The sequence below is a fragment of the Camellia sinensis genome, chromosome 11, assembly GCF_055761805.1.
Source record: "Camellia sinensis isolate YWXY chromosome 11, ASM5576180v1, whole genome shotgun sequence".
Taxonomy (NCBI): Eukaryota; Viridiplantae; Streptophyta; class Magnoliopsida; order Ericales; family Theaceae; genus Camellia; species Camellia sinensis.
In genome coordinates this window covers 142,621,279-142,693,367 of record NC_138971.1, presented here as the reverse complement: position 1 = coordinate 142,693,367, position 72,089 = coordinate 142,621,279, and the positions used below count along the sequence as shown (strand labels likewise).

Sequence of the window (72,089 nt, the reverse complement as noted above, 5' to 3'; positions counted from 1 at the left end):
TTCCCACCAAAAAAAAAACAAAAAAAAAAACCTCAAACATTTCAAATTTGCACAACAACCAATATTTTATTCATCTCAGGGATCACCCCGAGCACAATTTTACACAAAAAAAAAAAAACACACCACAACAACCAACCACAACAGTGGCATTTTTTCTTCTCTACTCTGTTGCCGGTCTCTTCTTCTTGCCTCCGTCTTGGACGGCCCTTGACGGTGTTGCCTCTGTGTTTCCTAGACCACCAAGCACGTTGCCTCCTCCCTGCTCCTCCACTGCAGCATATAGCGGACCTCCAAATCGAAACATCACAGTGGCCTTCCGCTTCAGCTCCTTGTTTTCCGCCTCTAGCACACTTATCTCTGCTCGCGCATCCTTATACATGCGTTGGAGCAGAGCCAGTTGGGCGTTTAAATGCTGCACCTCATTTGTCCTACTCTGCAGCCGGTGTGACAAGTTTGTGACCGCAGTCATGGTCTCCACACATGACTTCAGTGTCTATTGATTGGCTTCAATATCTGTTTGCCCTGCCATTTTTTGCTCCACAGACCGCATCGGAAAGTTCAACGGAGCAAACCCTGGGGCGCTTGGTTGAGGTTCAGGGGCCACCGCACCAGTTATTTCTCTTGTGGACTCGTTGAGGTCTGGAAAGAGAGTGAGCAGACTACGGGACGAAGAAGCCATTTTTCTGGGCAACAGAGTGTTACAGAGTATCTTTCTCAGCAAAACGAAGAACTTTTCAGAGGTTTCTCTCCGTTTTTCTGTCTCAGCTTCTGCCTCAGCCTCAGCCTCCGTCTTGGTTAAATAGCCGAGGCAGCCACGCGTATCGCGCGCCACTTGACGCCAGACGACAAACGGGCGCGCCAGCCAAGGCACTCACGTGCCTCGTCATCATATCTGGCACGCCTTTTTATGGATTGGGCACGCCTTTTGATGGCACGCCTTTTGAAAGATTGGGCACACCTTTTGAGGGTGCGACTTTTTAGGGGTCCGACAAGACTCTGTAAACTGTCCTGACATTGATTCCGGTTAGCTCCTTCATGGGTCTGACAAGACTCTGTAAACTGTCCCGACATTGATTCCGGTTAGCTCCTTCATGGGTCCGACAAGACTCTGTAAACTGTCCCGACATTGATTCTGGTTAGTTTCTACAAGGGTCCAGCAAGACTCCGTAAACTGTCACAACAACTGTCACAACATTGTCTGCTACAACGATCCGACATGACCCCATAAACTGTCTTCTACATCGGTCTGACACTGCCATCCAGTGTCCTCTACACCGTTATGACACCCCCATACAGTGTCCTCTACAACGTTATGACACCCCCATACAATGTCCTCTACAACGTTATGACACCACCATCCAGTGTCTTCACCAATGGTCTGACACGCCCATACAGTGTCACCTATCCTCTTTTATTTTTATGTATTTTCTTGTTTTGTAACTCTCTCCAAACTCAAGTTGGTTCGTTCCTATCCCCCTTGAGTTTGCGGGGGGCTGTTAAAATTCACCTACTACACACCTACCACTACCACCTACTACACACTCACCTACTTCACCTACTCTCCACCTACTCCTCACCTACTACACACTCACCCTCTTCTATATATAGGAATCATGAATCATTGTAATATAAATCATCAATCAATAAATCAATCAATAATATACATCAATATTTTACATAATGTCATTCATTGAGAAGGGCAATCCTGTGTATGATGCTTTGGTCCATAATGCAATTCTCACTTTGACAAGTGAGCTCCCTATGTTGTGTTTCTGGGAATTGCATTCTATTTATACAAAGTGAGCTCCCTATCTTGTGCAATATCTAGCTTAAGATCACATTGGAAGATGCATTTATTGTACCATACTCTTATTTTTATGAGTTTCCTAAGTTTTTATTTATTTATTTATTTATTTTCTGTCATGGCCTTTATGAATGGTTGTCTTTTTTACATTTTTAGTGATGATGAATAAAAATAGTAGTAGCATAACTTACTTAACTCAACTAAGCCCTGTTCTGCTAGTACTAGGAGTAGTGATATTGGTCGTGTTTGCAAAAATTAACATTCAGAACTTATTACCTTCCAAACTAGAAAAAAATAGAGAAAGAAAAACATGACTCTGTCTACCCTTTTTAGCCATGTAAAACACATCCAATTTGAATGGGAATTTCTGGTTCACTAGTCTGACCAGCTAATCTGGAACTTCAATGTTAAATGCAATGCTGCATGTGTTTGGACACAGGACACCCACTGATACAAATGACATGGATAAGTTGATACAACAAACCTTTTTTATTTTAATTTTACTTTGGTGAAAAGGAAAATTTATAAAATAAATATATATAATGACACTTAACAGAGGCCAATAGAGTAATGAGTTTCACTATTTTGGCACTCAACCACTGGTTGCAGAGAGTGACAATCATCATTCGTATGGTTCAAGAAGGAAAGGATAACAACTTTCAAATGATCCAAGCATAGCAAGTTTCTATAATTAAGAACCGATGGGAACAAAATACCATCTTGCAGAACAGAAAAGAAAATTCCAAAATAGATAGAAGGCCAACCAAATGCACATCCTTAGCATACATACAAATACAATGACAGAATATACACCCAAGAAGTTAAAAGGCCAATCAAATACAATACACATCCATATCCAATACCACAAGAGGATAAATACACATACAGTGAAGAAAAATTTGCAAAATTTGTGATTCTACTATACCAATAGAAATACACACAAAAGGGGCATAAAAAATAGAGGACTCACCAGAAATTTCAAGAGATTTTTTATGTCAAAAGACAAACTTCAATGGTGGTTTGAGTGAGTAACTTCAATGGTGGTTCGGAGCTGTGATGAAGAAAATGAAGGGCTTCGTTTTAGCAAGGAGAAGAGATTCAATCTTGTTGGGAAAGGCGAGAGTCATTTGCTCTCAATAGTGGTACAGAATAGGCGCCAACTTGGGAATCGGATTTTATATAAAAATGAAATTGAAATATTTTATACAATCACACCTATTTAGAGAGTGTGATTAAAATATATATATAATCACACTTATCTAAAAAGTGTGATTAAAATAAAATGAAATCGATATATTTTATACAATCACACCTATTTAGGGAATGCGATTAAAATATATATAATCACACTGATTTAAAAAGTATGATTAAAAATAAATATTATATATAATGACACTTAATTGGAAGTGATATAAAAATAAATATAATCACATGATAATTAAAAGGTATGATTAAAAAATAGATATATAATCATACTTAATTAAAAAGTGACATTAAAAAAAATGTTATCACACTCAATCAAATCAAGTGTGATTAAAATATCAATCAATTTTTTTTTATCACACTTACATTAAAAGTGAGATATTTTCTTTTACCACGGCTTGCATTTACTATATGTCGTTAATGTGAATCCGTGAAAACCCAATTTTGTTGTAGTGAGGAGAAGAGACCCGTGTGTTTGTGAAATTCAATCTTGTTGGGAATAGAAAGAGTCGTCCTCTGTCCTTCATAGGTGTAGAATAGAGGCGTGAATTTGGGAATTGTATATTTTATATAAAAATCAAATTGAAATATTTTATACAATCACACCTATTTAGGGAGTGTGATTAAAAAGTAGTAATATATATATAATCACACTTTAATTAGAACGTGTGATTAAAAAATATATAAATAATCACATTTTAATTAGAATGTGTGATTAAAAAATATATATATAATCACACTCATTTAAAAAGTGTGATTAAAAAGTAGTAGTGTATATATAATTACACTTTAATTAGAATGTGTGATTAAAAAATATATCAATGATCACACTTTAATTAAAATGTGTGATTAAAAAATATATTTATAATCACACTTATTTAAAAAGTGTGATTGAAAAGTAGTAGTGTATATATAATTACATTTTAATTAGAAAGTGTGATTAAAATATATATATATATATATATAATCATACTTAATTGAAAAGTGAAATAAAAAATAAATATTATCACACTCAATCAAATTAAGTGATAAAAATATCAATCTAATTTTTTTTTATCACACTTCCAATAAAGGTGAGATATATATTTTTTTCAAAGTGTGATCTGTAACTATTTTTGTAGTAGTGCATATAAAAAAAATAGAAAAACACATGTTTTTTCAACCAAAGATTAATTTGGTAGATGACACATTTCTTATAAAGTCTGATGTTTGAACTTGATGCTTGAACATTTAGGTCTAAAGCGAAATATTTTGGATTGCGATACATAAAAATAAAATTTATTGACTTCCATAGGTAGCATAGTTGTGAAGGAGTTGGATTGGGATGAACTATAAATCTAGGGACTTGCGGTGGCTGCTGTGCCCCTTGCATAGCAGCCATTGTTGTGCAGTCAAATGGGCTCATTTTGGGGCTTATTTTGATGATCCGAATCGTTCACATTTTAAAGTACATCGAGTAGAACATACCTCCAAACAATCAAATTAATCGGATATTGTTAACCTTTTCATTCACTCACATTTGTATATATAAAAATAAATAACAATTGTGATTTAAAGTATTAAAATAAATACAAATGTGAATTGATGAAGGGCTATCAATATCCGATCAACTTTATTTTTGACAGGTATGTTCTACTCAATGTTCTATAAAAATTGTACGGTTCAAATGATAAAAATAAAATCCGAAATAATTCCCATGAGCCGCACAATAGTCACTGATGTGCAAACCGCTAGGGGTGAGCAAGGAATCCGTGAAATCCATAATCCGATCCAGTCCAGTCCAATCCGATAGGTTTGGATTGATTTTTTGAATCCGCGGTTCGGTTCCGGATTGAAGATTTAAAAATCCGTAGTACACGGATTGGTTCCGGATTGAACCCCATGGTTTCGGATTTGAACCGATCCGGACTGTATACAAATAGTATATATTTTTATTATATATCCTCCCCCATAGTATATTCTCTTATTCTATATAAAATCTAAACTCAAACCTAAAACCGTATAACATCTTCTTTTATTACTTTTGTTTGTTAGTTTTTAATTTTAATTTGTAATGGTCTAAATATTTATGGTGAAACTAGTTTTCTTATGGTTGTTTAAATTCTAGAACAATATGTCACTATTATAGAAATATATGTTGCTATTGTGGAACTAATATAGCGCTATGTTTATATTTTTATGAAATTAAAGTGTTATATATATTTTTTTGTTATTTAATTATGTGAATTCGTGGTCCTAAACCGATCCAATCCGTATTTAAATGGATTGGTTCGGATTGGTTCCATGATTTAAACGGATTGGATTGGTTCCAATTTTTCAAGAACTGTAGATAACGGATTGGTCTTAGTTTTATCCCAATCCGGTCCAATCCGGACCATGCTCACCCCTACAAACCGCACAGCAGTGACTCCTGATCCTAAATCTGGACAATTTGGATTCAATTCTCATTAGGGACTTAACCAGTATATATTGTTTGCGAGTGATTATAGGTATTTAAGATTTACTTTAGATTCACCGTGGTCTTGCCCTGGCGAGATTACTTGTCGTAAAAAATAAATTAAAATTTTTACAAAACAACAATCATTAAAAAATTATTACTATGTCCTTTTTTGGGTGGGATGGGAGCCTTTTTTAAGTAAACCTTCTAAAAAAATAAAATTGCTAATAGAAAAGAATTATATTATGCTAATATTTTGAGAGTTTGGAACCTTTTTTCAAAATGGGACTACTTTTAAAAATAGAGCTGCTAACAAAAAAGAAAAAAAAAAGAAGAATAAGAAAGAATTATATTATGTTCATGTTGAGAAATTTGGAACTTTGGACAAAATAGGGCTCATTTTGCTTTTCACAGTAATAGCAAGTCTAGTATTTATTTGAGCTCTGATCTCAGGGATGGTATCAACATAATGTTGTAGTGTGAATAGGACAAGTCTATTATTTTTCCCCTTTTTTTTAGATTTTGTTTTCTACTTTAAGAATTTATATAATATATATATATATATATATTTCTTCTTATGTAAGATAGAGGCCTAAGCTAAGGAAGAACTAAAAAACTCTCCAATCTGGAGGCTCTTGAACAAGGAGTTGTTTCAAATGAGATGACGACACCTTAACTATTTTTAGCTGCGCGTCTCATTGAATGACCTACTTAGCTATTTGATCTGCACATCCATTTATATCTCGAGCAATATAAATGAGCTTGCATAAGTTCTGTCCAAGACCCTCCGTATTTGAGGTTTCTCTTTTCTACTTTAAGAATTAGCATGTTTGGTACGATAGAATGAAATGAAGTGGGAATGGAATAAAAGTAAAAATGGAATATAAGGTTGAATGGAATGGAATGTCCATTCTCATTAGATTGGTTGGTTGCCAATATGGAATGACATATGAATAAGATGATAATTCTCATTCTCATGTGTTGGTTATACCTATTAAACTCATGAAATGGAATAAATATTTATTTATTTATTTTTGTAATAAGCTAGTAACAAATAAATTAAAATTTTATATAGATCATGATAATATTAATAGTTGTGAAAGTGATGGTGTGAGTTATAGTAGTGGTGGTGGTAGCAGCGATGGCAATAGTGATGGCATCTGTAGTGGTGATAGAAATGATAGTAGGATAGCGGTAGTAGATTGTTGTGGCCTTAGTGATGGTAGTAAGGTGGTGTTGTCGTTGCGATGGTGGTGGTAGTGGCGGTAGTGGTGACGGTGACGGTGACGACGGTTGTAGCGGCCAACTGTAGTGGTGATAGTAGTAGTGGCGACATCGGTAGTATAGTAATGGTAATATGGTGGTGTGGTGGTTGTGGCTATGACTATGGTGGTGGTGGTGGTGGTGGTAGTGATGGTTATGGTAGCAATATAATGGCAGTGGCAATGGCGATACGGTGGTAGGAGAACAGAATGTTGGTAGTACCTAAATAATAATTTTTTTTAAGTGCCGACAAAAAAATAATTATGGTAATTCCATGATGAAATGGAATGATTATTCCTTAGGTTGGAAGAAAAAACAAGTATTCCCACATTTTGTTAAGGCATACCAAACAAGGGAAAGAGAATGCAAAGCTAGAATGGGCATTCTATTCTAGATTTTTAATCAAACTTTCAGAAGGCTCCAAATATGAAATTAAACTTATTTTCATCATCAATTTTGGCTTCTCATATCATTAAGGCCTTCAATTTCAGATCAACTCAAGATTTCTGTCAATAAATTACATATTCAATTGAACATCTCATAAATAAATTTAATTCTTAATAATCTTAATTCTCAATCCTCATAACTTAATTAACTCCAATTCAGACATAATTAATCAAATCTCAATTTTATAAATCTGAATAGAGTATCTATTAAACTCCTATATGGTCTGATACTCGAATTAAAATAATTCAATTCACAAATTATACTTTCTTACGCCATTTAGAGTTTCAATTTGAAAAATCTAGAAATTCCCTAGATGTTGATTTGTGATTATGTATCAATTTTAAGCAGTATATAACAATCCCAATCAAACAATCAAGACAGATCGACACAACAATTTTACGTGGAAAAACCACAATTGGACACCTCCAATTGTGATAAAAAATCACGGCAACAACCACAAAACAATCCACTAAGAAGATATAAAGGAGTTACACAGGTATACTCTCAATTACCTAGAGAATCCACGCCCGAATTGAACCAACCTCTATGTGCCTCTTCCAACCCCGTCTTCACCTCGGAATTGTCTTGACGATGAGCCACTCCGGAATCCACCAAAGCTTTAGGCTCGAATCCTTCAAAATCCACCGAAGAACAACTCTTTCTTTTGTGTAGAACAAACAAATAATCCTTTGATGTATACTCTTTAAACCATGAGTTGAATACTCAATCAAAACATCAAAGAAAGCTAGCAAAATATTCCCAAATATGAACCCTAGAACCCAAAAAGAAGATCTGGAGAAGTAATCCTAGATTTGGATTGAAACACGTATTTATAGAAAACTATCTCGCGATCTTCGCTCGAGCGTTGGATTGGCCGCTCGAGCAGACCTACGCTCGAGCGCGGAAAGTTTCGCTTGAGCGGGAAAAAACAACATCCAGTATTTTTGCAGGCGAACAAACTTCTGAAATCCAGCATTCTCCGCTCGAGCGGACAGGCAACTTTGAATGCATTTTTATATTTTGCTTCGAGGGTGCTGCCCCCTGGACCCCCGTGAGCTGACCGGGCAGCTCGATCCCCGTCATAATCAGCGAAGTGGCAATCTTGAAAATATTAACATCACAAACTTCTCTGCAAGGCACAATTCGGGTTGGATTCTCATCTAAACACTCATAGCCTCACTGAAATAAAAAGTGCAAAAACAAATACAACTTAAAGGAGTTTTGTCAAACGGGGTTGCCAAGAATAAAAACCTAACACAATTTTTAATTCCAAAATAAATCATCAACCAAATCATATACAAATTAGATTGAATAATTCTTATAAACCCCAAATTAAATCAAGAATAATGGGTAATTAAAATTCAAATCTCCTTAATTAATTAAATACTAGATATTATACGTTCTAGGGTCGTCACAATGATCTCTTCTCTCTCTCTCTCTCTCTCTCTCTCTTTCTCTTCTAGATCTCTCTTTTTTTTTTTTTTTCTTTTTTTGTTGATTATTATTGTTGTTGTTGTTATGGTAGATCTGGTGAACAGATACCAATTTTTTTTAGTTGTTGATTATTATTATTATTGTTGTTGTTGATGATAATGACAAACAAATTGCACCAGATAGGGATTATAACAGTTAGATTTAAACATATAAGGGACCTCATGTGGCTCTGATTTGTTTAAAATTGATCTGATATTTTAATAGATAAAATGTTCTGATATATTCAAAAAATTGAATAGATATGTTGAAATAAAAAAAAATATGTTTGATAAATTGAACATACAGTAAAAAAATAAAAAAAAATAAGAAAAAATATTAAAAAAATTGGATAAATAAGAATTTCAGCAGACAAACGAAAAAAAAAATAAAAAAAATAAAAAGAAATTAATAGTTAAAAAGTTTAGGTAGAAAATTTGTATAGAAATTTTTTTGAATAGATATGTAGCACTTGTATCTTTCAAAGCTTTTGGGGAAGTGTATTCGAATCCTTTATTTTTGTTTTGAAAATCTTTGGTGTTGTTGTACGTTAGTTTTAGAGGAGTATAATCTGATTTAAACTTGTTGGGTTTGGTTGTTCACACTTATTCTTATCAAAAGTTCCTTGGAGACTTAGAAATTCTATTCTAAGGTCGACACCAGCCTTTCTAAGGGTCGACCCTTACCTATTGGTGAAGTTTCGGGAAGTGTTACTGGAAAATAGGGTAGACACCAAATTGGAGAGGGTCGACCCTCTTATGTTTGTGTGTTAGTTGCTGGAAAATAGGGTAGACACCAAACTTGAGGGGGTCAACCCTCTTATGTCTATGTGTTAGTTGCTGGAAAATAGGGTCGACCCTATCCTGTTTAAGGGTCGACCCCCCTTGCTTATGCAGATTATCTTTTCTACCTAAAGGGTCGATCCCCATGCCTGAAGGGTCGACCCCTGTGTGTTTTTTTTTAGATTTTTGAGGTCCGAATGGACCCTATCTAAGGGGGTTTTTGGGCCTATTATTTTATTTGACCTTAGGGCTTTTCCTCACTTCTATAAATAGGCCCAAACCATTTTTTTCTCCCATGATTTTCCTTCCCTTTTTCCTCTTAAACCGTGATCTCTCTCTTTTCTCTCTAAAACCCAAACTTTTTCACTTAAATCTCTAGATCTACTCACCTAGATTGATCTTTTCACCTTGCTCATTTGAGATAAAGTGTAGAGCTTGTGAAGAGCTTCGTTTTGATCAGGGCAAAACATGGTTTTGTCACCATCAAATTTTGACCTTTCTCTCTTCTCTCTTATCTAAGCTTGAGGTAGGGATATTCTACTCTTTAATATGAGCTTTAACCTAGATATTTGTCATTTTGTATAAATTGTGAGGTTTGGGAAGATTTTGGTAAAAGTTAAGGTTTGGGTTCTAAACTAAAGGGGATTTTTCATGTTGATTTACAAAGTAACCTTGGGGGTTTGTGTATGAGGTTCTTTATTGTTGAACTGGTGAGATTTGGACCTATGGGTTGATATTTTGGAAAAAGGGAAAATTTTTCCCTAAGTTGAGTTGAAATAACTATTTATGTAAATAATAAAATTAGTTTGGGAATTATGAAATTGGGGAAAATGTGATTGAATGGTGTAGTTTGGTTTGATAAATCACACACCTATGGAATTTGATAAATTATCTATTGATAGATTTTTTTATTTGTTTAGATATATCTATTTTGGACTATCGGTGGAGGATAGCTATGATTGTTGTAGAAACTGTATGAGGATTAGGATGATTGAAACTAATCAATTGAATTATGTCATTGAATATGACGGTTTGATTAAACCATTAAATATGTGTTTTGATTGGTCAGTGTATATGATAAAGTGTTTAAATACGTTGTATATATATCTTTGTTTGTGAGGAGATAGGGGATGTACTCCATTGTTTGGAATGAGATAGGGGATGGACTCCATTGATAATTAAGTTGGTCGGAATGTCCAGGGTGAAAATCCTGAAATCTTATATATTTATGGGTGCCGATTCCCTCGGACGTGGTTCCGCAAAATGGCAAGAAATAGAAGTGTTGGATTGATGGATGTAATGAATTGTGAATCACTGAGTTGTAATCTTCTATTGGTTGCTTTGATAATAATGAATTTGGTTAATTGATTTACCCGGAATGGAAGAATAGAAATGAATTGAGATATTGGCTATCTATGTTGAATGACCTTGAAAAGAATATGTATTGGTTAAGAATGTTGTACATTTATCTGATGCTGATATTTTAGTTAATTCTCATATATTGTTTAGTATATCTCTACTGGGCTTTGACTCACCCTACTTGGGAAACCATTTTCAAGTACAGGTGACATGCTGCCTCCAAAGGCATAGCTTGGGAGGCTTAGGGGCTGAAGGCTCCACTTTTGTGATTTTGTTTTTGTGCTGAATGTTTATTCAAGCCAAGGGCTTTATATGAATAGAGTTAGGACTCTTCTTTTGTTGTAACCAAGTAAAATCTTAGAAAGATGTAACCCCGTAGGGTACTTATTCTGTTGTTAACCTTCAGAGTTACATGCTATAGCTTCAGGATGATCATTTGTGAAAGTGTAATGCATGTAATATCTCTTGCAATATTTAACTTTGATGAATGAAAATATAACATTTCTATTATGTCTATAGATCTTGTGAATGATTGATTTATGTACTTTTTTGAGGGCGTTACAAGATAGTTGTAAAAATTCATCAGATCAAGTAGTAAAATTCAACAAATAGTAAAAAATTGAATAGTAGGGAAAATTGAACAGATAGTTAAAAAAATTGAACAGATAGGGGACAAATTGAACAGATAGGGAACAAATTTGAATGGATAGGAAAAATTTTGAACAGATAAGAAAAAATTTGAACAAATAGTCAACAAAAGTCAACAAATAAATTAAGAGGTAAAATTGGAAACAAAATTTCTTTCAAAACAAATAAAATGATTTCTTACCAAACTATTTCACAAAGAATGAACCTCTCACTAATAAAAAATATTCACTGGATCTAATGTTTTATACCTTCTATAAATTGGATTTATGACCAATTTTTTCGTACAAAAAATAATGAGAGTGATGTCACAAACTTTTTGGTTTTTTGGTTACGGGAGATCCTTCGGGTGCATACCATATTCATGCTATTATAAAAAAATTATAATTTTATCATAAAATTATGTATCATTAATTATAAAATGCATAATCTTATCACAAATTGATATAATAAAATGTTCAAAATTTTATGGTTTAAGTTGTAAAAATTTATCAATTTATGATCAGATTACATATTTTATGATTGATATTATGTATTTTTGTAATAAAATTACATATTTTGTAATAAGGTGTATATATTATGCATCGTTTAGTAGTGCACAACATAACTTTTCTTTTACCACAATAGGAAATTTTTTTTTATGAGTTTATTGGCACATAATAGAATGAAATAAAAAAATTATAATTTATGAGCTTATAACTTTTCCTTCATCGTTTAGGATTTTTACTCGTTCAATTTAAACTTCCGAAAAAAAAAATTATTGACACATGATAGAATGAAATAGGTAGAAAGTAAGGGAAAGAGAAAAAAAATAAAATACAATTATGAATTTCTTTAGTTTGAAAGTGGTGAAAAATAAAAGAAGATTAATTTTTTATATAATTCATATTAACATTATAATTAATTTTTAATTTCTTGTAAAAAAAACCTAAGAAAAATTGAATGTGTAAGTTATCTATAACTGAACTCTTAAATTTTTCTATATTATTCTTACAAAATTTTCATCTTAGTCAAATATTTATAAGAAAATATATTTTCTTTTCTATTTTTTTTTAATTTCATTTTTTCTCACTTTCACTTTCAACCAAATTTTCTTTCTAATCAAAGGGAACCCTAGGGAAAATAATCACCTAATTTTTTCTAATTTTTTGAAAATCGAGTTTTTTATTTTTGAATTTTTTTTTTAGTAAATTAGTAAATTTTTTTAATATTTTACGTATTTTTTTTTTAATTTTTTAGATACCAATCTATATGTCTATCATATTAAAAATTCATTTTTTTTTTTTTAAAAGTAAAAGCAACGATGATGGTGGCAATAGTTACAGTGGTGGAGTGTAATAAGCTTCTCTACTTAATTATATGTTTAGAGGGGAGTGAAATAGAGAGAAAACAAATTTTATAACCCACTTTTTCAAAATTTTTTTTTTTTTTACGAGAGCTATAACTCACTTTCTATACTGGTCTAAAGTAATCAAAATTAGGTTAGGTTTGAATTAAAGATTTAAAAAATATTTATGGAGAAAAAAAAAAGAAAAAAGAAAAAAGAAATAAAATAGAAGCTTATTTTTTTTTTCTCTTTCATTTTCTTTCTCTCATCAAATTTCCACTTTAATTTTTAATCCTAATACGGTGTGAAAATTGGTAAATTAGACCATCTCTAATAGATTATGCTATTTCAATCATAGCAAAATTGAATTTTAGCATGTTACAATATTAATTTTTTATATTTTAAGAAACCCACTCTAACATTAAGTAGGTTATTTTTCAACACGTATATAATTTAAGTTCTACTACATGAGTGATTTTGTATACCTAATTATATATTTGCAATGTCTTTAAATTAAACTTTTAATTAAAAAATGTTATCTAATAATTTAATATTTATAAAAACTTTGATTCATTAGTTCATCATGATAGCCAACACCCTAATTAATTGAGTTCAATACTAGTACCATATGATTCAATCTTCTCAAATCCATTTCAAACTCAAATGAAAAAAAAAAAAAAAAAACCTCCACTGCTAAAGGTGCAAAACATTTCACCTACAGCCATGATTTCAAGCTCCAAGTTCATACTCGATTCCTTTTAGGATTGCCAAGTCTTGGATTCATGGAAGCCGGGTAAATGAAGAATATGAATCGTCATATAATGACTTAGAAGAAACCTTGATTACATCGCAAAGAATTTCAAATTCCTTATTCCATCTTCTGCGGTCAGATGAGTAATTTACTGAATTTTCAAATTGATTTTTGCAATCACGAACTTCTTCCTTAACATCATTTACTTTAACTGCTATGCGCTTATAGTCACCATCATAGAAGAGTTTCTTGGTTTGCTCAAGGTCTCTAATGGCATCCTGATAATTTTTGTAACACGAGCCATATCGGTCTGTGAATGAGTTGTATCTGTCCTTCCATGCATCATATCTGTTATCATAACGAGAATTAAGAACCCCAAGAATGTCCCTAGCCTTAGAGGATGCTAAGTCAATTGCAATCTCAGTTAGGCCACGAATATCAGCAACTGAAGCACGCCAATCAGATTTCATAAGCTTTATGCACTCATGCTGATCAATAGTCTTAGAACATATTTGCTTGAGCTTAGTATGTTGTTTAGCAAAGGAGGGACCAATCAACATGAACATGAATACAAGAGAAACTAGCATGGAACAACTACCAAAAAACGATGCCATTTTCAATTCTCTATTTCTGGATTTGTTTTTTTTTGTTCTTCCCTCTTGGCTAGTATGGGAAGTAGGAGAGACTCTTATATAGTACTTTTAATTTAAGGGACTCTCAATTAAAACATTTGATCTTGTGTTTCACGAACTGCTATTTAGTATTTTAACAGAAAATTTATTTTGAAATTGAAATTTTATTTAATATATTTATTGCATCTTTATAAGTTTCTTCTCAATGCATTACCTCGGTTACAGGATGAACTGTTCATATGCATATTGCTATTTTTTATTTCCTTATTTATTTATTTATTTATTTATTGGGTGAGAGAACAAATAACCTTTGCTAATTCTTCTTAAAGAAGCAAAATGTGTCTCTTAAAATTTTTGAAAAAAAAAACCATGAAAATTATCTTACTAATTATCAATATAATATGAGATTTTTTTAAAATTTAAAAAATGTGACCGCCCCTACACCCCTAAATCAGTCATTTTTATGTTTAAGCACCATAAAACAAAATCCGTAAATTTGAACTCCTTGCCACAACCCACTATAATTAAGTAATTGGGAGTCACCATCTAAGTAAATATAAATTTTCAAACCACATAAAAAAAAATAGAAAACAACACATGTTTTTGAAACCAAAGATTAATTTGGTAGATGACACATTTCTTATAAAGTCTGATGTTTGGACTTGATGCTTGAACGTTTAGGTCTAAAGCGAAACATTTTGGATTGCGATAAATAAAAATAAAATTTATTGACGTCCATAGGTAGTGTTAGGTTTTATTTTTGGTAATCCCGTTTGACAAAACTCCTTTCAGTTGTATTTATTTTCGCACTTTTATTTCAGTGAGGCTATGAGTGTTTAGATGTGAATCCAACCCGAATTGTGCCTTTCAGAGAAGTTTGTGATGACAAAGCTTTCAAGATTGCCACTTCGCTGATTATGACGGGGATCGAGCTGCCCGGTCAGCTCGCGGGGGTCGAGGGGGCAGCGCCCCTTGGCGGGTCCGGGGCAGCGCCACGGCGGGGTCGAGGGGCAGCGCCCCCGAAGCAAAATGCAAAAATGCATTCCAAGTTGTCTGTTCGCTCGAGCGGACATACCCGCGCTCGAGCGGAAAATTCCTGGTTCCAGCAGTTTTGGTCGCCTGTAAAAGTACTGAGATGTGTAATTTTGCGCTCGAGCGGGTTCTCTAGCGCTCGAGCGGACCTCTGTTATATCACGCGCATATTTTGCTGAAGCCGCTCGAGCGGGATGTTGGGCGCTCGAGCGGAGATCGCGGGACAGATTCTATAAATTCGCGTGTTGGGTCAGATTTTAGGATCACTACTCCAGATCTTCTTTTTGGATTCTAGGGTTTATATCTGGGGATACTTTGTGAGTTTTCTTTGATGTTTTGATTGTGTATTCAACTCATGTTCTAAAGAGTATACATCAAAGGTTTTGTTTGGTTTACAAGTTCTACAAAAGAGAGAGTTGTTCTTCGGTGGATTCTGAAGAATTCGAGCCTGAAGCTTTGGTGGATTCCGGGGTGGCTCATCGTAAAGACAATTCTGAGGTGAAGACGGGTTGGAAGAGGCACATAGAGGTTGGTTCAATTAGGCGTGGATTCGCTAGGTAATTGAGAGTATACCTGTGTAATTCCTTTAAATCTTCTTAGTGGATTGTTTTGTGGCTGTTGCCCATGGTTTTTTTATCACAGTTGGAGGTGTCCAATTGTGGTTTTTTTCACGTAAAATCGTTATGTCTCTTTGTCTTGATTGTTTGATTGGGATTGTTATATTCTGCTTAAAATTGATACATAATCACAAATCAACATCTAGGGGATTTCTAGATTTTTCAGGTAGCATAGCTGTGAAGGAGTTGGATTGGGATGAGCTGTAAATCTAGGGACTTGGGGTGGTTGCTGTGCGCCTTGCATAGCAGCCACTGTTGTACATCAAATCGACTCATTTTGGAGCTCATTTTGATGATCCGAGCCGTTCACATTTTAAATACATTGAGTAAAACATACCTGCAAACAATCAAATTAATCAAATATCGTTAACCCTTCCATCCACTCACATTTGTATATACAAAAATAAATGACAATTGTGATTTAAAACATTAAAATGAATACAAATGTGAATTGATAAAGAGTCTATTGATATTCGATCAACTTGATTTTTGACAAGTATGTTCTACTCGATGTTCTTTAAAAATTGAAAGGTTCGGATGATGAAAATAAAATCCGAAATAATTCTCATGAGCCGCACAATAGTCACTAATGTGCAAACCGCATAGCAGTGACTCCTGATCCTAAATCTAGACAATTTGGGTTCAATTCTCATTAGGGACTTAACCAATATATATTGTTTGCATATTTAAGATTTACTCTAGATTCACCATGGTTGAGAGGGAAATTTATGATCTGGATTGGGCCGTGGAATTGGGCCGGACAGATTTGGGCCGGACAGAGTTGTGCCGGACAGATTTGGGCCGGACAGAGTTGTGCCAAACAGATTTGGGCCGAACAGGTGTTGGGCCAAGTTGTGTGGCCCGGCCTTGAAGGAAGCGGCTCGGTTAAGGTAGTGCGTGGATTGACCGAGCTGCAAGGATTCGTGGTTACGAAGCCGGTCAGGTAAAAGGTCCAGCGCCAGGAAAGGCAAGGTTGGACCGAGGTACCTGTTTGCTCGGCAGGTAGGTCGACCGCAGACAAGCGTGAGTTGTCCCGAGCTCAGCTTTGCCGAGATGCCACCGAGTCCGGTCCTCATCTAAGCTTAGCTGTTGGAGTACTTGGGCATGAAGCGCAACATGGCAGACGATGGCCGAGATGGTACTGCCCGGCTGCCGAGCTCCTAGGAGAATGGGCAGACAGTTGGGTTAGGTGGTGCTCAGCAAGGTTTATGTTGACAGATGGGATAGCAGTGCCACGTGTTGAGAGGTCACTGGGAGTAGATTTGGGGCGCAGAAGGTATATAAGCACGTCTGCGCCCCCCATACGCAAAAAGGATGAACACTTTGTAAGAAAACTCCTACACTCTAACACTCCTCTCTCTCTCCCTATCCTAAGGTGTGTGCTAACTTGATCGTCGGAGGGTTTTTCCGGCCACACACCGCCGGACAGCTCACAGTTATTTGCTCGCAGGTGATCGGACGTAAACGGAGCTTAGAAGAAAGGAGTACGGGCTCGCCGGAATATTTGCTCCCCGTACAATTGGCGCCGTCTGTGGGAAGCTTGACAGATAAAACCTTGTCTTCCAGGCTCATCTGATCGCCGTCCATGGCGAACAACGACGAGATTCCGTTGTCCGCCATCGATGGAGCTACCCCGGAGTTCACCCGACGGAGAGAAGGACATCCTGCCATCCTTTCAATGGCAAACTTGGATAGGTTCACTGGAGGACAGTCAGGAGACGCGCAGAAGAAGTTATGGTCATTCACGAAGTCCAGGCGGTCATCGGCGGCAGAGAGAATCACATGCCCGACGTCTGGAACACAAGTTGAGGGACCAAGACGCTGTCATCCGGCGAATGGCGGCGTAGATGGAGGAGTTGAAGCGGCATGTCAAGGGGAAGGGTGTAGATAGAGTGGTAGACCACAGAGAGTGCACCCCATCCCACCGTTCAGAGAAGTCCAGCGCGCAAGATAGCACTTACCAGGCCTCACGTCCGGTGACGACGTCGAGCTATTCCTATTCCGCTCGTTCAGAGGACTTGCGGGCAGTCTTGAAGGAACGGGCTCGCCGGCGGGAGGCTCAAAGGGTACCGGCGTTCCAGCGGCTATCCTACAGGGTTCATGCTAGCGAGGAGGTCGGAATGCCCCCACCCCGCCTAGCGGCACCACTCCGTGTAGATATAGACTTGGCGAGACTGAGCGCTACCCCTTTCTCCCTGGAGATAGAAACAACACCGCTTCCCGCGGGCTTCCACCAGCCAAAGTTCACGCTTTATGACGGAAAGACCGATCCGTATATGCATGTAAGCCACTTCCGACAGGTCATGGCCGGACGTAGGCGAAATGACGCTCTCATGTGCCTCATCTTCCCGTCAAGTTTGGGCGAGCTGGGCTTGAAATGGTTTGAGAGGTTGCCAGAGGGGAGCATAGAAAGGTGGCAGCGGTTGGCGGAAGCCTTTGTGACGCGTTTCAAAACCAACACCAAAATGCCAAAGGAAGTTGACCACCTTCTCAGTGTCAGGATGAAACCGAGCGACACTCTCAAGGCGTACAACTCCAGGTACTGGGATACTTTCAATGAGATCCTAGATTGTCCGGTCAACTTGGCAATCACCCAATATAAGCGCGGTCTCCCGCTCGGACATAGGCTGACGGATTCACTTACAATGAGCCTGCAGACATCCATGTGGCACCTAATGCAGCGCATCAATGAGCACATCCGAGTAGAGGATGATGCAACGACGTCCACCGCGGAGACAACCTCGATGGCAACGGGCAAGTGGGCGACTGGGTTTTAAAGGAAGGTCATGGGCAACGCACTAGTGCCGGGTGAAGGCAAGCTAGGGGCAAACTAGGAAGAGCCTTACAAGATAACCGGGCAAGAGGGCATACCACTTAGAGGATTTGGATGGCAAAGGCGTACCCCGGCCATGGAATGCGGCCTTATGTAATTTTTTGAGGGACTTGTTTCCCCTACACTTCTGAATGCAAATACTCTTTTTGTCAATGTAATAGAAGTGAATTACTTTTGCTGAAGAGCTTTGTTGTGTCCGAAATAATAGTGGATGAGGGGCCTACTCTTCTGTTCCAGCCGAGATGTTTTACTCCGGCTGAAGAGTTGATGATTTGCTCAACTCCGAGGTTCTAGCCGAGATGTTTTACTCCGGCTGAAAAGTTGATGATTTACTCCGGCTGACGGGTTGATGATTTGCTCAACTGCGAGGTTCCAGCCGAGATGTTTTACTCCGGCTGAAGAGTTGATGATTTGCTCAACTGCGAGGTTCCAGCCGAGATGATTTATTCCGGCTGGTGAGTTGATGATTTGTTCAACTCCGAGGTTCCAGCCGAGATGATTTACTCCGGCTGAAGAGTTGATGATTTGCTCAACTCCGAGGTTCCAGCCGAGATGTTTTACTCCGGCTGAAGAGTTGATGATTTGCTCAACTCCGAGGTTCCAGCCGAGATGTTTTACTCTGGCTGAAGAGTTGATGATTTACTCCGGCTGACGGGTTGATGATTTGCTCAACTGCGAGGTTCCAGCCGAGATGTTTTACTCCGGCTGAAGAGTTGATGATTTGCTCAATTGCGAGGTTCCAGTCGAGATGATTTATTCCGGTTGGTGAGTTGATGATTTGTTCAACTCCGAGGTTCCAGCCGAGATGTTTTACTTCGGATGAAGAGTTGATGATTTACTCCGGCTGACGGGTTGATGATTTGCTCAACTGCGAGGTTCCAGCCGAGATGTTTTACTCCGGCTGAAGAGTTGATGATTTGCTCAACTGTGAGGTTCCAGCTGAGATGATTTATTCCGGCTGGTGAGTTGATGATTTGTTCAACACCGAGGTTCCAGCCGAGATGATTTACTCCGGCTGAAGAGTTGATGATTTGCTCAACTCCGAGGTTCCAGCCGAGATGTTTTACTCCGGCTGAAGAGTTGATGATTTGCTCAACTGTGAGGTTTCAGCCGAGATGTTTTACTCCGGCTGAAGAGTTGATGATTTGCTCAACTGCGAGGTTCTAGCCGAGATGTTTTACTCCGGCTGGCGAGTTGATAATTTGTTTAACTCTGAAGTTTCAGCCGAGCTGATGTTGCTCGCCGAGAAGGAAGTCGCGAAGCGGACCTTGCACGCCTTCCTTGGAGTTCCTTGCCGAGCTGATGTTGCTCGCCATGAAGGACGTCGCGGAGCGGACCATGCTCGCCTTCTTTAGAGTTCCTTGCCGAGCTGATGTTGCTCGCCGAGAAGGAAGTCGCGGAGCGGATCTTGCTCGCCTTCCTTGGAGTTCCTTGCCGAGCTGATGTTGCTCGCCGAGAAGGAAGTCGCGGAGCGGACCTTGCACGCCTTCCTTGGAGTTCCTTGCCGAGCTGATGTTGCTCGCCAAGAAGGAAGTTGCGGAGCGGACCTTGCTCGCCTTCTTTAGAGTTCTTTGCCGAGCTGATGTTGCTCGCCGAGAAGGAAGTCGCGGAGCGGACCTTGCTTGCCTTCCTTGGAGTTCCTTGCCGAGCTAATGTTGCTCACCAAGAAGGAAGTCGCGGAGCGGACCTTGCTCGCCGACCTTGGAAGTTCCTTGCCGAGATGATGTTGCTCGCCAAGAAGGAAGTCGCGGAGCGGACCTTGCTCGCCTTCCTTGGAGTTCCTTGCCGAGCTGATGTTGCTCGCCAAGAAGGAAGTCGCGGAGCGGACCTTGCTCGCATTCCTTGGAGTTCCTTGCCGAGCTGATGTTGCTCGCCAAGAAGCAAGTCGCGGAGCGGACCTTGCTCGCCGACCTTGGAAGTTCCTTGCCGAGTTGATGTTGCTCGCCGAGAAAGAAGTCGCGGAGCGGACCTTGCTCGCCTTCCTTGGAGTTCCTTGCCGAGCTGATGTTGCTCGCCAAGAAGGAAGTCGCGGAGCGGACCTTGCTCGCCTTCCTTGGAGTTCCTTGCCGAGCTGATGTTGCTCGCCAAGAAGGAAGTCACGAAGCGGACCTTGCTCGCCTTCTTTGGAGTTCCTTGGCCGAGCTGATCTTGCTCGCCAAGAAGGAAGTCGTGGAGCGTACCTTGCTCGCCTTCTTAGTACGGTCACCGTCTTGCAGACTAAGAACCGAGGAAGAGTTACCCCGGTCAGATAGGTAATCCCAGTCACACTTGAGCGGACGGAATTAAGGGGCAATTGAGAGGGAAATTTATGATCTGGATTGGGCCGGACAGATTTTGGCCGGACAGAGTTGTGCCGGATAGATTTGGGCCGGACAGAGTTGGGCCAGACAGATTTGGGCCGAACAGGTGTTGTGCCAAGTTGTGTGGCCCGGCTTTGAAGGAAGTTGCTCGGTTAAGGTAGTGCGTGGATTGACCGAGCTGCAAGGATCCGTGGTTATGAAGCTGGTCAGGTGAAAGGTCCAGCACCAGGAAAGGCAAGGTTGGACCGAGGTACCTGCTTGCTCGGTATGTAGGTCGACTGTAGACAAGTGTGAGTTGTCCCGAGCTCGACTTTGCCGAGATGCCGCCGAGTCCGGTCCTCATCTAAGCTTAGCTGTTGGAGTACTTGGGCATGAAGCGCAACATGGCAGACGATGGCCGAGATGGTACTGCCCGGCTGCCGAGCTCCTAGGAGAATGGGCAGACAGTTGGGTTAGGTGGTGCTCAGCAAGGTTTATGCTGACAGATGGGATAGCAGTGCCACGTGTTGAGAGGTCACTGGGAGTAGATTTGGGGCGTAGAAGGTATATAAGCATGTCTGCGCCCCCCATACGCAAAAAGGATGAACACTTTGTAAGAAAACTCCTACACTCTAACACTCCTCTCTCTCTCCCTATCCTAAGGTGTGTGCTAACTTGATCGTCGGAGGGTTTTTCCGGCCACACACCGCCGGGCAGCTCACAGTTATTTGCTCGCAGGTGATCGGACGTAAACGGAGCTTGGAAGAAAGGAGTACGAGCTCGCCGGAATATTTGCTCCCCGTACAATGGTCTTGCCATGGCGAGATTACTTGTCATAAAAAATAAATTAAAATTTTTAGAAAACAACAATCATTAAAAAATTATTACTATGTCCTTTTTTGGGTGGGATGGCAGCCTTTTTTAAGTAAACCTTCTAAAAAAATAAAATTGCTAATAGAAACCTTTTTTCAAAATGGGTCTTCTTTTAAAAATAGAGCTGCTAAAAATAAGTAAAAAAAAAAAAAGAAGAAGAAAGAATTATATTATATTCATGTTGAGAAATTTGGAACTTTTGACAAAATAGGGCTCATTTTGCTTTTCACAGTAATAGCAAGACTAGTATTTATTTGAGCTCCGATCTCAGGGATGGTATCAACGTAATGTTGTAGTGTGAACAAGTCTATTATTTTTCCCTTTTTTTTTTAGATTTCTTTTTTCCTACTTTAAGAATTTATATAATATATATTTCTACTTATGTAAGATAGAGGCCTAAGCCAAGGAACAAATAAAAAACTCTCCAATCAGGAGGCTCTTGAACAAGGAACTGTTTCAGACGATATGACGGCACCTTAACTATTTTCAACTGCTCGTCTCCATGAATGACCTCCTTAGCTATTTGATCTGCACATCCATTTATATCTCGAGCAATATAAATGAGCTTGCATTCCCAAGTTTAGTCCAAGACCCTCTGTATTTGAGGTTTCTCTATTCTATTTAAGAATTTAGCATGTTTGGTACGATTGAATGAAATGAAGTGGGAATGGAATATAAAGTTGAATAGAATGGAATGTCCATTCTCATTCGATTGTTTGGTTGCCAACATGGAATGCCATATGAATAAGATGATAATTCTCATTCTCATGTTTAGTTATACCTATTAAACTCATGAAATGGAATAAATATTTATTTATTTATTTTTGTAATAAGCTAGTAACAAATAAATTAAAATTTTATATAGATCATGATAATATTAATAGTTGTGAAAGTGATGGTGTGAGTCATAGTAGTGGTGGTGGTATCAGCGGCGGCGATAGTGACGGCATCTGTAGTGGTGATAGAAATGATAGTAGGATAGCGGTAGTAGATTGTTGGCGCCTTAGTGATGGTAGTAAGGTGGTGTTGTGGTTGCGGTGACGATGATGGCGACGGTGGTTGTGGCGGCCAACTGTAGTGGTGGTAGTAGTAGTGGCGACATCGGTGGTATAGTAATGGTAGCATGGTGGTGTGGTGGTTGTGGCGGTGACCGTGGTGGTGGTGGTAGTGATGATTGTGGTAACAATAAGATGGCAGCGGCGATACGGTGGTAGGAGAACAGAATGTTGGTAGTAGTTAAATAATAATTTTTTTAAAGTGCCAACAAAAAAATAATTATGGTAATTCCATGATGGAATGAAATGGCTATTCCTTAGGTTGGAAGAAAAAACAGGTATTCCCACATTTTGTTAAGGCATACCAAACAAAGGGAAAGAGAATGCAAAATTAGAATGGACATTCCATTCCAGATTTTTAATCAATTTTTTAAGAAGCTCCAAATATCAAATTAAACTTATTTATATCATCAATTTTGGCTTCTTACATCATTAAGGCTTTCAATTTCCAATCAAACTCAAGATTTCTGTCAATAAATTACATATTCAATTGTTCACCTCATAAATAAATTTAATTCTTAATAATCTTAATTCCCAATCCTCATAACTTAATTAACTCCAATTTGGACCCAATTAATCAAATCTCAATTTTATAAATCTGAATCAAGTATCTAATTAAACTCCTATATGGTCCAATACTCGAAATTAAAATAATTCAATTCACAAATTATACTCTCTTGAGCCATTTAGGCTTTCAATTTTTAATTCCAAAATAAATCATCAACCAAATCATATACAAATCAGAATGAATAATTCTTATAAACCCCAAATTAAATCAGAATAATGGGTAATTAAAATAAAAATCTCCTTAATTAACTAAATGCTAGATATTATATGTTCTAGGGTAATCACAATGATCTTCTCTCTCTCTCTCTCTCTCTCTCTCTCTCTCTCTCTTCCAAATCTATTTTTTTCTTTTTTTTGGTTGATTATTATTATTATTGTTGTTGTGGTAGATCTGGTGAACATATACCTATTTTTTTTAGTTGTTGATTATTATTATTATTGTTGTTGTTGATGATAATGACAAAACAAATTGCACCAGCTAGGGATTATAACAGTTAGATTTAAACAGATAAGGGACCTCATGTGGCTTTGATCTATTTAAAATTGCTCTGATAATTTAACAGATAAAATGTTCTGATATATTCAAAAAATTGAACAGTTGTGTTGAAATAAGAAAAATATACTTGATAAGTTGAACATATAGTAACAAAAAAAAAAAAAAAAAAATTTGATATATAAGAATTTCAACAAACAAAGGGAAAAAAAAATTTTACAAATAAAATAAAATTTAACAGTTAAAAAGTTTAGGTAGAAAATTTGTATAGAATTTTTTTTGAATAGATAGGTGTAAAAATTCAGCAGTTCAAGTAGTAAAATTTCAACAAATAGTAAACAATTGAATAGATAGGAGAAATTGAACAGATAGTTAAAAATTTTGAATAGATAGGGGACAAATTGATCAGATAAGGAACAAATTTGAACAGATAAGAAAAATTTTGAACAGATAGGAAAAAATTTGAACAAATAGTCAACAAAAATCAACAGATAAATTAAGAGGTAAAATTGGAAACAAAATTTCCTTCAAAACAAACAAAAAGATTTCTCACCAAACTATTTCACAAAGGATGAACCTCTTACTAATAAAAAATATTCAATGGATCTAATGTTTTATACTTTCTTTAAATTGGATTTATTACCAATTTTTTCGTACAAAAAATAACGAGAGTGATGTCACAAACTTTTTGGTTTTTTTGGTTATCGGAGATCCTTTTGGGTGCATACCATATTCATCCTATTATAAAAAAATTATAATTTTATCATAAAATTTTGTAACATCAATTATAAAATACATAATTTTACCACAAATTGATATAATAAAATGTCCAAAATTTTATGGTTAAAGTTGTAAAAATTTATCAATTTATGATGACATTACATATTTTATGATTGATATTATCTATTTTTGTAATAAAATTACATATTTTGTGATAAGGTGTATATGGCCTCGTTTGGTAGAGCTGTGCAAAAGTGATTATAGATTATAGTTTAACAGATTATGACTTATAGCTATGAACATAAGCTGTTAACCTATTTGGTGCAGCTGTGGGATTCTGAATTTAAGCAACAGAATAGTGTTTGGTTAATAAGCTGTAAAATAGCTTTTTACTGTATAATTGTCCTTTCTACCCTTATATGATATAAAAATAATTATTTTGTCATTTTTTTCAGTTTTAATTTTTTTAAAAAATATTTCATTAATAAAAGTTCATATAAGTAGTATTAATTAGTATCAATTAATATAAAAATTGATACATTTGCTAAAAATATAATGGAAGTATTATTGTCACAATTATTTTCCATTATAAATTAATTAGTATCAATTGATTACTTAATTAGTATCAATTAATACTAAAATTATTAATTAGTATCAATTAATGGCTTAATTAGCCTCAATTAATATTAAAATTATTAATTAGTATAAATCAATATTAATATTTAATTTTTATTAGTATCAATTAATATTAATAATCAACAATTGTTATTAATTAGTATCAATTAATAATTAATTCATTACAAAAGTATACAATATTAATTTATTAATAATTAATACCAATTAATATTGATTTTTTTTCTTTTTCTTCAGAAATATACATTTTTTTAATCTTTTAATTAATATAAAAATATAAAATATGAATTTATTAATAATTAATACTAATTAATATTTATTTTTCAATTAATATTGATTTTTTTTCTTTTTCTTTAGAAATATACAATTTTGTATTTTTTAATTAATATTAATTAATAATATTAATATTTGGATATTGATGACGGCATTTAAGTAATTTTAGCCCCTCAACACTAGCTGCGCATTTAAGTAAAAAGTTTAAGCACCATTGACCAGCTTTTGAGATAAGCTGAGAAATAGCTTGATTTAAGCTATCAGCTGGTTAAGTTAAACTGCACCAAACACAATATTTTAGCTTAAATTAAGCTAAAAACTGAAATAAGCAGCTTATAAGTTCTACCAAACAGGCCTTATATTATGCATCGTTTAGGAGTGCATAACATAACTTTTGCTTTACCGCAATAGGGGGAAAAAAAAATTATGAGTCACATAATGGAATGAAATAAAAAAAATTATAATTTATGAGCTTATAACTTTTCCTTCATCGTTTAGGATTTTTAATAGTTCAATTTAAACTTCTGGAAAAAAAATTTTATTGACATATAATAGCATGAAATAGGTAGAAAGTGTGGGAAAGAGAAAAAAAGTAAAATACAATTATGAGTTTCTTCAGTTTGAAAGTGGTGAAAAATAAAAGAAAATTAATTTTTTATATAATTCATGTTAACATTATAATTAATTTTTAATTTCTTGTTAAAAAAAAAAGAAAAATTGAATGTGTAAGTTATTTGTAACTGAACTCTTAATTTTTTCTATATTATTCTTACAAAATTTTCATCTTAATCAAATATTTATAAGAAAATATATTTTCTTTGCTATTTCTTTTTTTTTTTTTTAATTTCATTCTCTCTTTCACTTTCAACCAAATTTTCTTTCTAATCAAAGGGAACCATAGGGAAAATAATCACCTAATTTTTTCTATTTTTTTAAAAATTGAGTTTTTTATTTTTGGATTTTTTATTTTTAGTTAATTAGTAAATTTTTTTAATATTTTACATATTTTTTTTAAAATTTTTTAGATATCAATCTATATATCTATTATATTAAAAAGTCAATTTAAAAAAAAAAAGTTTGACAAAAAAAAGAGGAAGCGACGTGATGGTGGCGATAGCGACGGTGATGGAGTGTAATAAGCTTCTCTACTTAATTATATGTTTAGGGGGGCAGTGAAATAGAGAGAAAACAAATTTTATAACCCACTTTTTCAATTTTTTTATTTTTATTTTTTTGAGGAGAACTATAATTCACTTTCTATACTGCTCTAAAGTAATCAAAATTAGGTTAGGTTTGAATTAAAGATTTAAAAAAATATTTATGGAGAAAAACAAAAAGGAAAAAGAAAAAATAAATAAAATAGGAGCTTATTTATTTTTTTTCTCTTTCTTTTTCTTTCTCTCATCAAATTTCCACTTTAATTTTTAATCCAAATACGGTGTGAAAATTGGTAAGTTAGACCATCTCTAATAGATTGTGCTATTTCAATCATAGCAAAATTGTATTTTAATATGATACAATATCAATTTTTTATATTTTAAGAAACTCACACTGACAGTAAGTAGGTGTGGGGATATATTTTCTGAATACCAACACGTGGCATGGTGACGCCGACGTGTCAGCCGAGGTGCCACGTGCCTTGGTAGTTAAGCCGAGGTAATCTCGGAGAAGCCGAGGTAATCTCGGAGAAGCCGAGGTCATCTCCGAAGATATCGGAATCCGAGATAAGGGGCAAGAGTCCTAAGGCAAAAAGGGGATTTAATCAAGATAAGGATAGAGCTCTTTGGGAGTTTATCTTTATCACTTAAAAGAGTCCAGAGTAAACAGTAAATTAGAGTTCATAGAAGTCATACTTCTAGTGGGACTTGGATTGAGTATATTATAAAAGAGAGGCACCCCCGTGGGTCTAAGGTATGTAATTTATACTTTGAGTATTCAGTTTAGTACTTGATTATCTTTGAGAGATATACTGACTTGATCGTCGGAGTGCCCCCGGGTGGAAGAACCACCGCCGGAGCTTTTTCTTTCTGTTTCAGGTTGCTTAAGCCATCTATTCTGCTTGTGTTCTCCAGCTGATCACTAAACGGGCAGTGTGGTCAGATTTTCACCCACACAATTTGGCGCCGTCTGTGGGAACGAAGGAAGAATAGATGGCCAGTAACGGACAGCAGGAAAATATTGGGGATGACGCTCCCACTGGGAGTGGCAGACCAATTGACCTTGACATCGAAAGAGATAACCACAATGCAGAAGCCCGTGACCAGGGTCACAGAGAGAACGACGTCATCCCAGAAGGCGACATGTCAAAAAGTGCAAACCAAGGAAAGTACTACTATGAAGATAACCTCCAGGTATGGAGGGACAGGTGCCTACGGAGGGATGAAGAAGTGAAAGAACTAGCAAACAAGTTGGCGGACCTCCAGTTAGTCGTCAACTTCATGATGCAGAATAATGTTATGCAGCCACCATACCCACTACAAGATACGCCGATGCCGGCGAACAACACTCAGAAGGATGGAAGAAAAACAATCCCCGAGGTCCCTCAGCGTACCAGAAGCGGAAGGCATTCTCACCGGCCTTCCAGGGAAGTCGGACGGGAAAAGCCGAGGCAAGAAGAGTCCCGAAGGACACACCACATGAAGAATCCAGACCCCAAGGAACATCGACATGTTCAGGGGCAAGTACTCCATTTTGACACAACCCATGAAGAAAGATCCAAACGACCCCACCACGAGGCCGAAAGCAGTGTACCAAAAAGACTAAAATCCAAAGACAGCCGAGCTCCAGGGAGGAGCAAAGAAGACTTAAGGGACTACCTCAAGAGGAGGCAGCAGAATGCAGAAGCCGAGGTAAACTCCCCAGTAAAACCGAAGACAGCCTTCTCGGTGGAACTGGACAAATTCGAACCGCCCAAAAGATTCAGTATGCCGAGGTTTCAAATCTACGATGGTAAGTCAGATCCAAACTTTCACGTTAGGCTATACCTGAATTCAATGGCGTTATATAGCGGGAACGAGCCGTTGCTCTGCAAAGTATTCCCCTCATCCTTTGGGGAAATTGTATCTGATTGGTTCCATAAGTTACCAAAAGGAAGCATAAAGACATGGGAAGGCTTGGCCGAGATGTTTGTGGCCAGATTCGTGACCAACAAGCTGCAACCCCTGAGGGTTGATGCTTTGATGGCTCTACGAATCACCAAAGAAGAAGGCCTCAGGGCCTATGCGAAGAGGTACTACGAGGTGTTCAACCGAATACCCGAATGTAACCAGGAAGTAGCAGTCGTATCCTTCAAGAACGGCCTGAAAGATGACTGCCCACTACGGAAATCTTTGGCAAAAACATTGCCAAAAAGCATGGAAGAACTCATGGCAAGAATTGAGAAATACGCCAGGGCCGAGGAAGATACATCGGGAAACAAGGAGGTGAAACAAGAAAAGGGAAACGGCTCGCCAAAGCGAGGCCGAGTCAACAATGGACCGACCAAACAAGAAATAGAATTGAGAAATAAACAGGCGGTAACAACGGTATTCCAGATCCCAATCCATAAAATCTTAGATCGGATTCGAAATCAACCTTATTTCAGGGCTCCAGCAAGAGCACCGGGGGAATTCATGGGAAGGAACGTTGGTAGACGTTGTGCCTACCACAATGAAGAAGGGCATCCAACTCAAGGTTGCAGAGCCTTAAAAGCACACTTGGAGGACCTGGTAAGACAAGGCCTTCTGAGGGACCTGGTCGATGAGGCCAGAACAAGGGAAGAGCAGGCAAGGTTGCCTCAAGCACCAGCGGCACCCCCTCCCCCAGCACAGCTACCACAAGCAGGAGAACCGAGGGTGGTTAATGTGATCCACTCAAGGGTCAACGAAAACGAAGTCAGAGGAGAAACCCAGAGGGTAAGACATTTACAGCATATCTACCAAGTCGGGGAAAAGAGACATCGGCCAGAAGAATGCCAAGGGCCAATAATAGCCTTTACTGAAGCCGACCTAGAACTGGTCCAACATCCGCATAATGATGCCTTGGTAGTATCCCTCCAGGTTAGGGAGTGCCAAGTAAAACGCATCCTAATAGATCAAGGCAGCTCCTGTGACATCATGTATGTCAGATGTTACAAAGAGCTAGGCCTTCACCCCGACGACCTAGAACAATCAAGCGGCCCGATGGTCGGCTTTAACGGAACACCGACATGGCCACTGGGTGCAACAAGCTTAGAAGTACAAGCCGGCACTAAGAAGATCAGGACGGAATTCCTGGTAATTGACACACCCTCACCATACAACATCATCTTGGGAAGGCCATGGTTGCATGCAATGGGGGCAGTTCCCTCGACGTTGCATCAACTACTCCGGTTCCCAACAGAGAATGGGATTGAAGAAGTTAGAGGGGATCAACTACAAGCCAAAACTTGCTCCATGGCAGCAATAAAATCCACCTGTAGTATACGGGAGCCAAAGAAAGCAGAAGTTGAAGATGAGGACATGGAAGTCCTAGAAGACGTCGGGAAGGAACCAACCGAGAAAAGCGAAGAGGCGCTAAAGAAAATCCTCGTCCAGGAGGGCGACGAAGAACGATTTTTTCTTCTCGGCTCAGGCTTAGCTAGAGAAGAGGAAAAAGAACTGGAAGATTTTTTAAGGGCAAACATAGAGGTGTTCGCCTGGACACCTTATGAAATGCCTGGCATTGACCCCGAGGTCACCTGCCACAGTCTGAATGTCGACAGATCGGCAAAGCCTGTGATTCAACGAGCCAGAAGGCCGACGCTAATGCATGTCGAAGCAGTAGAAGAAGAGGTAGACAGACTCCTTGAAGCCAGAGCCATCCGAGAAGTTCAGTACCCAACATGGCTGTCCAACACAGTAGTAGTAAAAAAGAAGAATGGCAAGTGGAGGGTTTGTGTAGAATTTACCAGCCTCAACAAAGCTTGCCCCAAAGACAGCTTTCCTCTGCCCAAAATCGACCAACTGGTAGACGCCACTTCGGGGCATGAAAGGATGAGTTTTTTAGATGCATATAGAGGGTACCACCAGATTGCTATGTACCCACCAGATGAGGAAAAGACCGCGTTCATCACCCCGAAAGGCCTGTACTGTTACAAGGTAATGCCTTTTGGGCTGAAAAACGCAGGAGCAACCTATCAGAGGTTAGTGACAAAGATGTTTAAACATCTAATTGGCAAAACAGTAGAAGTCTACATCGATGACATGGTCGTAAAGACCAAGAAATCAAAAGGTCATCTTGCCGACCTAAAAGAGGTCTTTGACATACTCAAAAGATATCGGCTCCGACTCAACGCCTCGAAGTGTGCCTTCGGAGTTGGGTCAGGTAAATTTCTAGGATATCTGGTAACAAGAAAAGGCATTGAGGCCAGCCCAGACCAAATCAAGGCCATCCTGGAACTACAGAGTCCGACATCGGCAAAGCAAGTTCAAGTGCTCACTGGAAGGGCCGCAGCCCTAAACCGATTCATCAACAGAAGCTCAGACAAGTGCAGACCCTTCTTTAACCTGGTGAAAAAAGTCACAGACTTCCTATGGACGGAAGAATGTGAAGCTGCCTTAACCGACCTAAAAAAGTACTTAACCACAACCCCGGTCCTTTCTAACCCAATCCCAGGGGAGGAATTGTTTTTGTACTTAGCAGTCTCTGAACACGCAGTCAGTGCAGTGCTAATCCGAGAGGAAAAAGGGGAGCAGAAGGCTGTCTATTATGTAAGCAAGACTCTGGCTAACGCGGAAACAAGGTACCTACCACTGGAAAAATTAATGCTAGCCTTGGTGATGGCCTCAAAGAAATTGAGCCATTACTTTCAGGCACATAAGATCGTGGTTCTAACAGAGCACCGAACAAGAAGCAATGTGCGTGGGCCTTGGACCAAGCTGGATGGATGCAATCATTGCATTCCTAAAAGAAGGAAAGCTGCCAGAAGACCATAAAGAAGCACATAAAATTAGGCTGAAATCAGCCAAATTCAGTCTAACAGCGGAAGGCCATCTCTACAGGAGGTCCTTCACTGGACCACTTTTAAGGTGCGTACACCCTTTGCAGGTTGAAGATTTTCTTTACGAGATTCATGAAGGAATTTGTGGAAGCCATGCTGGGGGCAGATCGTTAGCCCATAGGGCCATTACCCAAGGGTATTGGTGGCCCTACATGCAAAAGGATGCCGAAGCCTATGTAAAAAAGTGTGAACAATGTCAAAAGTTTGCACCTTTGATACATCAGTCAGCTGCCGACCTAAACCCAGTATCCAGCCCTTGGCCGTTTGCCCAATGGGGCATGGATCTGGTTGGACAACTTCCCCAGGCAACTGGGCAGAGAAAATACTTGCTGGTAGCGACAGACTACTTCACAAAATGGATAGAGGCAGAACCTCTTGCCAAAATCCGAGATGTGGATGTCAAGAATTTTTTTTTGAGAAACATAATCACCAGATTTGGGATTCCAAGAGCAATAGTTGCCGACAACGGAACACAATTCGACAGCAAACTTATCAAAAACTTTTGTGCAAAATTCAAGATTAAGAATTATTTCTCAACACCAAGTTTTCCTCAAAGCAATGGACAAGCAGAGGCGTCCAACAAAGTAATCCTGGATGGAATAAAGAAGAGGCTCCAGGCAGCAAAAGGAAAGTGGGTGGACGAATTACCCAACGTACTTTGGGCATATCGGACTACGCCGAGAAGATCAACAGGAGAATCCCCCTTTGCCATGGCCTATGGCACAGAAGCAGTCATCCCATTGGAGATCGGCATCCCAGGGATCAGAACCCAGGGAGTAGAGAATGGCACCAATGACATACTGTTAGCCCGAGACCTGGATTTATTGGAAGAACGAAGAGAGAAAGCTGCGATTCAGCTCGCAGTATACCAGCAACAACTTGCCAGAGCTTACAACAAGAAGGTTAATCCAAGAGATTTTCAAGTTGGCGACCTAGTCCTAAGAAAAGTCGTCGGGAACAAGAAGGATCCCAGGGAGGGCAAGCTTGGCCCAAACTGGGAAGGACCCTACAGAGTTACTTCAGTATTAGGCAATGGAGCATATCGGCTTGAGGACAATGAGGGCAAAGCATTGCCCAGACCTTGGAATACTTGTAATTTGAAATTTTTCTACCATTAGATAAACATCATTGTTTAGCCGATATCATCAATAAAGTCTTTTCAGAATCCTTTCAACATATATGATTGATAAAGTTATGCATGGATGTTTATTGAAGACATATCAAACTCAGGCAAAGTCAAACCGATATTATTCCTTAATTCACTTGTTGAAATTTGTAGCAATTTACAAGTTGGAATTAAGCTGATTCCTTATCTTCACTTGTTGAAATTTGTAGCAATTTACAAGATGAAGTTAAGCCGATGTTATTCCTTAATTCACTTGTTGAAATTTGTAGCAATTTACAAGTTGGAATTAAGCTGATTCCTTATCTTCACTTGTTGAAATTTGTAGCAATTTACAAGTTGAAGTTAAGCCGATGTTATTCCTTAATTCACTTGTTGAAATTTGTAGCAATTTACAAGTTGGAATTAAGCTGATTCCTTATCTTCACTTGTTGAAATTTGTAGCAATTTACAAGTTGAAGTTAAGCCGATGTTATTCCTTAATTCACTTGTTGAAATTTGTAGCAATTTACAAGTTGGAATTAAGCTGATTCCTTATCTTCACTTGTTGAAATTTGTAGCAATTTACAAGTTGAAGTTAAGCCGATGTTATTCCTTAATTCACTTGTTGAAATTTGTAGCAATTTACAAGTTGGAATTAAGCTGATTCCTTATCTTCACTTGTTGAAATTTGTAGCAATTTACAAGTCGAAGATAGGCCGAGGTTATTGCTTAAGTTCTCATAGCAATATGTGGGTTGTTTAAACCCTAGGGAAGATGCTTAACACTTGTTGAAATTTGCAGCAATTTACAAGTTTATGTTAAGCCGACATACGATCACCCGCTGAGGTACACAGAAAGTTACAGGTTAAAATAAAGGCTAAGTATATTGTTCATTACTTGTTGAAATTTGTAGCAATTTACAAGTAGGTAAGACTAAGATAACCGTTTAAAACTTGTTGAAACTTAAGAAGAAGCTTGCAAAAGTTTGCATTCCGAATTATATGTTCTATACTTGTTGAAATTTATGAAAAGATTGCAGGACAGTTTCCTTGCCGAAGTAAAAGTTTTATGGTTATACCCGAAGTATGTAACCCCGAGAAGATTGCACAAAGGAAGCAACATACAAAAGATTTTTTCAAAGTACAAGACTTTGCAGAAGCAGTCAACAGAATATCACAAGATCAAAACATCCAGAGAAAGAACTGTTGCAGTTACATATTAAAGAAACCACGTCGGCCAAAGGAAAGAGTTTTGCATTATCCAGAAAGTAAAAAAGTACAAAGTGCAAAGTACAGAAAAAGAAGGAAAAAATACAAAAGGCAATTTTGTCAAGCTTCTTCAATATTAGCCACTGCAGGGACTGGGACCTCGGACGATTCTGGAGGAACCTCGTCGGCCACTTTTTCCGCTTGTATCTCGGCATCAATCTCTGCCAATGATTCCTCAACACTTCTTTCTATCAGGAGAAGATTGGACGATAGCTCCCCAGTGGCAGTCTCCTTGGGTGCCCCCTCAACCTCATCACCCTCCTCATCCAAAGTTAAGTCCATAACCTGCTCAGCAGGAGGAGGGGATTTGGCTTCGGCAGCATCCTTGGGTTTTCTCACCAAGGCGTCACCATCATCTTGTTCTTCATCTTCATCCACAGCATCGGCCTCAGACTCTGATTCACCTTCAGGAGGAGGTGGAGGAAATGGTAAGGGAATAGCGTCGGCCTTGCGCAATGGCGAGTTAGCAGGAAGATCAAGCTTCTTTATCAAGGACATCCAACCAAGGGAAAATCCCCTGTTGCATGCCTGCCTGACTTGAAGCTTGTAGTCTTCTGCAACATCGGCCATACCTTGAGCATAGGCCTTTTCATCGGCCTCTTTGACCTCGGCCTCTTTGGTGGCCAGTGCCTGCTGGAGTTCTTTCTCCGCTTGGGCCTTCCTAGCCTCAGCCTCTCTTTTCTCGGCTTCAGCTACTTTTTTAACGGCTTCAGCAGCCTCGGCCTTCTCAAGAGCTAAAGTTTGAACTTTCGTTGCAGCCTCGGCCTGATCCTCCAGTTTTTTCATTTTTGCTTCAAGGGCCCTTATCTCTCTCTTCATTGAAGATGCTTCCCTCTTCATATCAACCAATCTTTGACGATTTTCAAAGGATTGCATTGAAAATGAATGGGCGTGTTGGATAGCCTGAATGAAAACAGAAGTATCAGAAAATTTTCTCAGAAAGAAACAGAAGGAAAAAACACAAATACAAACAGAAATACTTACTTGAGCGGAGTGTTGGAGCATAAGAGCGTAATTTTCATACTCACTAAGCTTGCCATTTCGTTCCAAGTCATTTGGTAGAAGAAGAGCAGTGCTAAGGGCGACAGCAACATTAATGTCATCAGCACTTTCACTAGCCATAATGGGCCTATCCTCCAGGGATAGATCAGGGGCCCAGGGGACGTCGGGCTTCTTCGAAGCCGAGGTCGTCGCAGACGATGACCTTGGCCTCTTTGATTGTGTAGATCCTGAGGGTTGGCCCTCAGCAGACCTCTTTGTTGAAGTAGAGGCTGATTTTTTGCTTTCCGCTAGTTTCGAAATCGGCAAAGCATCCTCAGCCTCGGCATTTGTAGCCTTGGCCTTAGGCTGAGCCTTTTTAGCTCTCTTTGGTTTGGGTGGGAGCATTGATTGCGTTGGTCCGGCTTCGGTGTCAGTTGGAAGATCGGCGAGAAGGTCTTGAACGACGGGCCTTGGACGAACCATCTCGGCAGTCTTTACAAGCCTTCTTCGACGTTTACGTTCAGGAATTAGTATTAAGTAGGGGGCCGAAGTTGATGGAAGATCGGTTGGGTCAGATGTGGACTCTTGATCTGTTCGGGATGTAGAAGCAGTTAGGGTTGTGGCTGTGGGTGGAGAAAGACTCTTCTTCCTTTTCCTTGGGACGTCGGGTAAGGTGGATTTGTATGTAGGGATGAAGTTTAGTAATACTGGGGCTTTTCGTTTATGGATTGGAAGGCCAAGAAGTGTTTTCAGATCTGTTCCTGGGAAGAAGGATTGACGAAAATTTTTCGGTGGCTGATGGAGATCTGCAAAGAAACAGACGTCAGAAACAAAAAGTATGAAAGTCTTAAGTAAAAACAACTAAGTGTTGACTCAGGGCTCTTACTCTTGCCCTCTGTAATTGTTCGAGGAAGAGGGTAGAGGTGGACATCTTCATCTGGGCCAAATTCCCAATTTCCAGAAGCAATGAGAAAATCATCTCCAGCCCCCTTGTTGGAGTCTGGGAGGTCGACTATAATTTTGTACTGAGTGGATCTCGGCTTAAGGTAATAGACAAAACCCCTATCCTTCAGATCAAGAGGGCACATAGTATAACAATATTGAAGGTCGGCTAGGGTGATTCTAAGGTTTTCTTGCCTAGCTAAGGCAATAATACCGTTAATTACCCTATAGGAATTGATAGTAAGTTGCATGGGGTTCAGCTTATAGAAGTGGAGAACTTGACGAAAAAGGGGATCAAGTGGAAGCCGAAGTCCACATTCGGTAAAAGCAACTATTGGAAAAGGCATTGTATGGTCTGTGGGCACGATGGTATCATTATCCCCAGCCAGCTTAAGGTGAACGTCGGCTGGGATAGAGAATTCTTGCCTAAAGTATTCAAGTTTTGTTGGGGTATTTACCCTATGCCTCCACATACCCATTATGTCGGCTTAAACTACGAGGAATATGTTTCAGAAAATGGGCGTTTTTCAGGTTTCCCTAAAGATTAAGGGTTCTACAGACAAATCCCAAATCTATGAAGTATGAAGATAAAAATCGAGGGCACAGATCTGGGGCAGACACAAAAAAGAGAAAACAAAGACGAAGTTTCAGATTCAAGAATAGAGGTATAGTTCTCAGAAACAATAGAGATATAGAAACAAATCAAGAACAGCGGTAAAGAGAATGATGAAAAAGCATAGAAGTCCAAGGTATAGCCACAAATTCAAGATACGAATAAATCCAAGACCTCGAACAAGATCAGTAATGGCAACAGACAGACAAAAGCACATAAAGAGAATGGAAGAAGTAAAGGAAAGGGTCTTACCAGGACAAATAAAGCCAAGGCAATGCTCGCCAAACCCAGAAATTGGTTGCAACAGCAAAAGAAGGCTTTGCAAGGGAGAGGGATTAAGCGCAGTTCCAGAAGAGAGACTGAAGCGATGGCAGATTCAAAGAAGAATGAGCTTTCAGAGAGAGAAAGAGCAAGAAGACGGAATGAAAAAGTGAAGAAAAGATAGAGGCAAGAGAAAAATTTTGTCAAAAATGTGAAACAGCGGCAAAATTAGGGCAATCATTACGCCTAGGGTAACGTACGCGTCAGACGGCGCAGACGAACGAACAGACAGCTTCAGGCGCGTCACTGACACGCTCCAATGAAGACGAAACACGTAAAAGAAACAGTTAGATATGCATGACAGCTCATGCGCGTGGGAGAGTACGACCGAAGCCTTGTTCTCCGAAGAGAACACGTCGGCCGAAAATAGATAATCTTGGCTAATCAGTTTTTGAACCATTACTTAGAAAAGAAGTAACAAAATTTCGGAATAGGTTCCATCACCTCAGAATGCCGAGGTAATAGAACCTAGGGGGCAGTTGTGGGGATATATTTTCTGAATACCAACACGTGGCATGGTGACGCCGACGTGTCAGTCGAGGTGCCACGTGCCCTGGTAGTTAAGCCGAGGTAATCTCGGAGAAGCCGAGGTCATCTCCGAAGATATCGGAATCCGAGATAAGGGGCAAGAGTCCTAAGGCAAAAAGGGGATTTAATCAAGATAAGGATAGAGCTCTTTGGGAGTTTATCTTTATCACTTAAAAGAGTCCAGAGTAAACAGTAAATTAGAGTTCATAGAAGTCATACTTCTAGTGGGACTTGGATTGAGTATATTATAAAAGAGAGGCACCCCCGTGGGTCCAAGGTATGTAATTTATACTTTGAGTATTCAGTTTAGTACTTGATTATCTTTGAGAGATATATTGACTTGATCGTCGGAGTGCCCCCGGGTGGAAGAACCACCGCCGGAGCTTTTTCTTTCTGTTTCAGGTTGCTTAAGCCATCTATTCTGCTTGTGTTCTCCAGCTGATCACTAAACGGGCAGTGTGGTCAGATTTTCACCCACACAGTAGGTTATTTTTTAACATGTTCACTATATAATTTAAGTTCTACTACATATTTTGTATACCTAATTATATATTTGCAATGTCTTTAAATTAAACTTTTAATTAAAAAATGTAATCTAATAATTTAATATTATAAAAACTTTGATTCAGTAGTTTATCATGATAGCCAACACCCTAATTAATTGAGTTCAATACTAGTACCATATGATTCAATCTTCTCAAATCCATTTCAAACTCAATTGGAAAAAAAAAAAAAAAACCTCCACTGCTAAAGATGCAAAACATTTCACCTACAGCCACTACAAGAAAAGTAACTTATGGTGACGAAAAATTGTGAAGAAAATAAATTTCGTCACTAAATAAGAATAATTCGTGACGAATTATAAAATTTTGTTACATATAATAAAAAAGAAAAAATTATAGGTGTCGAAATTTATTTTCGTCAATAAATACTTCTTTTCAGGTGAGGAAAAATTAAATTTCGTCACCAAAGATTTTCCCTCTAATTTTTTTGGGTGGCACCAAAATTTTCAGACTTTTGGTGAGAAATTTTTTTGTCACCAATTATAAAATTATTAGTGAGAAATATATTTTCGTCACTAATAATTTTTAATATTTTTAAGATTTTTTGGTGAGGAATTAATGTTGTCACCAATTTTGGTGGGAAAAATTTTGAGTATTGAGCAGCATTGAAAAAATAGGGTTCTAGTTATTTTTTTCCCCCTTTTCTGTTTGTCATCTCCTTTTCCATTTATCATCTCTATATCTCTCTCTCAAAACACACGCACCTAATACTCTCCGCCATCGCTCTTTGCCCTCGCTACTCCCCCTTTAGCGCCTGCACTACCGTCGGCCCTTGTTGTCTTTCTACGCCGCGGCTAACATCGCATCTCTGAGCAAGCATATTGTTCTCTCTCTACATTGGACTTGTATAAATAGGGCTCCACTCTTTGCATCAAACCCAGGTTCTTTTTCTCTATTTTTTCTTGTATTCCATCAATTTGATTGAGCTATTGTAGAATTTTTATGGGTTTTCAATCTTCACAATTTTTTTAGCTTCTAATATGGCTTTGTTGCTGATATGTTAAATAAATTTTGAATTGTTTTCTTTATTGAGCGATTTAAAAGCTTTAATTTATCATATGGGTTTTTAAGTTTCATATATTTTTTGAAATTTTTTCAGTAGTTGATGTATTTAGTTAGCCATTACTGCTCTGCTCAAGGATTAGATTTCTAAACTAGGGTTTCGATTTTGGTGATTTGTGCAATTTGATTCCTTCTAGTCTACCGCCTAAAGATGGTATTTTTATTTTGTTATTATTCTACTCTGTGTCTATCAAAATTATTTGGGTGAAAAGGACATTTATTTTAATTATTCATTTGGATATTAAGTTATTTCTAGCGAGATTATTTCTAAGATCAATGAGTTTGGACTGTGATATTCTGATTAATGATATTGATAATGAAGCTGTAACACACTAACATTGTTACATTATTGTTTAGTTGATAGCAAAAAGCAATTCTGGATGTTAGAAATACTATGTTTGCCTTACAAACAAACCAGATGGCATGGAATAACTCTATGTTCAACAAACCAAATGGCATGGAATAACTCTTTTAAAAATAAATCAAAAATAATAAAATTAAATTACAATTTCTAAAACAAAACAAAATACAAAATTAAGAATCTAAATGATAGAATCTACTCATAAAGTACCTTACATCACAGCAAAGTGGCAAGTTTGATACTTGGGCGGTTTCCTATCAAACATGGGCCTTTTAAAACTAATCCACCAATATTAATCTAGATAACTATTTACCATTCTATTATCCTATGATCCAAATAGACTAATTAAGTTGTCTTCATTTAGTAATGCTCTCGATTATGGGGTTTTTGAAATGTATCTTTATCTTGATGGTATTGTAGCAGAGGTTGGTTAGAGATTTTTACAAAATCCTCAATCAAGTGAGTACTGAAGAAATCTCAGATGACCTGAAGTTGTCGAAGTCATTTTTGAGCAACAATTGCTATTTTATTTGAGCAACAATTTCGTAAATATATAAAAACTTTGGTTTTACTTTATTTGATTTAAGAAAGTGAAAGACATTGTTCTTATGAGTACAATGAAACAAAAATGAAGGAAAATGATGAAGATTTGAAGAAAAGAAGCTAGAGAGAGAGAGTCTAATTTTGCTCTAGTTTTCATTTTGTTCTTTGAAGAAGAAGACATAAGTTTTATCCTGTGTGAGTGTGTTTTTTGTACAACCTAGTTAATTATTCAGTGTGGTTGTGTCCTAGGATGGTTTTTACATCCTACTGAATTAGTCATTTAGTGGGGTTGAGGCTAAAATTATTTATTACATCCTAATTGTTTTGAGACAATTGGATGGTTAATTTTATACCAGAAATTATCTTTTTGTTTATATATTGAAATTGATTTTGCCTATTTGATTCTTGCATAAAAAATTTGTGAGATTTCAGTTTGTGAAATCTAGTTATAGCAGATTTTTGTGGGCCTGAGTTGTAGCAGAATATTTAAAATAAAATAAAAAAAAATTTGAAGGTAAAAGAAATTTATTTTCTTTTGGTGGGAGTATATTTTAATATACTAAAATAATTTTTTATTCAAAAAAATAAATTATTGAATCAAAGGCATCTCTGTCGACACTAAGAATCATGTGAAAATTAACATTCAGGTTATTGAACATTTTCTGTATTTATTATGTGCTCCATCACCATCAAAATTTTTTATTTGGTTTTATCTGTTTTGTGTGAGAATTAGCAATGTACAAGTTTTCCTATTTCTGACCAGCTAGAGTTATACCCCCCAAATAATGTTTACTTGAAAATTATACCTCAACAGTTTGTCATTTTCACATTTTTTAATTACTTAAAAAGTCCTAGTGTATATGCAAGATATTTCTGTATGCATATTTTAGCTTTGATTTTTTCATGCTTTATTTATTATGTGCACATATCAATCAGGTTTTACAATTTGGCTTAATAGATAGTTAAATGAGCAGAACATGCTCTCACTGAACTTGTATGTTTATAAAGTTGGGCACAATTCTTGATAAACTGAGTCTAGATTTTAATGGATCAAGCCTCTTTAAAATAACAAGAAATACGTATGTGCAAGGGAACTGTTACTTTTGATATGTTTTTGGCTCTGGCAATTTCTTGTACCCCATTAAAAATAATAAGCACTATTATTTTTTTTGCTTCTGTTTAAAGTGCTTTAAAATGAGGAGGTGAATTATGTCTACTTAGCAACCAGTAAAATATTTGCAACTTTCTTGACTTTATACTTAGATCTATATTATCATACATAACTTTTTGCTCTTTGTTTTGTTATTTTTGCAATTGAGTTCTGATTTGTTGTCGCATTTTCATGCTGATAATACCCCCAGGCTCAACTTAACATATTGCCTTTTATTTCTTTTGACCTGTATGTTATTGTTCTTAAGAATTTCAGGGGGGAAATTATTGAATTCTCTGTTGACAGAATTTTTGCTCAGCTTCACTTTTGCTCATCTGCCTTTTAAGGCTGGTGAAAATTAGGGTAACAAATGTTTCTACAGTTGTCAATTAAGGATCCTGTGGATGGAGGAGCTTTCAGATGCATAATATATAGACTATGCTCTTTGAGATTTTTCTGTGCTAGTTTTTATTATGATAACAGGAGGGTTTTATTTTTGTGCTGGTTTTATTTTGATGACAGTATGAGGATTTGATTGGGTGATCTTCACCTAAACAAACTTTATTTATTGTTAACAATTTGTGGGATTCTTTTCTCACTCTCAGTGAGTTGGAAAATGTGGGATGTTTGACTGTTGTTGAACCAATTTGTATGAGTTTTTTAATTAGAGCAGATGTACTGCAGCTGGGAATTGGTGTAGCATATGCATAAATTATCATCATCATGGCATTATAATAATGTGTCTTGTGCTATCTGCATTATCCATGCACATTACCAATGGACTGATTTCCCTATTTTGGTGATCAACACAATATTCCTAGTATAATTTAGTAACTAGAGGACTAGTCCTACTATCAGCTGAAAATAGAAAAGTGATCAATGAATCAAAACCATTTGTCTGAAACCTTAATTGCATCTGAACTGGATGTAAATGGGGCAATTTTAATGATTCTAAAATGTTTGTTGATTTGTACAATGATCAATAAATCAGAGATGTAATTTTCAAGTAAGGAGGGATTATTTAAGTTATGGAAATATGTCATTTTTTTTTTTTTGCCTTGATGACTTTAGGTTGACACTAGTGTTGTTCCAATAAAATTTGACCATGCATCCCATGTCTTATTTTGGTTTGATGTTGGGCACTACACTAGCTCAATTTTGATTGAATAATCAGGCCAAATTGTATTTTTCACTCTCATCAGTTTGCTATTGTTTCAAAGATATTGATCAAGTCTTTCTATCTCTGATATCTTAGTGTGATAGTTATGATGGTTAAGAATATTGTCTCACTGAAGAAGTGTTTTGCAGGAATGCTTCACGTGGTTTATGTCAATGTGAAAAGGATTAATGGAAAGCTGTCCAGAAGGGGCTTTGGAGCTCTGTCATGTCACCTTATGCGGATAGATATATTGATGTTAAGTTCATTGGTGAAATTTCTGGTCCTGTCACATTGACAGATGAAGATGGTCAGACATTTATTTCCTGGTTCTTAGGTCTAATTCTTATTTTGTTCTCTCTCTCTCTCAATGTTTATTTTTGGTTTTTATGGTTTGTGCAGAGTTTCAAAGATGGCGTTTCCTTTGTCTTGCTTTTGGTTTTGTTTTATTGCTGTTGGCATCAGTGGTCAGTAGTTGGGTTCCTTTCTATTATAGCAGTTCAATGGAAATAGGAGTTTTGCTTGTCATTATAATCCTTCTTTTTCAGGTATTTGGATTTGGTGGCATTGTACAGTAGTTTTTTTTCGATCTGTTTCTTTTCAACTTGCTCTAACTTCTTTATTCTCATATGGTGTGTGACCTCTTGATTGTAAGGTTTTAAACTTAATTTTATTGCACATCAAATATCAAAGTTGACTTCTTTTTGAAAATTGAACCTCGGTTAAGAGTAAAAGTAGACTGGTGTTCACTAGTTGTATTGGCAATGTGACTAATGTTATAAAAAATCTTGTAACTTGTGGGGCTTTTTTTTTTTCTTTCAAATATTTATTTTTATTTAATTTTATAATTTCATGATAGCTTCAAGGGAGAAGAGATGGGAAGAAGAATAAGTTATGATGTTTGTCCTTCTCTAGCTTTAGAATTGAAAGATAAAGAGAACAAAAAAGTATTCTTTTCACTATATTGAAGAATTTTTGCCAAATGAGTAGTGTTTACTGCAATTTTATTACTTGCTAGATAGTTTTAGAATTTCATATTTTCCTATGAATCCATTTTACTTTCAAAATTCAACAATAAGGTCTAAAACAGTGGAGTCAATGTGACTTCTTCTATCCCCTCTTCTTTTGCACTTCCCCTATCCGTATCTACTTGTGTCTTGCTTTCAAAGTCTTTACTTAACATCTAGGGGCCATTGGCAAAAATGATAATCTTATTTTCCCCTCCCAAGATAAGCATTTTGTTTCATTATGGAAAAACAGTCACTAGTAAAGGGGCTGCTAGCTGTAGTGCAGTGTACTAATAAATATCAAAAGCAAATTGAGATTACTGGTGGTGGATCGTGGATGAAGGTTGAGAGTATAACATGTGGAATACCTTATGTTGTCTCTCAATTAAATGTGATATATTTAGATTCTTAGAGGGAGATGAGTTTTAAATTTTACTTCCCTGCAAGGGAGAGAAAGATGAGAGGGCTGAAAGGTGCTTGTCCATTAGGTGTTGGGGTCGAGTTTGGCCATGTACGATGGATGCCTGGTGGACTGTGTCTACGAGGTTGTTGAGTCACCCAACCTTGGTGTTCGGGGAAGTGGTTTCTGGGTTTTGTTTTAGAGGTGGTTGATAGCCATGGTGGCCCATGAGGCTATTGGTCAGTGGTGGCATGTGAGGCTGATTAGTTTGTCTCAAACATGTCCTGTGATTCTCTCTAGTTCTTGTTGCCATTAGTACTAGTGATACATGGTATTTCTGTAATATTTTGGCATCTTTTGTTATCCGTGTTGCTTATCATCAAAGGATCACCTTAACTCTTTGAAGTTTTGGATTGTTATATGCATTTCTACTAAATTCGTTTATAAAATAAAATTATTTATATATGAGTTTAGATGTAATTGATAATATATTAACGTTTTCCTTATTTATTTTCTTCGCAGATGGTTTTTGATGACATTTGGAAGCATACTTGCAAATCAAAATTAAGTTTGGATTTTTTTTTCTTGTAAACTGATACTTAGTTCTAGTTGCAAATCAAGATTGAGTGTTTATTTTATTTTTTGCAGATTCCACGTTAGGTCATTTTGGGATTTGCTATGATGTTTTTTTTTGTTTTTTTTTTAATTTTTATACTTAATGGAATATTATTAAATTTGTTTGATGGATATATTTTGATTTATAATATAAATTTTTTAGTAAATTTTTTGTGTGGAGTGGTGTATAATAGCTAGTGGATTTCTTAACACATTTAGAAGGCTATTGTGATATAAGTAGGGATATTTACGAAATAATAATTTAAATTGAAATATAAAATATAGAACAAGTTTAGTGACGAATATTTTCGTCGTCTGTACTTGTTAGTTTGACAAAATGATTATTCGTCGCTAATAAATATTTTTGTGACAAAATTTATCACAACTTATATATGAAAGTTTTCATTGATTTTGTTATTTGGTGACTAAAAATTTCGTCATGTATATATATTTTTGTCACGAAATATATTTCGTCACTCATATCTGACTTTTGGAGACGAAAAATTTCGTCAACTTTACATCTTACCGTGACGAAATTATTTCCTCATCAATGATCAACATGTGTGTGCAGACGTCCCCGAACGCCCCGAGAGGAACGAGCTCCCCGTTCCGTTTGATATTGGGCTCACTATAGCTCAGGACTCTAAAATTGTCACGGTTCTAAATCTGAACCAAAGAGTCCAAATCCGGCAAATCGTTTTGAGAAAAACAGATTTTGAAAGAAGTGCCAAACATGGACTGCTTTGCCAGATACAGAGTCGCCACCTAAATATTTTATTTTGGGGAAATTTAGGAAACCCTAACTCGTTTGCCTAAGGCCACGTGTCCGTCATCACCAAAGTTGCCTCGGCTTGGGAACTTGGATACGAATGGGGAAGGTCACTTCGTGAGCACCCCCGCTCGCCCGATCAAAGATCGGCCTCTACTAACCATGATATCAAGTTTTGAAAACATTGTGTGTTCTTATTCCGGTTATTAGCCTAGATTACTATGTGATGCGTACAGCATACAAGTATAGACTGGGTCGCCTGAATTGGAACAAAACATTTCATGTTTGTTTATTTGAAAATGGTTTGATGGTGTTACTCGCAAGTAGGCTAAGACGTGGATTTGCCACCCTCGGGTGGGCTTAGAAAACATGATTTTGCCACTATCTAGTGGGCTTAAAACACACATTTAATGAATTGTTCCAATTCAAATAACCCAACCTTCACCCACAGGCATTCAGGCAGTTATATCACAAGCATATAGCCTCATGGTAAGCATGCTATTCATGGCAGTCACTCACACGCATGCAAGGATCACTGCTGGAAATGAGGGTTTTAGCGGCGTTTAAAAAACGCCGCTATATGTCTTAAAAACGCCGTTAAATCTTTTTGTGACGTTTGATACCAAACGCCGAAGATGCGGCCGTCGCTATAACTTTATGACGCTTTAGAAACGTCACTATATGACTATAGGCGGCGTTTCTAAAAACGCCGCTAAAAGTTCTACTAACGGTAATATGACGTCACCATACTATTTAGCGACGTTTTTAAAACGCCGCCGTATCTCTATTTTCAAAAAAAAATATCCAAACATCGATGTAATATTTAGCGACAGTTTTAGAAATGCCGTGATAGTCTTTTTTTTTTTAATTGTGCTAATTTTATATGATTGAACTAAAAAATACATGTAATTAAACTAAAAAATAGCATTAATATGAAATAATAACTCCCATTCAAAATGCAACATTAATTCACTTTCTCATTCAATTTAATATCCAATCACCATTAATAACAAAATAACATATCCAAAAGTGAATTGTAACCAACAAGAAGGTTGACTGAATTGTAAGCAAGTGGCCAACAGCTTTTCAGGAAAATAAATGAGGAGGTACTGAGCTCAGGACAAGGAATGCAACAAAAAACGGGAGTGAGATTAATCTGATGACTTCACATTCATGCTGATCTTGAACTGGCCAAGTCCTCCAGATCTTGGTGACAGGCCTTCATATAAAGCCCCAAGCATACGCCTGAAAGTAAAACAAAGGAATAAAAAGTATTTCAGAATGAATAAACACAAAATCAAGCCACAATTGACAACAAGATAGAAGCAGCAACAAAAACCAACCACAGAGCAAAGCTTACCCCTTCAACAATCTGTGGATGGATCTTAGAAGAGCTACATGAATCTCCCCTAACAACATTGGATCCTAAAAATAGTAGGGAGCAGCTAAAACAATAAGATGAGAGTAAGGATAAAGCAAATAGTCTAAAGGCAAAATTAAATACAAGGATCTCAAGAACTTACATAATCATGAAAAGCTTGAATAAATTCATCCAGCATAAATGGCCAAAGCCCCAGAACGTCAGCAAAATTTATTAAAAATCTCCAGACCTAAAAATCAATTCACAGGTAATAACATTAGAATGATCACAATACCTCCATAAGCATCACCATTAGATCTAGTCCATATGTTGCTTGAAAAATTGTAGTTCAATCAACATTTAGTCAGTCTTAATTTTTTGTCTTCCTTACATTTTCAACTAGATGATGCAGCTCAAGTCTGTTCTTGCCACCCCAAAGTTGACTGTGTGAAGTCTAAATCTAAACCAACAGGGCCCAAGAAGCACAATCAATAGGATCAAAGGAACAGTATGAAAAATTTTTAGAATTCAAGGTTTCCTCTAATCTTATCATCTCAAAAACTAACCTACCCTGGAAACTACAGACTGATTTGTTACTATTAGCTAAATATGTTGCGACTCAAAGGGTGAATCCTCCGCTGTATCAGGTCTTGTCACAGGGTTCCTCTGTTAGTTTCTGTTTATGGCCTTGGTCCTCCATGTAACAAAATAACTTACAAAAAAAATTAATAATAAAAAGAAAAGATAATGGAATACCTTGTATAAGTAATGCCGATGTATTGAGACTTGGACAAGTTTCTTATAGACTTCCATTCTGATGATTGCTAAGATACGCTTCTACCTGCCCTGTTGCTACCAATATAAGTCCTACAATGCAAAATCACAACTGTTAAGATAGAAGATAGATAGATCATTAGGAAAAAGATTATACTAGAATAAAAATACAGTTAATCAACTTTTCTTTATGGAATTGTATACAAGGCATCAAATTAAAGCAATCTGCTGGCTTTTACATGTGGCAATTCGTCGACTGGGAAGCAAATAGCACGACATGAATCTACAAGCAAGTGCTTTAGAAAAATGTACTAGAAATTTCAGTTAGTCATCATTGTTGATTTTTGTACAGAAAATGGTAGTTTTCCGGTTATCGCCCGACCTCAATTAAATTTAAGTTAATCATGTTATTTCTTATCACCACATCTCAGGTTCTCCTCGGTTTTCCTCTATTTTTTTTTTAATCACCCTCCACATGGATCAAATTACTCCTCAATTCACATGTTCAACTTAATAGGAATCGTGCAATCACACAACCATCTTGATACTTTTCCACTTTTTTGTACAACTAGTCACCTCATCCACATAGAACTAGTTTCCTATTTCAAAATCCATTTCTCCTAATCATTCTATTCTTAAGGAGAGCTAAAATTTCTTATCTTTCAAAAAAAAATGTATTAGAAAAAAAAATCAAAGGGGATGCCACTCATGTAGAAAAAGAAGAAAAAACAAAGCAAAACAAAACAAATCAGGAAAAGACACACACACGAAAAAATAAAGGCATATATATCACCTCTGATATCAAAAGACTCTACAAAATTCACAAATTGAGTAAGGCTCAAGGCAACAATTCCCATGACCCAACTACATGAATGCCACCTGTATATCATGTGCATCTTGAACCATATATGTAACCAGAGTCAACACACAATCAGTCAACAAAAAATTCAACCAATGATCTGGTCTAGAAGGTCTTTAAAAACTTGGTTTTTCATGTTATGTAAACTATGTTTTAAATAATGTGATTCGCAAAACAAGAGAATTCCCTTTCGAATACAAACAAATTATTGAAGATGTGTGACCTATTGGGAAGAAAAATATACGAACAAAAAGAAGATGCCACACACCAAAAAACTAAGGCAAAAAAGAAGAAGAGAGAGATTCCATAAAACTTACCTTCAATGCCTCCCATGCAGTAGCATGATCTTCTGGTGCCTGCACAAGGAACAATGAAATAACACATTGTCCTAAAAAACATTTGATAGAATATCCAACATACAACTAGCAAAGGCCCAATACCAATTTTGCAGTTTCATCTTCAAGGTCTGAAGCTGCAATCCAGTCAACTGATGGCTTCAATGAACACGCAATACAAGCATGCAGATAGAGAAAAACGTGGGGTGCCCTTAAAATAATTCATAGCCACATCACTACTTGAAAGGGAAAAATCGTAGATATTTGGTATATTTACATAGCAGATAGCTTTGAAAAGAAAGAGCATTCATGGTAAAAACAAACACTCATCATCCTATTGTCCTAACAGTTGATGAAACAGAGCTTCTTATTCCTAGAGAACAAGTTTATCAGAAATTTCTTGCCACAAGCCTAAGATCCTACAATCAATTTTAACAGCTTTTTCCTTGGGCTATATTTCGATCATTAACTTGTGGTGGGAAAAGTCAAGAAGAAAATGAAGTGAAATAAGACTCTTTTTTTTTCCACTTGATAAATCCATGATCTGACCATAACACTAATTTGTGTTGGTGTGATCGTGCAGGTTTGTCACTTCTGAAATCCCAACTAGAGAATAACAGCCGTTCTGAACAAGCATAGAGGATATCAAAACCATTCAAAAGCAGCATAAATTTGATTTGGAAATCATATCCCACGACTGCTGCGTATTTCACTGTGTCAGTGGTTTGTGGATCCAACGCCAACTCTTGATCAATTTGAAGAATACCTTTTCCTAGTAGTATTTCCTGGTAATAAGAATTATCCACAACATAGGCACTCACAGGGTTCTCATCAAGATCAGCAGTGTTATCAACTGTTGCATTTTGAGGACACCGAGATTTCAAAATCTCTAACAGCACGAGATTCATGATCGGGTCAGGCTTTCCACTGTTTTGAAAATTATAGAGACGATCTTCGAAGAGTGAACAATGTGCAACTCCAACAGTGTGACCACCTATATAAAATAGTCAGTTAGTCATTAACAAACAATTGATTTGTCGTGCATATATCAAATAAATCACTTGAGAAGCAGTGATGACAGCACTATATTCGAAGCATTTTGTTGTGAAATTTTACTGTTTAGCATTACTAGATGAGAAATAAAGGCGGCGAAGGTAAATTACCAAGAAGATAAACCATGTCGATGACATCAAGTCCTTTATTGGCAAATACATTGATGGAATCAGACACGGATATAAAAGGAGCTGGGAGATCCACATTTTGAGCTAGAGATACAAGACCGTCTCTTCACCCTGTTTGCACCGCGTATCTATTTCCTCCAGCCTACATGTACCCAACCCAATATAAACCACCATTGTAAGTTATCACATCATTATATGTTGATTAATAGCAGAGAGAGAGAGAGAGAGAGAGAGGACACATTACTCACCAAAGACACTACATCTCTGGCAGCCATAACAATGATATCAGCACATGAAACTACTCCAGGACACACTGCCTCAACAGCAGCTTTTGCTGCATCAATAATGTGAAAGCCCCTTACACTTAGATTAGGAAATGCAGTTTTCTCGCTGTTGCTCCCATCTAGTAGGATTGATGCATCACATCCCTTTTCATTGTTTAAACCCAAATAAATAAATAATAAATCAAAGTTAGTGTAACAAAATTCAAATTGAACATCTACATGTAAAATGAACATCTACCACATTAATCAATATCCTAGAACAGTTTCTTCTATTTTTCTCATTAGATATCATAGACCAATTCTATTAATAACAGTTGAACCTGATAAATAATCAAGCATTACAACAATGTCTTCATGTATAGCAACTACTCATGTATACTCAAGCAAATTGATAAGTCAAGCAAACAATGAATGAGCTTTTCCCACAAGTGTCACACTAAAACTGAAGAAGCTTCCAAAGAACAAACTAAAGATAAACTCACTCAGTTATAGTAATTCATTCAGAATCATTACACCAAAGCAAGTTGATTAGCCAATGTTAAAACCCTTGAATAAACTAACTTACAAACTATAAAGCCAGAACGATAAATAAAACAAAATACCACATAAATAAAGAACTCATTTTTGATGAATAATATTGACGTCTTCAAATATTGAATGTTCACTAAATCAAACATACAGCAGAAAAAAATGTATCCAATCCTTGACATATACACACAAATTTCATATGCACAAACAAAATACATACAAAACACTGATGATCATGGACGAGAGAGAGGGAGAGAGAGAGAGAGAGAGAGAGAGAGAGAGAGAGGGTACCTCTTTATTCAAAATTATGATTCTTATCTTCTCACAGAGATTGAAAACCCTAAAGAACAAAATCCACATAAATATCAAAACGCCAACCCCCCAAAAAAGAAACGAGAAAGAAAACAAAAGAAGAAACAACAATTGAAAAAATAAATAAATAAATAAAAATTATAATCTTGAGTCACGTATCGATTTTTTCTTTTAACTGGAATCACGGATCGATCAATTTCAATTTCATAGTTCTTGGTTACAATTTCAATTTCAATAACCAAATCGAGAGAGACGGAAGGAAGAGCTTGTGAGAGACAGAGAATCGATACCTCGCTGGTGCAGATGATGGTGGCGGTGGAGCTTCGAAATCAGAGATTCAGATGAAATCGAAATCAGAGAAATCGAGCCGGTGCAGACGGTGCTGGCGGTGGAGATTCGAAATCGAAATTGCTCTGAATCTCAAAGATGAATCTGTGAGAATGATAAGGGCTTAGAGGGGGTTGAGAGAGGCGAGATTTGAAGCCGTGAGGATTCCAAATAAGATGAACTTCGAAATCAAAATCAAAATAGCCAAGATGAATCACCGAGATTGTATCATTCTGAGATGAATTGATCCATTGAGATGAATCGATCCATTGAGAGGGTTGAGAGAGAGAGCGAACGAGAGAGTGATTGAGTAAAAGATCAGGGATACAAAATGAGTGAGTGAGAGATTAGGACTTCAGAGGCTCGCCCATTTAAGGGAGAAAGAGAGAGGACATTTGAAGGCGCTTTAAGACGCCTTCTGTTATTGAAACGGTACCGTTTTAATATTTTAAAAAAGTGACGTTTAAAAAATGCCGTCGAATGTCATAAAACATGGCGTTTAATAAAACGCCATTAAATGAATGTCGTCGAAACTCATGTTTCCTGTAGTGGATGCTAAAGCATAAAACTTACCGAGTACTCCAAGCCAAAACAGAAGCTAATTAGAAATCCATGCATGATCCTAATTATACGGAAATGCCTAATGCAACACATGCAAAAATGCAACTATAGCAGGCTCGGCTATTCTAAACATGGCATATGAAATGCTACAGCTAACATGTATTCAACTTGGAATTGAAAATACAATACAGTTAGTATGATGCGCTGAGCCCGGTGCATGCAAAACAGATGAATGAATGCAAACATGCTATCATACTGTATGCTAATTGAAACATGCCCTAATCTAACCATCATAAGCGGGTAAATAAAAGGGAGAAAGACGTGGGGTTGGAAGACATGCATCACACACACGCACACTTATTACAACGTTGCCCTCGCGCAGAGGGTCCGAATAAATAATATACAGTCCCAAATGAATAAATAATACAGTCTCGAATAAATACAAGAGTCCTAATTAATTTACAAATTAATCTAAGAAAGCTATAAACTGGCATGCAAGCCAGGGACTGCCTCGACTCTGATGAATGATGTATGTTTGGGCTGCCTTGCGCGGAAATCCACTAGGATGCCCCAATTAGCCTCTGTTTTGCAATTATTCTTGGAAAGCGCGCCAAGCTCCAGAAGGTTGCTAATTCTTGATTTGCTGCAACAGAGAGCAGGAAAGGGGCATAGCAATGTATTTTCACATATGTATGCATGTCTCGATCCTCGTGCCACCAATCACGCATCTCGATGCATGATGGCCGAGGGGTCGAATTGTGCAACTCAATATAGAATGAATGCACATGAAAACACAACAAGACCTGACTCCATCATGGATAATCCGGAGTGTCGGTGATTGGGAATTGAAACACGTTCCGTCACTCGAAGTACGAAACGTCCTTCGTTTCCCGTGCTCGGGCTAACTCCTATCCCAAGCACAATGCAATATGCATGATTTGCATGAAATGCAACTAAGATACAACCTAACATACACAATGCTATGAAATGGCATACACGATGCACGAGATAACATGGCATACACAATGCGCTAACATACAACCTAGCATACGCAATGCTATGAAATGAAATGGCATACACAATGCATAATGGACTTACACCAACATGAGTGGACCTCAGCCACACTCACATAAGAGGCCATAAGATGAAAATGAGACACTCGAAATGCGTGCACACATGCACGCAAACCGAGGACCGACCCTAAGGCACCAAATGCCACTCTAACAAGACATGGCAAGGCATGGAATATGGCATACAAGCATGCAAATTTCAGTGCTAAAATATGACTCGAAACAGCCCCGAATCATGACAATATAGCACCCGATGCATGAAATGGTCCCGAAATGCAAGATTAAGCACATGAAATGACTTGTAGCTACATCAAGCATGCATTATTTGTACATGAAGTATGAATACAGATTCAAGGAAGCCCCAAAACAAAAATTTTTACAGTTTTAAGCAAGGCCAAACAGCAAACACAAATAGGGCTAAACCGATGCGCAAAAATGGCCCTAAATGTGAGATAAAGAAGCAAGTCACAGCTGCTTTCCCCAAACAGATGAGGGCCCTTCAACAATGTTGAAGAGGGGCCCAAAATATGACCTTTTACAGTTTATGACCGGGCCAAAAACAGTACAAAAGCATGCTCAAAATACTATGCAAAACAAGGCCAAAAAGAGAGCTATAACACAAAGTACAAGAAGGATGCTTCAAACAGTAAAATACCCTTAATTAAATATGAAGAGGGGGTCAAAATAAGGCCATTTATAGTTTGGACCAGAGCCCAAAAACAGAAGCACAAGAGGCTAATGAATCATGCAAAAATGAGGCCGAAAGAGGGATATAAAGGCAAGTGGCAAATGGAAGCCACAAACAGTGATGAACCCTTCAACAATGTTGAAGAAGGACTCAAAATAAGCTTCTTTACAGTTTGGCTCGGAGCCCAGAAATGCTTAAAAACAGGGCTAATATATCATGCAAGAATAGGCCCTAAAAGAGAGGTAAAGAACAAAGGGGGAGAAGAAGACTTCAAACAGCAAAAAGTTCTTATTCAAACATGAAGATGACCTTAAAATATGATCTTTTTCAGTTTGGATCGAAGTCCAAAAATACTTGCGAGTAAAGCTAAACAATCAAGCAAAAAAGTGCAAGTTTAAGGGAAATAGGGACTCACCCTTGAAGAACAACTTTCCAGCAGCTTTTAGTCCGAAAATTTGAGCTTTCAACCTCTTCAAATGTCCTCCAAGGTACTGAAATGAGTAATGGAGGTGATAGGCTAGGGGTTGTAGTGTAAAAAATGGTCCAAGAACAAAGGGTTTTGGAGCTTGGAAGAGAGAGAGAGAGAGAGAGATTTAATGAGAGAGCTTAAAACCAAAATTTTCTAACCCCAAAACACAGCTGGGAGCTGCTGGTTTTATAAGCGAAAGAGGTGGAAAAGAGGGGGAAAAATGGGGGGGAAATTGAAATTCAAATTTCCCCCCAAAAAGGCCAAAAAGTGGGATATAAAGGCAAGTGGTAGCTGCTGGACCCAAATGGCCGAGAGCCCTTCAACAAAGTTGAAGAGGGGCTAAAAAAAGACACTTTGTAGTTTATGACCAAGTCCGAAACAGCTCACAAGTAAGCCTAAAATACCGTGCAAAAATAGGCCTAAAAGAGCGTTAAAGAAGCAAGTGATAGGAGGAGATCTCAAACAGCAAAAAGTCCTTAATCAAACATTAAAAGGACCTCAAAATATGACTATATCAAGTTCGGGTCGGAGCCCAAAAATGCAGAATGAAGGTTCGGAAGCCAAAACACGCAGTTCGGGGCCCCGAAAGTGGGCTGTTAAGCACCGGAAGTGGTGTCCGACCACGAAGTTGGTCTCTCGGACCGCAGTGTCCCTCAAAAGGGAGTAAATAAGATGTATGCCAAGAACCGGAGCAAACAGAGATGGTTAAGCGGTCCCGAACCGAGGCACACGGCCAATGGCTTCGAAAAATCGGAAACCAGACTCCAAACGGGCAAAATGGCCTACGACCACGAAACGTAGCCTACGGCCACTGAGAGATGATCTACGAGACCTCTCCCTCCCTTCGGGAAGAGAAAACAGAGAAAACAGAGCCTGGTTCGCAAACCGAGGCAAAGCATGAAAGAGTCCGGAAGTCCGGAGGCAAGGCTCGCAGTCGAGACTCTGAAACCCCTGAACGAGCACAATATGCAACATCACCAAGCACTCAATCGGTGACATCTGAGTGTTAAGGTCGGTCAAAAATGGAGTGTCTACAGTTTCCCCTCTTTGAAAGAACTCGAAAGTCATAAGTGACGGGAGTGAATGTCAAAGCCCAGAGACGACCCATTTTTGACAAGGCCGAAGACTTAGACAAACAGGCAAGATAAACAGAGATGCGCCCGCAGGCATGCCCGCAGGCAGGGGGCAAAATGCAACCGACAATGCAAGAAGCCGAAGGTACTTCATGATCATGCAAATGTCGTAAGCTGTAATGAAGCACATATTCACAATAAATGCGACAGTTTTAAACGAGAAGGCAAATCAAACTACATTTCATGCAGTTATGGTGCAATCTTAGCGAGCATGTGTGATAGATACACAAAAGTGAAGAGAGTGTGCTGGGTACACTATATGAATAAAGTGTGATTGATACACTAAGTGAAGCAAAGTGTGATGGATACATAAAGTGAACAGAGTGTGATTGATACACTGAAGGCGAACACAGAGTGTGATAGATGCACTACGTGAAGCAGAGTATGATGGATATACAAAAAGTGAACGCAAAGTGTGATGGATGCACTAAGTGAACAGAGTGTGATTGATACACTAAAGGTGAACACAAAGTGTGATAGATGCACTATGTGAACAAAGTGTGATTGATACACTAAAAGTGAACGCAAAGTGTGATAGATGCACTTAGTGAATAGAGTATGATAGATATACTGAAAATGAACACAAAGTGTGATAGATGCACAATGTGAGGAGAGTATGATTGATACACTGAAGGTGAACTAAAAGTGAACATAAAGTGTGATAGATGCACTTAGTGAACAAGTGTGATGGATACACAAAAGGTGAACACAAAGTGTGATAGATGCACTAAGTGAACAGAGTATGATTGATATACTAAATGTGAACACGAAGTGTGATAGATGCACTTAGTGAACAGAGTATGATTGATATACTGAAAATGAATAAAAAGTGTGATAGATGCACTTAGTGAACGGAGTATGATTGATATACTGAAAATGAACACAAAGTGTGATAGATGCACAATGTGAGCAGAGTATGATTGATATACTAAATGTGAACACGAAGTGTAATAGATGCACTTAGTGAACAGAGTATGATTGATATACTGAAAATGAACACAAAATGTGATAGATGCACAATGTGAGCAGAGTATGATTGATATACTAAATGTGAACACGAAGTGTGATAGATGCACTTAGTGAACGATGTATGATTGATATACTGAAAATGAACACAAAGTGTGATAGATGCACAATGTGAGCAGAGTATGATTGATATACTAAATGTGAACACGAAGTGTGATAGATGCACTTAGTGAACAGAGTATGATTGATATACTGAAAATGAACACAAAGTGTGATAGATGCACAATGTGAGCAGAGTATGATTGATATACTAAATGTGAACACGAAGTGTGATAGATGCACTTAGTGAACGATGTATGATTGATATATTGAAAATGAACACAAAGTGTGATAGATGCACAATGTGAGCAGAGTATGATTGATATACTAAATGTGAACACGAAGTGTGATAGATGCACTATGTGAACTGGTGTGATTGATACACTAAAAATGAACACAAAGTGTGATAGATGCACAATGTGAGCAGAGTATGATTGATATACTAAATGTAAACACGAAGTGTGATAGATGCACTATGTGAACTGGTGTGATTGATACACTAAAAATGAACACAAAGTGTGATAGATGCACAATGTGAGCAGAGTATGATTGATATACTAAATGTGAACATGAAGTGTGATAGATGCACTATGTGAACTGGTGTGATTGATACACTAAAAATGAACACAAAGTGTGATAGATGCACAATGTGAGCAGAATATGATTGATATACTAAATGTGAACACGAAGTGTGATAGATGCACTTAGTGAACAGAGTATGATTGATATACTGAAAATGAACACAAAGTGTGATAGATGCACTTAGTGAGCAGAGTATGATTGATATACTAAATGTGAACACGAAGTGTGATAGATGCACTATGTGAACTGGTGTGATTGATACACTAAAAGTGAACACAAAGTGTGATAGATGCACAATGTGAGCAGAGTATGATTGATATACTAAATGTGAACACGAAGTGTGATAGATGCACTATGTGAACTGGTGTGATCGATACACTAAAAATGAACACAAAGTGTGATAGATGCACAATGTGAGCAGAGTATGATTGATGTACTAAATGTGAACACGAAGTGTGATAGATGCACTATGTGAATTGGTGTGATTGATACACTAAAAATGAACACAAAGTGTGATAGATGCACAATGTGAGCAGAGTATGATTGATACACTAAAGAAATGAAGTGTGATTGATACACTAACTAAAGGATCTCAAACGGAACTTCTTTGAAGGAACCGTACATACAATATCGTGCCTGAATGAGAAAGAAACTTGATAGGTACAATGCAATACAATGCATGATGTTTAAGGAATGCAATAAACAAGCGTAACGGCGCTTTAGAAAGCACCTCATGGGGTGAGTGGCGATGAACCGCTTCGCTCTGATGGGGATCTCCCCTCGTGCTCTTCGAACACTTACCTTCAACTCACAGTACAAAGGCTCTAAAATACTGACAAGGATTCTTTACGTAGAACACTTTGGATGTTGCCTTTCTTCTCGATCACATTCGCAACTTTCCCTATTCTCTAACGGGGTGACAGACTAGGTTGGTTCAGTATCCAGAATTGAGGTGCATACACGCTATCTCAACCTATGGGGCTTCCATACAGATTTCAAGCCGAGGACACGCCTCTGGGTATTTAAACCAGACTTTAGTCCCGGAAATCCCGAACCTTTACGTTCTAGGCATCAGCCATTCGAACTCTAGTTTCCACCGTCGCAGTTGGTCTCCGAGGAACTCATTGCGAACACAACCAAGATGTCTCTGGCAGGGAATGGTACTCAGGGAGAGCACTTCTGATCGCCATTTTGGCTTGAAGCAGACTTGATCTTGAGCTTGAGGTAGAGGCACACTCATACTTCGGAGCTTTGGCAAGACTTGAAGGGGTACACACGGAATGTAGTCTTGGAACTTACTGAAGTTGAAACAAACTCAGATACCCGACATTTTCCTCTTTTGCTTTTGCTTTGCAGTCCGGAACCATATATAGCTTCAGATAGGTCCTGGTTCTACTGTTCTGACGTGACTTGGGTTGAATCCTGCGATTTTATGAAAGAACAAATTCTGTTTTGTACAAATGTGGAGAACGGCACGGCACTCGGAGCACAAAACGATTTTATTTTTGAAATTGAGAGATGAGTTTTCGACCAAGTATTGAGCCTACGACTGAACACAGCAAAACGACTCAACAAGGAAATAAAAGGCACACAACCTAGACATATCGAGTAACACTCGAAACGACTCAAAACAAGAATCGAGATAAAACAAAAAGACACGACACGCAGACGTGCATAGGGAGCCTGTTTCACCGGGTAGTGTTTCTCGCTCTTTCTCATTTGTGATTCTCACATCACTCGGCCCTCAGGCTCTGTTTTTTTGAAAAAGCCCTCTTCTCACTTTTTCTCTCATCGCACATCTCTCTATTCTTCAATCTCTCATTTTTCATCCCTCCCCTGGGTGGTTGATGGATGAACAACAAATTGTGGGCTCGTGCCTCTAGCATTCTGCTAGATTCTTCTTTTCCTGCGCGCAGCTAGTGAGTTCCTCTCTCAGAGGGGTTGTGCTACAACAGGATGTGTAGCAAATCTGCAGCTAACATCGGTTGATGATGCTCTGTCGGGGAGTTTGGACGTGGTTAGACCTGTCCAGATGAGGAAGTGGAATATCTTGCCCCATTCTAGTTCGTGCTTCGCACTTTGCTTGATACCTCGTTTCTTGGAGGATGTGAGAGCTTTCTGCCCTTTGTTGTGCCTGGCAAATACGGTGCCCTTTCCGACAAGTAGAGTGCCCTTTCTGGCAAGTATTTTGACAAAGGGGAAAAGACAGAACACCTGACTCAACTGTGCCCCTAGTTCATCATTTTGACCATTTTTTGTTTTTGCTTTCTACTAAAACAGTTTTGACCAACATGAGAGTTAGATTAACGCGCTTGTTCGATTTTCTGATTTAAAATCATGCAAGTTAGGCTGTGAGCACTGAGAGTTTTCCTTTTTTGGGTCCGAGAAATGGTCCAGTTTTGAAAATGGAATATTTTTCGAGAAGATTAGTCAACCTCAGTAAAAATTCTCAAAAACTATTTTTGCAAACGACCACTGCTCAACGAGCACGGAACCTACTCTCGAGATGCACAACCTCGGATTCGAAGGAAAATTGCCCTTTGCTTGAGGGGAACTGCATGGCAACGGAAAGTTGCCCCTTGTTTGAACGGCACCGCAGCGCATTGAATGGCAACGGAAAGTTGCCCCTTGTCTGAATGGCACCGCAGCGCATTAAATGGCAACGGAAAGTTGCCCCTTGTCTGAATGGCCCCGCAGCGCATTGTAGTCAGTCCTCAGAGTGACGAACACAACCAAATTCTCGGATATAGAGAAAGCGAAGATGATCAAAACCATTACATGGGCACAGTCAATTTGAAGTGTTTTACGGCTGGACTTCAGAATGAAGTTGCCCACGTATCCCAAAGATGGGAATCAAGCCTCACGTAGTTCGGGGTTAAGGTACACTCGGGTATTAACCTCTCCTTTTTAGGCTCTAACTTTTGCTAAGGCGCCCGTTGCGGGTTTTCGACCTTGCGAGCTTTGTTCTTTTTTTGTTTCAATTTTTGTATTTTTTCATTCTTTTTCATTCTTTTTCGATTTTTCTTTTTTTTTTTTGTTCTTTTCTTTGCATTTTTCTTTTTTGTTCTTTTCTCTTTTTTGTTCTTTTTCTTCTTTTCTTGCTCTAACTTTTGCCTGGGTCGCCCTTCCGGGTTTTCGGCCCAGCGAGCCTCTCAAGGGTAAAAGTGTAGCTTTATCCATGTCCAATGGTTTTGAGATCCTGAAGTCGTCTGAATCCAGGAGAATGGCTGCTGTATTGATTCGCTGAAGAACCCATCTTCGGTTCTTCGAGCACATCAGACATTTTTGTCCCTAGTTAGAGGGGTGCTTCTGTTCTAGCTTTACAAGCTTCTTCTGATGAGATCTGATCTTCTTGATCTGACTTTGGTGCCTCTTGATCGAGGGCTGCTTCCAATCTGGCCACACAGGCCTACCTTTATGGTCGATCGTTGAACACTTCGAATTGTGGTTCAAGGTTTTAAAGCAAGGACTTAAGTTTTGAGGCTGAGAGCGATCCTAAGCTGTACAATCTCGAGAGCGATTCCACACAAGTCTTCGCAAGATCGCGCAAAACATTTTGTTTTTGAAAGTTTTTAAAGAAGCGACAAATCGCTCGCACTGAAGATAGTGTGGAACCAGTCTGGATCAAGCCAGGGTCCTTCTCAATACTCACGCTGACAAGCATGATTTCAATCATTAAGGGCTTAGCACGCCTTTCTTTCTCTTGAATGATCAAAGTTTTGCAAAACCCGAGGAATTCCTTCCTCTTCGTTTTCACCGCAGTGTTCGAAAAGTTTTGAAAAACTTAGGTCGATGCAATGAATTCAAAGCACAGAAAAGACAGCTTCTAATCAAATACTACCATCTCATTTGGAATTTCTGGTACAACTGGCACAAGGCAGAAGCAAATGCGAGAGCGTGAAAATCACTGCTGTTTCATTCAAAATCTGTTGGCACAACTGGCTCCCCGGCAGAAACAGACTCAAAAGAAAACAAAAGGACAAACACAAAACAAAATAGTGATATCCGAGGTAACGCCCCCCGGAATCACCCGACTCCTACACAACAGGGCTGACTCGATACAACAAGACAAACCCAAAACAAAAGAGACTGACTCAAAACAAAAAGACAGACTCAAAAACAACAAGACTGACCCAATACCCAAGTCAGAAACTGGCATTCACAAATGCTCAAAACAGTGCCTGTCCTTCCCACATTTGGGGTAAATCGAGTGCCACCCGCAGCTGGTTCAACCTCTGATCAGATCATATTATCCCCCCACAAATTCACTGATCAAGTGCCGATAGACTTTGTAGGACTTGGTGCGGCAATGACCCCGTTGTCGAACAGATCTTGTACATCATGGCACAGACGAAAGCAACTGTCGGTGTCATGACCGGTTTGTTGATGGTAGGCGCAGTACTTAGTCTGATCATGTTTTGCAGGGATAGGATCGGGTAGGGGCCGTTGTTCCAACGGTTTCAGATGCCCTTTCCGGATTAAGACCTCTAGAGCCTTTGACAAAGGCATATGAAGTGGGGTAAAAACCCTCTTGACTCGAGGTGGGTATTTGGTTCCTTGTGAGCTACTTCCGGACGGACCGGTGAATGGGGTAGCTGTTTTTTATACGGTGGTGGTAACCATGCCCACATCAGAAGATCTTGCAGCTGCATCACCACTGGTGGTTGTATTTGAACTGCGAGAAAATGCCCTCATGGGCTGCTCTTTCTCCTGGTCAAGAAGGCCCTGCTTCATAGCGTCCTCTATTTGTACCCCCATCTCATGCAGATCAGAAAAGGTAGGGAAGGGGAATACAATCATCTTTTGCATCAGTTTTGGCTGGAGATTGCGCACAATCATCCTGATCTAGTCCTTGTCAGTAGGCCTCAGGGTCATCATCGATGCCTTCGCCCTCCACCGAGTTACGAAATCTGAGAAAGTCTCTTTGGGCTCCTGCCTCGTTGTTTCGAGATCACGAGTTGTAATCTCGATCTGGGTATCGTATGAGTACTGTGCGACAAAGGCCTCAGCCATTTCATCCCAGCTTCGTTTCACTGATTCCTCCAATTTGGCATACCAGATGGCCGCGATTCCTGACAGGGTCCTGCCAAAAAGGGAAAGCTTCTGTAATCTTGTCAAGCCTATCGGGCGCAGAACATCTGAAAACAAACTCAGGTGGACCATGGGATCCCCTGACCCGTCAAAACGGTCGATGTGAGGCATCTTGAAACTGTCCGGCAGTGTCACGGCTGCGTCGGTGTACCCGTCCTCAATGTCCGGGATGGACTTTACCCCCTGGGATTTTTTGAACAACTTTTCAAGCTTGCTCAACTTCAACGCTGTATGGTCTACCTCGAACTCAAAGGGAGAATCCGGCAGGTTGATCGGTGCTTTAGATAGCTGGGGTAGGACCGGGGGCGGAGGTGGCCCTGTCGGAATGTCTGTATCTTCCTGGACATTAGCTGTCTCCCCGGGGGTTGGAATACTTGGCGGGGGGGGGGGGAGCAGATGTTCCTGTTTGCTGCTGCAGCCGGACAATTAAGTCTGCCTGTTGGGCCATGACCGCAGCCTGCTGTTTGGCGAATTCAGCTTGGCGGACAGCATCTTGCTGCATGAGTTTCATACTTTCTTGCATCTGGCACATCATTGCCTCCATCCCTGATGTGTTCTGTTGATCCATCTACCTGACTGGTGGGGTGACTAAAAACTGATAAAAAACTGAGGCCTCAGCCTGGCTATTCACTGGTGGGGTGGATAAGGGCCACTGATCTGGTAACTGCTGAACCGGTGATCTGTGCCTAACTGGCCCCTTTTACCCTGCCTCTGGCGGAGGAACACTGATTTGTCCTTGAACTGAATCTCTGACCTAACAAAGTCTATCAGCACAAGTCCGACGAACCTCGGGGAATATCGGAGTCTTCTGAAGCTATGGTTCCAGGACTACCTAACAAAAGGGAAAACATGCAGCATCTCAGCCTAATTTCACCCGAACAGATATGAGCATAGTTGAATGAGTGTGTTTTCTACTGAATTCTGCCCAAAATTCTGCCGGTGAACTGATACCCTCAGGTAAAACTGATTCCCAGATACTGATGCCCGCAGTCCTGATGCCCAATCTTGCAAACTGTTACATGCATTCCTGTAGGGACACACCCTAAAAGCACATAGCAAGCAAGTGAGAGCCAAAACACCCCTATGTTGGGGTAGGGTTTCCCTGTCCTATTTTGTCAGGAGCTAGGGTTTCACTACGCACTCAGTGGTTTCAAACAACCTAAATCGGGTAAGTAACCTGTCCTAGTTTGGAATGGTCACTATGGATCCGAATATGCACTAGGTCGAATGGTCAAAAAGGGTGCCCCGGTAAAACCGGGGTTTGTGTTCCCATACTGGCAGAGCCCACAATCGGTCAGCCTTATGGTCATGCCTTGACAAGACAAGCCTCCGGCAAACCGTTTAGGAATAGCAGATGGAAAACACGGTGTCCTAGGCGCACCAATGCACATGCAATGAAAAAAAACACATAAGTGTAGTCAAAAACAGATATCATGAGTTCGAGTCAAGTTCTCTAAATCCCCAACAGAGTCGCCAGAAACTGTAGACGTCCCCGAACGCCTCGGGAGGAACGAGCTCCCCGTTCCGTTCGATATTGGGCTCACTACAGCTCAGGACTCTAAAATTGTCACGGTTCTAAATCTGAACCAAAGAGTCCAAATCCAGCAAATCATTTTGAGAAAAACAGATTTTGAAAGAAGTGCCAAACATGGACTGCTTTGCCAGATACAGAATCGCCACCTAAATATTTTATTTTGGAGAAATTTAGGAAACCCTGACTCGTTTGCCTAAGGCCACGTGTCCGTCATCACCAAAGTTGCCTCGGCTCGGGAACTTGGGTAAGATTGGGGAAGGTCACTTCGTGAGCACCCCCGCTCGCCCGATCAAAGATCGGCCTCTACTAACCATGATATCAAGTTTTGAAAACATTGTGTGTTCTTATTCCGGTTATTAGCCTAGATTACTATGTGATACGCACAGCATACAAGTATAGACTGGGTCGCCTGAATTGGAACAAAACATTTCATGTTTGTTTATTTGAAAATGGTTTGATGGTGCTACTCGCAAGTAGGCTAAGACGTGGATTTGCCACCCTCGGGTGGGCTTAGAAAACATGATTTTGCCACTATCTAGTGGGCTTAAAACACATATTTAATGAATTGTTCCAATTCAAATAACCCAACCTTCACCCACAGGCATTCAGGCAGTTATATCACATAAGCATATAGCCTCATGGTAAGCATGCTATTCATGGCAGTCACTCACACGCATGCAAGGATGCTAAAGCATAAAACTTACCGAGTACTCCAAGCCAAAATAGAAGCTAATTAGAAATCCATGCATGATCCTAATTATACGGAAATGCATAATGCAACACATGCAAAAATGCAACTATAGCAGGCTCGGCTATTCTAAACATGGCATATGAAATGCTACAGCTAACATGTATTCAACTTGGAATTGAAAATACAATGCAGTTAGTATGATGCGCCGAGCCCGGTGCGTGCAAAACAGATGAATGAATGCAAACATGCTATCATACTGTATGCTAATTGAAACATGCCCTAATCTAACCATCATAAGCTGGTAAATAAAAGGGAGAAAGACGTGGGGTTGGAAGACATGCATCACACACACGCACACTTATTACAACGTTGCCCTCGCGTAGAGGGTCCGAATAAATAATATACAGTCCCAAATGAATAAATAATACAGTCTCGAATAAATACAAGAGTCCTAATTAATTTACAAATTAATCTAAGAAAGCTATAAACTGGCATGCAAGCCAGGGACTGCCTCGACTCTGATGAATGATGTATGTTTGGGCTGCCTTGCGCGGAAATCCACTGGGATGCCCCAATTAGCCTCTGTTTTGCAATTATTCTTGGAAAGCGCGCCAAGCTCCAGAAGGTTGCTAATTCTTGATTTGCTGCAACAGAGAGCAGGAAAGGGGCAAAGCAATGTATTTTCACATATGTATGCATGTCTCGATCCTCGTGCCACCAATCACGCATCTCGATGCATGATGGCCGAGGGATCGAATTGTGCAACTCAATATAGAATGAATGCACATGAAAACACAACAAGACCTGGCTCCATCATGGATAATCCGGAGTGTCGGTGATTGGGAATTGAGACACGTTCCGTCACTCGAAGTACGAAACGTCCCTCGTTTCCCGTGCTCGGGCTAACTCCTATCCCAAGCACAATGCAATATGCATGATATGCATGAAATGCAACTAAGATACAACCTAACATACACAATGCTATGAAATGGCATACACGATGCACGAGATAACATGGCATACACAATGCGCTAACATACAACCTAGCATACGCAATGCTATGAAATGAAATGGCATACACAATGCATAATGGACTTACACCAACATGAGTGGACCTCAGCCACACTCACATAAGAGGCCATAAGATGAAAATGAGACACTCGAAATGCGTGCACACATGCACGCAAACCGAGGACCGACCCTAAGGCACCAAATGCCACTCTAACAAGACATGGCAAGGCATGGAATATGGCATACACGCATGCAAATTTCAGCGCTAAAATATGACTCGAAACAGCCCCGAATCATGACAATATAGCATCCGATGCATGAAATGGTCCCGAAATGCAAGATTAAGCACATGAAATGACTTGTAGCTACATCAAGCATGCATTATTTGTACATGAAGTATGAAGAAAGATTCAAGGCAGCCCCAAAAAAAACATTTTTACAGTTTTAAGCAAGGCCAAACAGAAAACACAAATAGGGCTAAACCGATGCGCAAAAATGGCCCTAAATGTGAGATAAAGAAGCAAGTCACAGCTGCTTGCCCAAACAAATGAGGGCCCTTCAACAATGTTGAAGAGGGGCCCAAAATATGACCTTTTACAGTTTATGACCGGGCCAAAAACAGTACAAAAGCATTCTCAAAATACTATGCAAAACAAGGCCAAAAAGAGAGCTATAACACAAAGTACAAGAAGGATGCTTCAAACAGTAAAAGACCCTTAATGAAATATGAAGAGGGGGTCAAAATAAGGCCATTTATAGTTCGGACCAGAGCCCAAAAATAGAAGCACAAGAGGCTAATGAATCATGCAAAAACGAGGCCGAAAGAGGGATATAAAGGCAAGTGGAAAATGGAAGCCACAAACAGTGATGAACCCTTCAACAATGTTGAAGAAGGGATCAAAATAAGCTTCTTTACAGTTTGTCTCGGAGCCCAGAAATGCTTAAAAATAGGGCTAACATATCATGCAAGAATAGGCCCTAAAAGAGAGGTAAAGAACAAAGGGGGAGAAGAAGACTTCAAACAGCAAAAAGTTCTTATTCAAACATGAAGATGACCTCAAAATATGATCTTTTTCAGTTTGGATCGAAGTCCAAAAATACTTGCAAGTAAAGCTAAACAATCAAGCAAAAAAGTGCAAGTTTAAGGAAAATAGGGACTCACCCTTGAAGAACAACTTTCCAGCAGCTTTTAGTCCGAAAATCTGAGCTTTCAACCTCTTCAAATGTCCTCCAAGGTACTGAAATGAGTAATGGAGGTGATAGGCTACGGGTTGTAGTGTAAAAAATGGTCAAGAACAAAGGGTTTTGGAGCTTGGAAGAGAAAGAGAGAGAGATTTAATGAGAGAGCTCAAAACCAAAATTTTCTAACCCCAAAACACAGCTGGGAGCTGCTGGTTTTATAAGCAAAAGAGGTGGAAAAGAGAGGGAAAAATGGGGGGAAAATTGAAATTCAAATTTCCCTCCAAAAAGGCCAAAAAGTGGGATATAAAGGCAAGTGATAGCTGCTGGACCCAAATGGCCGAGAGCCCTTCAACAAAGTTGAATAGGGGCTCAAAACAATACACTTTGTAGTTTATGACCAAGTCCGAAACAGCTCACAAGTAAGCCTAAAATACCGTGCAAAAATAGGCCTAAAAGAGCGTTAAAGAAGCAAGTGATGGGAGGAGATCTCAAACAGTAAAAGGTCCTTAATCAAACATTAAAATGACCTCAAAATATGACTATCTCAAGTTCGGGTCGGAGCCCAAAAATGCAGAATGAAGGTTCGGAAGCGAAACCCGAAAGTGGGCTGTTAGGCACCGGAAGTGGTGTCCTACCACGAAGTTATTCTCTCGGACCGCAGTGTCCCTCAAAAGGGAGTAAATAAGATGTATGCCAAGAACCGGAGCAAACAGAGATGGTTAAGCGGTCCCGAACTAAGGCACACGGCCAATGGCTCCGAAAAATCGGAAACCAGACTCCAAACGGGCAAAATGGCCTACGACCACGAAACGTAGCCGACGGCCACTGAGAGATGATCTACGAGACCTCTCCCTCCCTTCGGGAAGAGAAAACAGAGAAAACAGAGCTTGGTTCGCAAACCGAGGCAAAGCATGAAAGAGTCCAGAAGTCCGGAGGCAAGGCTCGCAGCCGAGACTCTAAAACCCCTGAACGAGCACAATATGCAACATCACCAAGCGCTCAATCGGTGACGTCTGAGTCTTAAGGTCGGTCAAAAATGGGGTGTCTACAGTGTGATAAATTTATTCGTCAACTAAAGTTATATATACAGTACTGAATAACTATTTGGTGACGAAAATGACAGTTTTTGGTGATAAAATGTTGTTTTATTGGTGACAAAAAATTTTGTCATCAAAGTAATTTTATTGGTTACGAAATTATTTTTCCTCACGGTGATTTTTAGTGACAAACATTCAATGACAAAACTAGTGACGAAAATATTTCCTCACAAATATCTATAGTGACGAAATTAGCTCTTTGGAGACAAAAAATTTTCGTCATTCAAGACCCAACTTGGTTTCAAGCTCCAAGTTCATACTCGATTCCTTTTAGGATTGCCAAGTCTTGGATTCATGGAAGCCGGGTAAATGAAGAATATGAATCATCATACAATGATTTAGAAGAAACCTTGATTACATTGCAAAGAATTTCAAATTCCTTATTCCATCTTCTGCGGTCAGATGAGTAATTTACTGAATTTTCAAATTGATTTGCAATCACGAACTTCTTCCTTAACATCATTTACTTTAACCGCTATGCACTTATAGTCACCATCATAGAAGAGTTGCTTGGTTTGCTCAAGGTCTCTAATGGCATCCTGATAATTTTTGTAACACGAGCCATATCGGTCTGTGAATGAGTTGTATCTGTTGGACAATCTTCACTGTATTTAAATAAATTAAATTCTGTTGTGTACTAAACAACAACCAGAATATAAAGAAATAAAGGAAATGAGAGAATTTGTTTGATTACAAAAATCAAACTCAAAATAAAAATAAATAAATAAAAACAGATTTTATTTTGTTACAAAAACAAAATTAAAATCTGATTTAAATAAATAATAATAACACTAAAAATAAATTAAATAACTTACTTGATTTAATTTCTTCGAATTATAACCTGATCAAGTCTAGTGTTTGACACTGTGTCCTTAAGACAGATTCGTCCTCTCCACGGTGCTTTCAGAATTTGGACGTCTATCTCCCAGGATGAAATGATCTACTACAAACAATAACAGCAGTACAAATTGATTGCCTTACGAACACACTAAGTGTTTACACTCTTTCACACAAAAATAAAATGCAGCAAAATGAAGAATAGAATTTGCAGAAGTGAAATACGAAATTTCTGGATGATCAATGAATGTCAAAAATCAAATGAGGGTGGTTCTATTTATAGATGCAAAGGTGGCTCTTGGTTTTGAATTGAACATGTATGAAACCTGTTGGTTTTGAATTCAAACAGATTTGAATCTGTTGGGTTATATTTCAAACAAATAACAAAACGGGAAGGGCCCTGTTTGGATGTACAGCAAAGCCAAACCAGTTTATTTCCGATTTAATTTGAATTCTGAATTTTATTTTATACAAAATAAAATTAAATTCAAATGTTTTTGGCCTAAAAAGATTAGTATTGGGCCGAACAAGCCCAACCACACACCACGCACCTGCGCTCAAGCCTAGGCCCAGCCCAGCCGACCAACGGCGCGCGGGGTGATTTTTGGGTCTAATGGGTTTAGCCTATTTTGCCCATAACCTCTCCCTCTAAATCATTTGGGTATCCCTTGGGGCACACCCCAAGTACCAAACCCAAGCCTTATAAACCCATTCAAAACCTCCCACCAAATCAATGTGGGACAAGCCATTTTACAACCTTAAGGAATTTCCACCAAAACTCCATTTCCATGGAACACACTTTGGCTTCAATTTCCCATTCACTCGGTAATGGTTTTGAGCAACCAAATATACCACGTGAATTACAACGCAGCATAGAACGTGTTACCACTTTGATTCGTGAAAATCGATGCACGGGGCCCACCTAAAAAATATACCGAACTTAGGATAAAATTCTAATTTTACCCATAATTTATAACCACTTTCAACAGTATCTGTCCTTCCATGCATCATATATGTTATCATGACGAGAATTAAGAACCCCAAGAATGTCCCTAGCCTTAGAGGATGCTAAGTCAATTGCAATCTCAGTTAGGCCACGAATATCAGCATCTGAAGCACGCCAATCAGATTTCGTAAGCTTCATGCACTCATGCTGATCAATAGTCTTAGAACATATTTGCTTGAGCTTAGTATGTTGTTTAGCAAACGAGGGACCAATCAACATGAACATGAATACAAGAGAAACTAGCATGGAACAACTACCAAAAAACGATGCCATTTGCAATTCTCTATTTCTGGATTTGTTTTTTTTGTTCTTCCCTCTTGGCTAGTATGGGAAGTAGGAGAGGCTCTTATATAGTACTTTTAATTTGAGGGACTCTCAATTAATACATTTGATCTTGTGTTTCACGAACTGCTATTTAGTATTTTAACAGAAAATTTATTTTGAAATTGAAATTTTATTTAATATATTTATTGCATCTTTATAAGTTTATTCTCAATGAATTACCTCGGTTACAGGATGAACTGTTCATATGCATATTGCTATTTTTTATTTCCTTCTTTATTTATTTATTTTTTGGGTGAGAGAACAAATAACCTTTGCTAATTCTTCTTAAAGAAGCAAAATGTGTCTCTTAAAATTTTTGAAAAAAATAAAAAACCATGAAAATTATCTTACTAATTATCAATATAATATGAGATTTTTTTAAAATTAAAAAAATGTGACCGCCCCTACACCCCTAAATCAGTCATTTTTATGTTTAAGCACCATAAAACAAAATCCGTAAATTTGAACTCCTTGCCACAACCCACTATAATTAAGTAATTGGGAGTCACCATCTAAGTAAATATAAATTTTCAAACCACATAAAAAAAATAGAAAAACAACACATGTTTTTGAGACCAAAGATTAATTTGGTAGATGACACATTTCTTATAAAGTCTGATGTTTGGACATGATGCTTGAACGTTTAGGTCTAAAGTGAAACATTTTGGATTGCGATAAATAAAAATAAAATTTATCGACCTCCATAGGTAGCATAGCTGTGAAGGAGTTGGATTGGGATAAGCTGTAAATCTAGGGACTTGGGGTGGCTGCTGTGCGCCTTGCATAGCAGCCACTGTTGTACAGTCAAATCGGCTTATTTTGAAGTCCATTTTGATAATCTGAACCGTTCACATTTTAAAGTACATTGAGTAAAACATACTTGCAAACAATCAAATTAATCAAATATCGTTAACCCTTTCATCCATTCATCCATTTTGATGATCCGAACCGTTCACATTTTGAAGCTTTTTTTTTGTTTCTCTTTTTGTTTCTTTTGCTCATCAAATTTCCAGTTTAATTTTTAATCCAAATACGGTGTGAAAATTGGTAAGTTAGACCATCTCTAATATATTGTGCTATTTCAATCATAGCAAAATTGTATTTTAGCATGATACAATATCAATTTTTTATATTTTAAGAAACTCACTCTAACAGTAAGTAGGTTATTTTTTAACACGTTCACTATATAATTTAATTTCTACTACATGAGTGATTTTGTATACCAAATTATATATTTGCAATGTCTTTAAATTAAACTTTTAATTAAAAAATGTAATCTAATAACTAATATTTATAAAAACTTTGATTCATTAGTTTATCATGATAGCCAACACCCTAATTAATTGAGTTCAATACTACTAGTAGTACCATATGATTCAATCTTCTCAAATCCATTTCAAAGTCAATTGAAAAAAGAAAAAAAAAAAAACCTCCACTGCTAAAGGTGCAAAACATTTCACCTACAGCCATGATTTCAAGCTCCAAGTTCATACTCGATTCCTTTTAGGATTGCCGAGTCTTGGATTCATGGAAGCCGGGTAAATGAAGAATATGAATCGTCATACAATGATTTAGAAGAAACCTTGATTACATCGCAAAGAATTTCAAATTCCTTATTCCATCTTCTGCGGTCAGATGAGTAATTTGCTGAATTTTCAAATTGATTTTTGCAATCACGAACTTCTTTCTTAGCATCATTCACTTGAACCGCTATGCGGTTATAGTCACCATCATAGAAGAGTTTCTTGGTTTGTTCAAGGTTTCTAATGGCATCCTGATAATTTTTGTAACACGAGCCATATCGGTCTGTGAATGAGTTGTATCTGTCCTTCCATGCATCATATCTGTTATCATAACGAGAATTAAGAACCCCAAGAATGTCCCTAGCCTTAGAGGATGCTAAGTCAATTGCAATCTCAGTTAGGCCACGAATATCAGCAACTGAAGCACGCCAATCAGATTTCATAAGCTTTATGCACTCATGCTGATCAATAGTCTTAGAACATATTTGCTTCAGCTTAGTATGTTGTTTAGCAAAGGAGGGACCAATCAACATGAACATGAATACAAGAGAAACTAGCATGGAACAACTACCAAAAAACGATGCCATTTTCAATTCTCTATTTCTGGATTTGTTTTTTTTTTTGTTCTTCCCTCTTGGCTAGTATGGGAAGTAGGAGAGACTCTTATATAGTACTTTTAATTTGAGGGACTCTCAATTAATACATTTGATCTTGTGTTTCACGAACTGCTATTTAGTATTTTAACAGAAAATTTATTTTGAAATTGAAATTTTATTTAATATATTTATTGCATCTTTATAAGTTTCTTCTCAATGAATTACCTCGGTTACAGGATGAACTGTTCATATGCATATTGCTATTTTTTATTTCCTTCTTTATTTATTTATTTTTTGGGTGAGAGAACAAATAACCTTTGCTAATTCTTCTTAAAGAAGCAAAATGTGTCTCTTAAAATTTTTGAAAAAAAAAACCATGAAAATTATCTTACTAATTATCAATATAATATGAGATTTTTTTAAAATTTAAAAAATGTGACCGCCCCTACACCCCTAAATCAGTCATTTTTATGTTTAAGCACCATAAAACAAAATCCGTAAATTTGAACTCCTTGCCACAACCCACTATAATTAAGTAATTGGGAGTCACCATCTAAGTAAATATAAATTTTCAAACCACATAAAAAAAAATAGAAAAACAACACATGTTTTTGAAACCAAAGATTAATTTGGTAGATGACACATTTCTTATAAAGTCTGATGTTTGGACTTGATGCTTGAACGTTTAGGTCTAAAGCGAAACATTTTGGATTGCGATAAATAAAAATAAAATTTATTAACGTCCATAGGTAGCATAGCTGTGAAGGAGTTGGATTGGGATGAGCTGTAAAT

General features: G+C 38.1%; 2 protein-coding genes and 2 pseudogenes across 3 annotated transcripts in view; all 4 read right to left on the bottom strand.

Annotated features, from left to right (window-relative positions):
• LOC145802921 (cysteine protease RD19A pseudogene) overlaps window positions 1-24 on the bottom strand; it is a 1,154-nt pseudogene extending 1,130 nt beyond the window's left edge. The window contains exon 1 of the transcript XR_014344700.1: window positions 1-24. This exon is cut by the window's left edge and continues 1,130 nt beyond it. The product of XR_014344700.1 is annotated as a cysteine protease RD19A pseudogene (transcript).
• A 13,493-nt stretch (window positions 25-13,517) lies between these two features.
• On the bottom strand, window positions 13,518-14,102 carry LOC145802713 (pectinesterase inhibitor-like). Its single transcript, XM_082895476.1, has one exon. It carries the CDS (start codon window positions 14,100-14,102, stop codon window positions 13,518-13,520), a length of 585 nt encoding a protein of 194 aa, XP_082751602.1.
• A 31,926-nt stretch (window positions 14,103-46,028) lies between these two features.
• LOC145802712 (putative peroxidase 61) lies at window positions 46,029-69,127 on the bottom strand (annotated as a pseudogene).
• Window positions 69,128-70,703: 1,576 nt separating this feature from the next.
• Window positions 70,704-71,288, bottom strand: LOC145802711 (pectinesterase inhibitor-like). The gene has a single exon (XM_082895475.1). The coding sequence runs from the start codon at window positions 71,286-71,288 to the stop codon at window positions 70,704-70,706; it is 585 nt and encodes a 194-aa protein (XP_082751601.1).
• Window positions 71,289-72,089: the final 801 nt, after the last annotated feature.

What these genes read in the sequence shown, in the direction of transcription:
- LOC145802713 (XM_082895476.1), bottom strand. Translation starts at nt 14,102, where the DNA reads ATGGCATCGTTTTTTGGTAGTTGTTCCATGCTAGTTTCTCTTGTATTC.
- LOC145802711 (XM_082895475.1), bottom strand. Translation starts at nt 71,288, where the DNA reads ATGGCATCGTTTTTTGGTAGTTGTTCCATGCTAGTTTCTCTTGTATTC.